We start from the raw sequence: 56,131 nt of genomic DNA, 5'->3' as shown, positions 1-56,131 counted from the left end.
CAAAATTTGACATTAAGTTTGAATTTATATATACACAAACAATTATATTTCTATACAGTAAAAGTAAGACATTGTAAAGATTTGGATCGGTACTATAGTATTTTTTTTTAAATTACAGAAATAGTAGGGGAAAAAAATGTCTAAGATCTCAGATTTAAATAAAACTTGCATGATAATAAATAATAATTAAAATAATAATGGCCTCTTATAGAGTGCTCAAATCTGTCAGGCATGTAGCTCATGGCGCTGTACAAGCAAAAATTTATATAAATACATAAGAAAGTACAATGTGTCTCTACAACAATGACACTATATAAGACTAACTTAGGTAGAGATGCAGGGTAAACAGTTCAATGAAACTTGAAAGACGAACGGATGAGTCTTGGCGAAGAAGAAGAGGTAGGTTGTGGTCACCTCAAGAGTGCCGTGATCGGGAAAACCTGAAGAAGATGAAGATGATGATGATAGTAAAATACATCCCATGGAATATTTCTGTCTTTAATGTCATATTTGATGAGAAAATAAATAAAACTAATGTCGTACGCTTTCTTCAAACACAAACACAAAACAACAAGAAATATAACAATCGAGCAAAGCATTCAAACTTTTGTTGAAACATTTATTCATAGCATTTAATTTGAATATTCTTGTAAAATATGGAACTGTACAAACACCCAATCCTCCATCCCAGCTGCTATAACACAATGTCATCCAATTATTCCTTTCAGGAACATTTTCAACCGATTTGGCAAATTCAAAATTTTTCTTAAAACTACAATCAATTCTCACGCTTCAAATTAAATAGTAATAATAACAAATTCTTATATAGCGCATTTTTAAAAAATCGTTTCAATGTGCTTTACATTAGTGCCCTGGTCATTTGGCCAATAACATCCCTTTAATCTTTCTCAGCTCCCTGGGGAGTACACAACCTGTTATGGGCAACCGCAGTGCTCCAAAGGTTTTTTTTTTTACTCGACATCAACCTCTACCCTTGCAGGTACCCATTTATACCCCTGGATTAAGAGAAGCCCCCTGGATTAAGACAAGTGCCTTGACCGGGATTCGAACCCACACTCCGTACCCTTGTTATGTTAACACCTTTAATAGAGGTCATAGGTTAGAATCCAAACTTTCAACCTGAAACCGCAACAAGGGAGTATATTTGATGAAGTGCATTTAAATAGAACTAAAATGAACAAACTAAATCAGTAAAGCCCGGCTTATACTTCCAGTGAATGCTAATGCAAATTTTTGGATGACACAAATGCACAACAAATAATCTGCACCAGTCGAGTTGTGCTCAACTCCTGCGAAACATTAGCAGCGGAAAAAGGCTCTGATATCAAAACTCATATCACATTCGCAAGAAGTACGAACAGGGCTTTAATTGGTCTTCACAATGTAACAACACAAAATATATATTTTAAACGGTAACGTAAAATACAAGGCTTGTCCAATGAAAACGTAAAACACAAATCTATCGCTCTCTTTTTGTTAAACAACTAGCCATGCAGTTACATCTCACACACAAGCATGCACACCTAAGGTTTCTGTTTCCTTTCTTTACATGACTCGGAAGAACGGGGTATTTTCTGTATCAGCACGATCACTACAAGTGAATTTTAACAACCTCAGGCTGTGCCTGAATTCTGCAGTAAGCAGCGTCATGACATTGGACCCGCTTGCCAATTTCATAAAGCTATTTAGTAGAAAGTATTGCTTTCCTAGCAGAAATTGATTGGGACACCAGTCACAATGCAAACCTCATTTAATTTTGGCTGGTAACCTGGGTGTAACCTGTTTCTGCTAAGCGAGTCTTTCCTGTGCTTAGCACGTTTATGTGCTTACAGACTTTATGAAATTGGGCTCCGATGCTTTGTCCTTTTCAGGACATAGTCTTGATTAATGATGCTCATTTTGATAACATAGGCACCAATAACGCAGCACAAATTGCTGGTGAAGAGATCTGTATCAAACTAACATCAGATTCTTAAACTTGTCCAATCCCTACCGAGCAAGTGGATATTGCGCCCTCTATTGGTGGCTAATACAAAAACTAGCGCCACAAATCAAGACTAGTCGGGACAAGGCAGTTCTTCCTAAGAAACGCACCTCTACGAGGAAAGTTACAATATATGCAGAAACATTTCATGGGGCATTAAGGCAATCACAAGAGCGCACAGAGGCCATAATTCGACGCCACAATTCAAATAAACACTACCTTTTTCACAATGTACAAAACATAAACAAACAAAATACTTTTTATGTTATTAAACATATTATACTAATGCCTATGCAATGCGAGTGTGTTTAAAGTAAACAAGCAATCAATAATATAACTGTTTCTTATATCAAGCTTCAAGTAAAGGTGACAAATAAATTTTCAAACAAGAAAATATTTTTAGTTTCAGCTCAATGGAATACGCGTCTTTGGTCAATTTTCTAAACCGTGGGTCGTTTCACTCTGGCAAACCACAACAACACTACCAAACTTATGGCTGTGATCAAATCAAAGCATGTTGGGTAAAAAAAAGGCATTTGCCGAGATGGCGTATGGTCAAACGAAGATGATAGCAAATTTAATTAAAATGGACAAAACAGTGACAAAGTTCATGAAATTTAGACTAATCTGACCAAAACCTTACTTCAAACAAATCCGCTTGTTTGTTGTTAGGTTTTTAAAATGTGTTATGTTAAATTGTACTTGTTTACGTTAAATGTTGATCCTGGTTGAACAGGTTTAGTTTATTAAAAGACTAGACAATAAAACATTGCCCAGCACCCCAAAAATCTTTGATACTGCAAAATGATTGGTTTTGATAGCTTTTGTAGATCAAGTTTTTGGCCATGACATGAGTCCCTACTCGCTATGAATGAATATGTTTGTAATATGATTTACCTGTAGAAGTTTCAGCTTCATAAGTGAAGAATCACAGAGCAACGTTTTCAGGAGTGTCGCTTAAATACATTATGTTTACTAATTTCTCAAAAACTACAGCACCTCAACAAGTAATATTTGAAGGGAAGCTTTCTACCATCATTATCTTCAAACAGTGTAAGTTTACATAAATATGTGGCTTTGTGCTGGGGTTGTCAAAAAGTAGCCAAATCCTTTGATACATTTAATCGTTACAGACCGACGTGCAATTATTTGCCCAAGTGAAACGCACCCCTAGCCTGGGTACATTGAATATTCAAATAAGTATGTTAGATATTTCCATACATTAAACTCAATTTATGACAATGGGCATTCGGAAAAATACTGCTGGGTATATAGACTGTGCAAGTCTTACAATATACTTCAAGGACCAAACCATTGAGTTTAGTACACAGATTAAGTTTACTACCCAAGTTCAGGCGTGACTCGCAAATAGGATTTCATTCCTTTTAAACACTGGTACAATCCTCGTCCCAAGTTAGAATTTCTTTTTCAATGTTAATTTTTACAGGATTTTAATTGTATTTGTGATCCGCTCTGTGAAAATGAGTCAGATGTAGGCAATTTCAAGAAAAGAGTTATATGCATGGCTGGAAAGAACACATCAGCAGCAGTAATTTGGTATGTGTCTAAGCTTTGGGGTGTGTCGCGTTGCTGAGTTACTCCCGTTTGAAATTAGCCACTACACCGTTTTTTTGTGAAAAACAAAAACTAGATATAACTATGATTATAAAATTGTTGTATTCATAGCTTTATTGCCAAAAAGTAAATGTTCTAAAGGTTTTTTTTTTCTTCTCTTTTTCTACATTTTCCACATTAAACTTAATATTGCATTGGGCGACATCTGACTCATTTTCACAGAGTGGGTCACATTTATGTAAAAAATGCTTCGAGCATCGTTATTTTTCTAAGAATGTTGTATAAATAGAATTTAAAAAGAAGATTTGACAAACGAGCTTTCCTTGACTTGTTATCAATACACACAAGACTTGCACAGCCTATTACACAAAGTTCCAAGCTAAGCTCGAAACTTACCGGGAACCAGTTACAGATGTTCGAATCACATGCCATTTCGGCTGATAACCAATGTCTCATTTCATAAAGCTGGTTATGGTTAGCAATCACAAATTGTAAAACAAACAAATCCACTTCAGGAAATCTGATCCTATACGACCAACAAAAAGACAGATTTGTTGCTCGGATGCACACATGAAAGCTATCAGATCTGATGATCTTTAGGATTACGATGTCATGATGCGTTGCTGGTGCATGTTCCCTGTCGTTCAAACAAACGTTGGGTCTTGGAGCTCATTTTGGACGACATGTCAAGAGATTTACTGCGCTTGTGTTCGTGGATTGTTGGGAGGCTGTTTGTCACACACTGAGACGACCTGCAATGAAATCATACCAACATATAAATATAAGAATTTCTTTCATATTTGATGAAATTTTTGTGAAAATTCCAACACTTCAGGCTGTCACATTCCTAAGAACAAGAACCACAACATGCTTTGATTTGACAAATTGAAGTATTCCAGACAGACATGGCATTCAGAAAATTTGTACTGGAGTTCAGTTTCTAGACTGTTAATTACCAACTATTACTAATTAACACTTAACATTAACACTAAAGAGAGGGCGCTATACAGAAAAGAGACTTTGGAGGTTACTACAGTTTCGGCCCCTTGATTGTTTCTTACCTGTTGTGCTTAAGATGGCTTTTCACCAAATGTCCAGCAGCAAGAGCCGACATGAGAGAGAGCTCACCAGCCAGGACGGATGAGCTGATGATACGAGCTAACGTACGAGCATTGCGGCCTGGTTCCTCTGGACACGCACCACGGACACCGAGCATCTAACGGCAAAAAAAATGAATCGTGACGGTTTAAAACGATAAAATAGAATTAACTCGCATAAACTGCTTACAAACCAAAGTACCATAAATTAATAGCTGGTTTATTCGTTAGTGTTGCACTCACCTCTAAGCAGGCAGCTTGTGGTGGTAGTATCGTCCCGCCTCCAACGGTACCAACCTCGATCGAGGGCATAGTCACACTGATGTAAAGATCCTCACCCAGGGGGCCTGAAGGTTCCATCAACGTCATGCAGTTGGAACTGGAAATATTTTGCGCCACATCCTACACAAATTTCACAATATTAGGAAAATTAGCATCACAGTGCAAAATGATATTACGCTAAACACTGTGATTTTCATACAAAATAATTTCAAGGGTGGATTAATTTAAATTTTTGGATTCCAATGCACATTGCTTTCAAATGTAATAGAAACAAACCATTGATCTCTATTTTATTGTTTCATACGTTTGCATTGCGTACAGAATGGCGTGACGACTCTGCGATATTTTTAAAAACGTCTTTGTAAACGTGTCTACATAGTAGACACATCTGGGCTGGCTTGTCTTATTCAGACAATATAAAGAAATCAATGAATGAAAATCATTCAGTTTCATGGCTCCCTATAAACACTAGATTTGCACATTCTGTTAAAGCTTTACTACAAAGATAGAATCCCTCTGTAAATGAACATACCTGTCCAGTGGCTATGTAGATTGCAGTGACAATGTTAGATGCGTGAGCGTTGAAGCCCCCTATGCTACCAGCCATAGCAGAACCAACAAGATTCTTACTGATATTCAACTCAACCAGGGCTGGGACGGATGTCTTTAAAACCTGAGGGTTCAACAGAAGATATTTATTAGCATTAATATTTTTCAGGATTATTACAAAGGAACTGTACTTACACTCTTAGCAATATTTTCTATGTCCTAATCCCACAAGAATCAAGAGAATCTTGCCTACCTTTTCAATGACGTGGGCAGGGATTGTGCACTCACTGACAACCGACTTGCCCCGTCCGCTGATCCAGTTCACTGCCGCAGGCTTCTTGTCTGTGCAGAAGTTTCCGCTCAGACTCAAGATCTCAAAGTTGGGGAAGTTGTCGTGAATCTTCTGCAAAGCCTTCTCTGTACCCTAAGAAAACAAATATCAGAACAAACGCTGATTATAATTGAACGCACATGAGAACACGGAGCCTGGACGCTGAGCTGGAGCCTAAGCCAAGGTTTGACAAAGGCCCAATGTAACCAAGCAAAGGCTGCAAGAGCAAATAGTCTGGTTCTTTTTTTTGTACCATGTAAATTTGCAATCATTATTGCTATTTGATACAGGGAACATGACCGTGACAGAGGCAGCAGGGTAAAGGTATATCAGGCCGTGTCCGAATTGATGGCTACGGCTGCGGCTATGACAGTTGCCAGGATTGTTGCTAAGGGTGTCTTATACTTCAATGCATGATGTCGCGGCGATCCGGCTGAGCCGTAGCCGCCAATTTGGATCCGGCCTAAGGCTGTGTCCGAATTTGTGGCTACGGCTACAACTTCACTAGATTTCTGCGTCATCATGCATTGAAGTATAGGATTCCCTTAGGAACACCCTTAGCAACAGCCTTAGCCATAGCCGCCCAATCGGATATGGCCTAAGGCTCACTGGTTAACAACTCAACCTTTTTAACAGATTTTTGTGCCTTCTGTTTTTTCCCTATCTATGAAGCAGGAATAAACCAAAGAGTTGGATACAGGGAACATAATAAAGATGGTGGCAGCATGATAACGGGATGTAGGTCTCACTGATTAACAACACAACTTTTCTACTAGACTTTTCTTCTTCTCCTAATCATGTAGCAGGAAAAAACCAAAAGACACTCACCTTGGACAGCATGTTCATGCCCATAGCATCTCCAGTCTTAGCCTGGAATCTCAGAAACATGTGTCTGCCGGCCAGGCTACTCTGGATTCCTGTCAGACGAGCGAAGCGACTCGTAGAATCAAAGGCCTCCTTCACGGCGGCAAAGTTGTCTTTATCCTCAAGCCACAGTTTGACCTCACTGGGTGGAAACAAAGAAAGATGGAAAGAGGTTAAGTTTATGCACAAAGCGAGGGTAAAGTTTTAGTGCAGCGCCAGAAACTTCAGCTGGACCACAATTTCATAGAGATGCTTAAGCAGAAAACATTACCTAATAGTTTCCTGCTTACTCTTCAGCACATTAGTCTTAACTTTTTGTGATATCCAACCCGGTCCTAATTATAATGTTTAGTACTTTAAGGAATCTGTAGAAGTTGCTTATCTTATCAAATTGCGGGATTGAGGAATTGTTTGGCTTACCTAGCTTCTTTGGCAGACGGCATTCTTGCTACTGGTCCTCTTGTCATACCATCAGCAACTACTGTACTAGTCACTCCACCAGCAGCCTGGTTCAAACAAAGATACAACATACATTACAACATCAAATTCAATTTCTGGTTTAGGTCATCGGAGTGTGGGTACACTTGCTTTAATATAATTGCATCTCTACACCCAGGGGTAAAAACTGGTACCTGTGAGGGGTAAGAGGTTGAAAAAGCCTTCTGAGCGCCACATTATTATTTTTTTAAGTGACATGCTGTAAACTGGCCAACCATCATCAATAAGATTGTCAACATTGCTTACATGCTATATGCAATATCCAAAATGCAAAATGACAACCTTGAAGACACCATATCATTTATCAATACCACTTTTATGGTCCAGTAACCCTTCCTTTCATTCTAAACATCCTTTGTCCTCGCCACTTCACTCCTATTGGTTCATAGCCACCAATATTGTTTCTGAAATAGGAACTCTGATTGGCTGTTATTTTCCCGCTTCTTTCTGGATCCTTTCCTTAATCCCTTTCCCCCTCTCTTTTTCTATAAATGGATATGTATTTGTTTGTACTTGTTTTATGCCTCTGAAGAAGGTCCGGATTGGATCGAAAGCTAAGGCCATCTACCCTATTCATTATTTATCAATGTGTAAGGTATACAACAATGTCACTGAACAATCAGTACAAGAATAATTTTTAACGTTTTTAAGGAAAATGCCACGTTCATGACATCCCAAGGAAGCCAATAATACAAAAAAATGTACTAAATGACCTTTAACCCCTGACCCCTTACCATTATAGCTCTGCATCCTCTGTTGGTACTAGCCACCAGACATCCTTCTGTTGTTCCCATGGGAACCATGTACTCTTCTCCGTTCATCAGGAGGGGTCCAGCCACACCCACAGGCAAAGGCATGTATCCGATAACGTTCTCACAACAGGCTCCCATGACCTGAAGAAAAAGGTGGGGAAATAAAACATATTAAGGAAATGCTAACCTTCGGTAATGTAACAAAAACAAAAAAAATTGCTTTGGGGTTGAAACAAAGAAAATTTACAAGAGCGGAATTTGAACCAACAACCTAATTTCTAACAATGTTTCATAGTATCAACAGCTCTCCAGTGCTCTTTTCTAAGAAAGTTTTGTATGGTCATTCATTTGTTGAGTAATTACTTAAGTGATACCCTCCCTTTAAAAAGGGAAAAAAACTGGTGTCCCCTCACCGTTAATTGCTTCAAATAATTCTCAATCATTTCATTCAAAATGAACAGCTAAATTAATGAACTTACGTATGAATACTGGTAGTTTGTGTACGGTAGATCGCTTAAGGCCCACGCCTTAGGAAGCATGGGACTGTAGATTTGTCTTCGGATGGCCACGCCCCTCTCCGGGTCTTGGAGGATGTCCTCTAGCTTGTAAGATGGAATGTGTTTACTGGCAACAAGGATCCTTACCTCTTCGTCTGTCAGATCGGTCATTTCCTAAAGGAATATTGAAGGAGAACTGTTTAAAAATCTTTTTGGAAGAGTCGGCCGAAACTAAGATCAACATTTTAGAAAGGTATGTTGGAAAGCTGGCATTTCTCCCTTTTGGAACAGACAGCTTTTAAAAACAGTGTCAACAGCACTATCATCAGCTCTCAATTTACTCATACTACCATGTTGGTTTTTATGCTAACAACTATTTTGAGTTTTTAGCAATAGAGTCCAGTATCTTAAACAATCAAGATGATGTCTTAAGTAACCTCACCCCTGAATTCAGTATGGTCACACACTCCGGCAGCGATCTTGGTGCTCTGGGCATAACTGGTGAGCTGCAGCGAGACCCCTCCTCACGAGGACTCTCATTGTCGTCTGCAATGCTCTCCGAGTCTGAGTCTTTCTCACCGACAGTGAAGAGGGCTTTGGTAGCGAATCGTACGGGGTCTGTCTGCACACTAATGGTGGCACACTTCTTCATTGGGGGGACTTCCTCAACTCTTGGCTCTTCTGTAAGAAAAAAAACAGGGGTAAAAGTCATTGCTCATTGCTGACAAGAAATACTAAAAGCAGAGTCTAAATTTGAGGAGGTATGGTAAAATGGTGGGCATTTCTGGCATTTGGTAACCTCTATTTGTAAGATTTTACAAAGCCTTAGGAACAGTGTACCCAGCTCTAGAGACGAAGATCAAAGAGAATGATTTGTGTATGCAGAAAATATTACAACTAATTTTCTTTAACAGGCGAACTTTAAAAGTCTGAATTGTCTAAGGGTTTTTTTATGACTCTGTGGATCAACAGAAATACAAAACTACAGGTTTGGACACAATGTGGAATACTTGCTTATCCTGTTGGTAAATGTTTTACTTCTTTCAAGAAAACTTTAAGGCTCAAAGGAGATTTTGAGAGAATCATGAAATCATGAAAAAAACCTGAGCAAGAAATCACACTCCTGAGAAATATTTATCACAGAAGTGCTTTGGGCAAACTGGGGAAAAAAGGGGGGATCACAAGCTTCAAACGAACATTGCTATCAAATCTTGAATAAATCACACACCTTCTTTGGTTTTTGGCTCTTTTGTTACAATAGCTGCTTTGGTTTCTTTCTCGGTTGTTTCTACTTCAGTCATTTCACTTTCTACTCTGTCAATAAAGATGTACTTGATGGCAAGAATTGCTGCCAGCACCAATACTCCTATCTGGTCCAATCCAAGGCTTCCGAACCTAGGAGAACGAAACAATTCAATGAATACCGGAATATTAACAATTTTGAAAAAAAAAATTATTAAAGAGTTTCAACTATTTTGAAATAATCTGTATTGCTGGTTGGTCTATAAGTCGATTGTCATCATTTGACCAAAAATCATGTTAAGGGAAAAATCTGTTTGTTGGGACGGTAAAAACCTACAAACGAATTCACAAAAACTGCTGCATAAGTCCACTTGCACAACATTTATTGTGTAATATTTAAGCACCACTAACACAAGAAATCTTGCTTAAGTGGACTTCATGCAGTTGTGTAAATAACTTGGTGATTAGCTTTACCAAGGAATGTAATAGGCTGCTGAAAAAAAAACACCTGAACTGTGAGCGCAAAGCGCCAAAGCTTGCGAGTAAAATGCACAAAGACTTTTATACAATAATCTGTGATTTTAAAAGCAATACTCAGCAACCTTGGGTGTTCTGTATAGTTTTATTTTCATTTTTTAATATGTATGTATATTTTTCAATCACTGTCGTAATTTGCGAGAATGAGGCCAAAACAACCCAAAAATTTAGGGGGAAAACATAAAAATTTCTTACCTTGTCAGGTTGAACTGCCAGAGCGGCATCTCAGGTTCAATCTTCCTTGAGAATTGAGACATTGTAGAGAGATGACTGATCCCAGTCTTAGTGGATTCCTCTGCCTTCATCAGATGGCTGTGCACATGAACCAACAACAACCCCACGGACTGGAACAGAAATCACATCAAAGAGTGATCAAGTCCACTTTTAAGGCATCTTTACCTTTCATCATAAGATTTGTTTTCCACCAGGGCTCTATTGGCAGCAGTCGCAACAATGTTAACTAAATATAATTTTGGCTGGTAATAACTGTGTCCGCTAAACAAGATTTCTCTTTGCTTAGCAAGTTTTTGTGCTTTCAGTCTTTGTGTAATTAGAACAAGGATTCAGAAAGCTTTGAGTATACAAAGTTTATCCCACTGGATAACCAAAAAACCAAAACCATCTATCAAATTAATATTATTTATCCCTAATGCATATAAACACCACTCACCATGATGACCTTTACCCTCTGCACCACCGGGTTAGGTTTCTTGTCTTCCTCTTCCTGTAGCACCTCAGTGAACTGACCCAACTGCCAGACTGGACGACCGACAGGGTTGTTGTTATTGGAAAGCTGCATGGAGGAAACACACATTTGTAATGTCTTCAGAAAATATAGACGACCTTCTGTTGATTCCTTCTTAAAATTGCTGTTAACGGATGTTTCAGAGTATGTTTAATCAAAGTAATGTTTGATTTTTCACATCATTATTTGGATACCTTGAAAACTAGCGATACAGCATTTCTTCTGCCTGACAAGTGAAGAAATTGACTGGATTTTTAAAATTATTTTTTAAAGCTTTCTCCTGATGTACCTACTCACAAACACCACTGATAAATTTCCACGCAATCAGACTTTGAGTAAAAGTGAATGTAAAATTATGACATTTCGTACAACAGAATAACAAATTTGTTTACCTCAAGGACAAGTGAAAGGCATGCTGGGAAGAAGGTCATAAAGACGACAAAATTAGCGATCACAGAGAGACACCCAAAGCAGCACATCTCCTCCAATTTGGGGATTCCTAAAAGAAAAGGAAAATCGCATTAATTACCTTCATCAGGTTTTAAATATGAACGTTTTATCACAGGGCTATATCCAGTGAGTAAGTGAAGTCTTAAAACACAGCTCAAGATAGTAGCACATGGTGACATTTTACTGTTTTTTGTACCTATGTCATTGCATTGTTTGTTTGTATGTAAATTGTAAAGCCCTCCGATCTTTGTGGGGCGCCATACAAATGCTTACATTAATACTATTACTATTATTGTTATTAATCAAACTCAAGCTCTTATGGCTGAATCAATGGTGCATGGGTTCACCTTCCTTGCGTAACATTTAAGTCCTTAGGAAAGAATTAAAGGCACTGGACACTATTGGCAATTACTCAAAATATATATTAGCATAAAAACTTATTTGGTAACGAATAACAGAAAGCTGTTGATAGTATAAAAGATTGTGAGAAACGACTCCCTCTGAAGAAATGTAGTTTTTGAGAAAGAGGTCCTTTCTCACTGAAATACTTGAATCGGAGGAAGACCTCATGCCTGAAACTTTTTCTCAGGCATCTGAAAGCACACAAATTTGTGCGACAAGGGTGTGTTTTCGACGATTACCAAAGGTGTCCAGTGCCTTTAAAGAGACTTGTTGGCTTTGATTAGGATAAGTTTATAAAGCTCACCTGATAGTGTCCCCACACCAATGACTAGACTCATAACCAAGGCATCCAGGGAGATATTAGGACCAAGTACTGCCATACCCTGAGCTATGTTCTCTGGAACCTCTCGCTGTGAAAAAAACATAATCAGAGACAACATTAACTAACAAGAAAATGAAGCCAATGATGTCACAAGGGACAGCACAGTCCTTGTACTTCACGGAAGAAGCAAAGGCAATTGTCCCCCTGCCCCCGATTATTGCCTTGGCGCCCTTGAAATGCTCCAGTAGGAATTTACAATTTCCTCATAGGGTGCCCTATTAGGAGAAAATGACTTGGCGCCCTTGCCCTTTCAAAAACGATTGATACAGGCCTGAAAGCATATGGTCCAGTTAACCACACTTCAACCAAGGCCTAAGTTCAACAACAAAAAGTAGGCACAACAAAATTCAAAATTGCTGTTTGTATATATTTTCATATTAATTTGTATTGCTCTTGCTTAGAGTGTATCTTTACAAGCCGCTGAGATCTTGATGGAATGGAGGTATAAAAGTATGTTATATGTAATGTCATGTATTTAAGGTTTATCACTGGTATCCTGCTAATCCTAGCAAATTGTTCCTCTCTCCACTTGACTGCTTCTTGTTCACCAGCATACCTGTTTGTGTTGCATTGTCATTTAGCCTTTGAGATATGGTCTGCCACATGAAATGCCATGCCTGAAACTTTTTTGGGGCAGAAAATAGACGAGCAATATGTTCTGCTTTAGCAGCTCTTTGAAACTGACCCCAGGAATTTGTCTTTATAATTTGTTATATAATAAAACTGAATATATGCTGGCACTGCTGGTATCCTGCAAAATACACCCACGTAAAAGCATCCTTGGCTGTTCAGCAGAAAATACTTTTGAGGGTACCAGTCACAACAATGCAAATATAATGTATTTTTTGGCTGGTGTTTCTGCTAAGCAATAATTTGTCTGTACTTAGCAAGTTTTTGTTCTTACACATGCGTTCATGAATCTAGGCCCTGCTTGAGGCAAGGGTTTCTTGGACTGAATTTAAGTGGTGCATCTCTCAGCTATTTTTCTTCATAGTTAAATTGTTCATTTTGTTGTTGTTACTTTTTGATACATTGTGGTGCTTTTAAACTTGTGCAAGCAATGTAACTTCTTCTTTTTGGAAATTAATAATAATAACCATATTTATAACGCGCCTTTTGCTAAAGGATGCAAAGCGCCCGGTATTATTACTGCAAGGAGTGGGGCGAGTTTTGAGATATAAGATCTAATCCTTAAGCACCATGTAATGGTTTACAAGGTGCTGTGGTGCAATATGCTGCCAATCCAGCCAGGAACACCGGGACGAACCCCTTCTCTTGTCGATAAGTGCACTGGGTTCTTTTACATGCGTTACACAACACATGGGACCAACGGCTTTACGTCCCATCCAAAGGACGAAGCAATGGTTATGTGTCTTGCTTAAGGACACAAGTGTCACGGCTTAGGATTCGAACCCACACTCTGCTGATCAGAAACACCAGAGTTTGAATTCGGTGCTCTTAACCGCTCGTCCACGACACTCCCCTATTAATAAAGTTCCTTATGTCTTATTCATCACACTCACCTGTGAATCACTGCTCAATGCAAACTTCGTCAAGGCACTGGCTTTAGTCAGGTCAATCAGAAGAAAGAAAAATGGTAGCGCTTCACTGAGGAGACAAAGAGAAAAACCAGTGTTAATGTTCCATCCTGAAGCTCTTCATACAATCTGGCTCGGAACACGCAGGAAAACTCCCTATTTATCAGCTTATAAATGATCAGTTAAACAGTTTTAGGTAAAAAAAAAAGGGACTTCACTATTTTATTGTTATCAAGTGCCATGTTTCCCCCCTGAATTAGTGATTTAGTCTGGCCCCATTTTGTTGGAACAAGATGTCATATGCTATTGCACATACATGTACAGGGTACTTGACTTACTTGAGTCCAGTTAGTTCTACACCAAACAGATGAATGACGGCACTGCTGAATACAAAGCTGGAGAAGATGGTGAAGAGTCCAGCAATCCCTGCAAGACGCAAATAACCAAAAAAATAAATAAAAATTTAAACTCAAATCTCACACTTATTTCCATACTTCATGAACCTTTTCAAAATAGTATAGCCAACACACTAATTATTATTAAGAAGATAAACAATGTATCCTGAGCCCAATATTCCATACAATTTTGCTGCTAAGCATGTCTAAGCAAGACACCAATTATAATTGGTAAGTAAGTGTTTCAGCCAGTAACCTTATTCTGGTAAGCATAACTTTGTTGTGCTTAGCAACCTTTTCGTTCTTAATAAGCAACTCTATGAAATTCCACATCGACCTGAGATTAGAATCACAGTACTCTTTTCATAATAGCAAACCGTACCAATGGTGTCACTCTCGCTCAAAAGACCCCCCCCCCCCCCCCCCGAAAAAATAAAAATAAATAAATAAATAAAATTTAAAAAAACAAGGGATTAAGATTCACTATTGAACACAGTGCAGTGGGCTAAAGTTGCCTATTGTTAAGGAAAAAGGGTTCTAACAAAACAGGCTGAATTCTCTCGATTTACTATTTTTACTTACAATTTAAAAAAAGGATGGGCTGAGTTCTCTTGATTAACTATTTTTACTTAAAACTAAAAAACAGGGGTGGGCTGAGTTCTCTTGATCTACTATTTTTACTTTAAATAAATAAACAGGGTGGGCTGAATTCTCGTGATTCAAATTATTTTGCTGAACCACCCTCAGTCCATCCATGAACCAAATTAAATCTATTTTAACGCATTCTTGAAAACAAAGAGTCACTTTAAAAAAAGATAAAATCAACAAAATCAGATGCTTCAAGTCTTATCTTGCAAAATATAAGTAGTTGATATCATTTTGACCTGATATGCAAATATAGAACATTTCAAACGCTATATTCTACTTTGTTCCATTTATATAACCTTCGCTATTTTAAAAAGATTGTTGAACATTTTCGCAAGGTATGCATTTTTTATCAATGTTATCGATAGAGCTATTCTTATTCAGTGTTGCTTATCAGCGAAGCTCAAAAGTCAAGTCCAACAAACAAAAGGAGTCTGTAATAATTGAACGAGCCATCTAAAGCAAATAGCGTCAATGCAGACGTTTTAAAAGATATGATACTTTCAGGCCTGTATGCTTCTTTTTTGAAAGGGCAAGGGCACCAAGGCATTTTCTCCTTGGTTAAGGGCACCAAAATAATTTGGTCTCAAAATTCATCACTGCAATTACCTATCTTTCTGAAAGTTTGTATTATACTCAGCGCCTTGAGTACCTTGTTTGGTAGATACGTGCGCTATATAAGACTTTGATATTATTATTATTATTATTATTATTATTATTATTATTATTATTATTATTATTATTATTATTATTATCCTTATAAGGAAATTGTGAATTTCTACAAGAACATTTCAAGGGCACCAAGGCAATGACCAGGGGGCATCATTGCCTCTGTAAAGTATGGGTCTCATACTGTTTAATATCAACCTGTCTGTAGTAAGAAAAAATTACAAACCAAAAATAGTCTTTACGAAAATAGCAACAAGTCAGGTGTTTTAAGAAATGATATCTAAAAACAAATACAATTTCTAAAATAGAAACATTTACTGATAATTTGTGAACAGATAAAAGTAAATATCAAAATATTAATAGCTTATCAGGCCTGAAAAGTAGGAACAAATTTACAAACAAAAAGGGACTGTTATAGTCGTATGAGCAACCCGCAAATAGAAACAAGGCGGGTGTTCTTAAGAAATGATACTTAAAAGAAAATAAACATCTCTAAAGTATAAATTTTGGGTAAAACCAAAATTCATATTTTTTATCCCTGATGTAAATTTCCATCGATTAAATCTCTAAAATAGAACATTTTTCGGATAACTTGTGAACAGATAAACAAAATATTCCTAGCTATCCTACACTTTTGAAGGGGGCACCAAGGGCAAGACCAACAGAGACCATGGTCTTCATGGCCTCCCTGAATTCCAGGCCAGGACTACTTAAAATTTACAACCAAAACGCAATAACTTACCAAGGATATATTTTGATCCGACCATCCTAAGCTTGTGGAATTGCATGTAAATATAGAAGACAGCCATTGCATTGGCTAACGTTACAACCAGCACATCTGATGACAGCATATCCTGAATAGTAATGGTTCAAAACAATAGAAAATTTAGTGTTAGTTAAATTACAAAAAGACAAGGCGATTGTGATCGATGTCACCATTTTAGCAATTGATGACATTTTTACCGCGTTTGCATCTTGCAATCTCAGGGAGATTTTGCACAACAATCAGGGAGATTTTTAGAGTAACATTCAACATAATAGGGACAAAGGTTTTCATATTCCGGGAGGTTGGTCAAATTTGTTCCTTGGAACATGGAAAGATTGGTTTATATAACTAAGAGTTGGCAGCTCTGCATTTTACCATTCAACTTAAAATATAAATGGCTTTTGTATCTAGTTGGAATAACATTTTGAGTGACATCAATTCATTCCAAGGATGTATGTATTGTACAAAAAGTGGTTCATTCATCGTCGTTTTCTTTTTTTCTTTGAATGATTAACTTTGATTTTTACATAGTTTGATACTTGACGACATCATCGTGACATCATGTAAACTCTGACCCCTTTTGAAGTTTTCAACCCTTCAGTTTCAATCTTGAGTTAATGTCTATTGGAAACATTTGAAGGAGCATCAAGGCCACAAACCAGGGCAATAGAGGGCATAGCCTGTTCCCCCCCCCAAAAAATAAAAATAAAAAAAATAAAAAATGGTTTAAGAAACTCTTTACACTTAATCCTCCAGATGGGACAGGACAAATTACAGGAATCCAAGCATGAAGCAGTTAGGTTTATGGCTTTTTGAAAACACACTACACACTGCATTAATAATGATCCATGTATACCTGTGTCTCTGTGCAGTGATAATTCCATCCGCACACCTTCGGTAGACTGGTGAAGTAGTCCATTGACAGCAAACAGATAGTAAAAGTCAGGGTACCGACAATCACCTCCCAGGGGTGGGCGGAGCAAAAGTGCCCGTAGGCACGGAAAACATGACCCAGCATCTTCTTAACACTCCTGGAAAAGTCAATTTTATGTTCAGTTCAGTTTAATTGATTTTGATGCTTCAACTTTCATGGTTTGTAAACCATGATTTTCATGCTTCAATTTTCAAGGTTAATAAACCATGTTTTAAAGATGCCTTAATCTTCATGGTTTATACATGAACCATGATATGTAAATGTTTATTGCATGTTCTTGGTTTGTAAACCATGAACTTCAAATGTAAACCATAAAAAGGATTTGGCTACACTTTTTATGGTTTACATCTATTGCAACAAACCATGGTGAAAACTGTCCACACATATTAAAATTGCTAAACAACTAATTGCAGAGATGCAACCAGGTGTTGAAAAAAAAATCTGAAAAATTTTGTGGTGACGTTTTGGACACTTAATGCAGTAAACCACCCCAACCTCGCAGCCAGAAATAGGGACAAACCTTGACTGATTTGTTGCGGTCGCCGGAGGTGAACATACAGAATCTGTATATTTTACTAGTTTTGGGGTCAAACAAACTTTGGGTCGCACAAAAAAAAATTCACCAGCCCAATTGTAACATTAATGCAAAACAAACTCAAAACGAATAAAAAAAAAATTAAACAAGTTTTTTTTTTTTTTTGGACGATCTTACCCGCTAATGTCTGCCCTTAAAAAAACTTTTTTTCGTCAACAGCCATTTTCATGGGTTTATGATTTGAAGATCGGTTGTGTAAAAAACTTATTTTGCGATAAAAATGTTCGGTCAGCAACGCACACTTGGAAATAGCGCGGAGGTAGAAATACATGTACAGATATAGGCTGATTAAAATCAGAAAAGTTGCATCTCTATAATTGACAAACGACGTCCCATACATCTCTGCCCAGTTCCATCAAACCGAGTAAGCAGAAAATGCTACTTAGCAAAAAATGAGCAGGATACCAGTCACAATTGGCGTAACATGCTCGCTACCCATGGTGGTGAGGCTGCAACCAACCATGTCATCAGCAAATCTCCATACATGCTGCAAGAAACAATCTATAGACTCCCACACAGACAAAATCATCCCCTGCCCATTATGCAACCTTCTCTCTTTGAAAACTTATTCGTGTGCTTAACTATATTCTTTGCATTCTGGCTTCGGCATCTCTCCTGCGCCAGGAGTGTCTTTTAGACAGACATGGCGCATTATAAATTGCCACTATTATTATTATTATTATTAATATATCTACAGTGTACTTACAAGTACTACTTTGGAATGAATCAAAACAACTGTTACTTTTATGACAACTTGCTGGTTGATTAAAACAACGGTTAAGGTAAATACCGGAATAGGTGACGACCAGTAAATCTGGTCGAGTCGTAACATTTTTATGGTTTCCGGGTTAGGGTGAAGTGAGTGCTACATTATTAGCCTGTCAAAAAAAGGTACCAGCAAGACTCAGGGACAGAGGAACCTTTCTATATTCTGCGGTTTGACAGTCGATGATTCATGGACTTTTCTGCCCGGATGGGGGCGTCAAAGTCCTTCACGATGACTCGGGCCAGGAAGGCCCCATCTAGCGATTTCTGTTACAGCGCCCTCTCTACAAGACTGCAGGGCTTGTAACAGAAGGCTGGTTCATACTTCTTGCCAATACAAGTGCACCGCGAATTTGATATGAATTTGACGTCACAATTCTGTTTTAGCTGCGATATTCGCAAGAGAGCTTTGCACAACTCAACCCACTGCGAATTTCGTTGCGAATTTGTCAACATTTGTATTGTCACAACTTTGTTTTAGCTGCGATATTCGCAAGAAAGCTTTGCACAACTCAACCCACTGCGAATTTCGTTGCGAATTTGTCAACATTTGTATTGCATTCGCATGAAGAATGAACCGGGCTTAACTCAACATTTTGTGTCTTTTTCTGATTTCAGATTTTTGACCATGGTATTGGTATCATTAAACTCCATATTATTTGATGTTTTATTAGTCATGCCTTTTGAAAATTTGGTCCGTCTTCTAAAATTACAAATTGGTCCGTCTTCTAAAATATCAAATTAATTTTTTTATTTGCCAACATTCCACCTGAACATTGTGTAATGCCCAGATAAGCTACATTGTGTTTGAGAAGACTAAAGATTACAATTTATCAGTTCGATCAAACTTTTTAATACAATGTTATCAATATTCTCAAATCTACACGTACCATAGAGGTGAATGATAATCTCGACATTACGATGTATCAAGAAAAAGCAATTGATCTGATTTATAACATGATATCACGAACTATTACACTCATTGTTTGCCCAGCAACATAGTTTCAAAAGCATTGTTTGATTGAGTAACATGTTGTGTCATAAATACTTGCGCATACAATGTTTATCCAACACATCAGCACAGGGCAGAAAATATTCATACTGTTTTTAATGATAAGACTTAATTCTTTTCTCTTTTCTCTGAAAAGATTTAGAGGTGGAGAATAAATAATCGGTTTACATTTCTCTGTAACTGCAGGGCAACTGATCGTAAGATGGTGGGAAACAAGCCATCAAACAAGATAGGAATAGACACATGGCACTTGACTTATAAAACTGTGTCTGAATGCTATAAAACTTCCATGCGAAAGTTGCAAAAGAGTGCAAAAGTTTTAAAACTCAAAATTTGAAACCACCCGAGTGAGGGTTCAGAAACTGATCGAGTTAAACCACATCGGTTTTAAAAGATGAAACGCTGTCTGAACAGAATAAAAATTCACACATCCAGTTTTAAATACCGCAGTTGACCCACAGCTTACGTTATTAATGTAGTTGTAATCAAAATTACGCATGCTTTGTGCAATGAACGGAAGTCGCGACCCGTTAAAACCGCAGATGAATCGTTTCATACTATTTAAAACGCTGTCTGAACGCAAGGAGTTTTTTCACCAACCCCCCCCCCCACGGCGACAGGAGTGTTAACTGCATCGGTTTTAAACAGTAAATGTTTAAAAGGCTGTCTGAACATACCCATGAACACTAAGTTTTAAAACAAACACATGCCCAAGTTCAATCTTGATTTTAAAATCTGATAAAATAAAACCATTTATATTTTTAACGTCTTGTGAGTTCAATTAAACCATTTAACAATTTAAACAATCTCAAACAGTTCCAACAATAACACAGTTAATTAGCTTAATTTTATGAGTATTTTAAAATTGCCTTTCATAATTTCTATTGAGTTTTTATTGAAAGAATATTTTCTCAAATTGAATTTTGACAGCTGATGCCATTTCAAAATTACACAGACTTCCATAGACAATTCACGAAATGTATGTCAAATTGTTTGTAAATGGCTAATTACAAATCATGATCGGATGTGATAATAAGTTAGGATCCCGACAATAATTTATTTTAATTTCAATTCTACTGTCTTTGGCAGATTTTTTTTTTAAATGACGGCAAATTAACTTCCTTGAATCTATAATAACAGCATTCAAAATTTAAATCTACAAGCAGTTCAAATCTGTCATTAATTGGACAGGCTTAAATCTTTGATCAATTGTATTTTAAAGGAACACGTTGCCTTGGATCGGACAAGTTGGTTTGTTATGAAATGCATATGGTTGGAAAGATGTTTTTAAAGTAGAATATCATGATCCACACAAATTTGCCTCGAAATTGCGTGGGGTTCCTCTTACTTTGCGAACTAACACGGTCGGCCATTTATGGGAGTCAAAGTTTGACTCCTATAAATGGCTGACCGTGTTAGTCGACGAGGTAAAAGGGAACCGTGCAATTTCCAGGCATGTTTGTGTGGATCGTTGTATCCTACTTTTACAACATCTTTCTACCCATATGCATTTTATAATAAACGATTACAAACGCTTTTCAAAGACCAACTCGACCAATCCAAGGCACTGTGTTCCTTTAAGAGAAAAAAATTGCACACAAATAGACAAACACTCACCTTACTTGACTAGTGTTACTAATCATAATGCTTTGTTCCCTACAGTTACTATGAATATCAAGTGCCCACTGAAACATCGTGGAAGGCGAGTCAGTAAACCCAAAGCTGAGAAAAATTCCACTTTCCACACTTTAGTTAAGAGTGAAAGGGTCTTTAAATAACAGAGATTTATATCGTACAAAATGCACTCCAGTCAGTCGGAATCAAAATGAAATCATCATATTCACACAAAAATTTGGAATAGTCTACTCCACATGGGAGGCTAGGGGGTTGAAGCTATTTCAGGCTTTCAAGTCAGATTGAGACTTTAGATACCATCTTTTTTAGTATAACTGCTGAGATTTAAAACACACCTGCGCCGGAAATGGAACAGGCCACGGGTGACAAAAAATACATCAGACTCGTCTATGATTGGTCGAAAGTTGTCCATCAGCTGATTGGGCATAGGGACTGACCATGCACTGGGTGCATGCACAGAAATCTTGCTGGTATGAGAGTGGGGTGATGTACGTAGTTGGCTGAGCATTTGGCTCCTACATGTACACGACCTAGTTTGCCTAGCATTTAATTTGTTACAGCATCATAGTACACACTACCTGCCAAAAGCATATTAACATTACTGCTGGTGAAGGTGACCAATGAAACCAAAAACAAATTCTCCGCTAAGCAGTTAGCACAAGTTATCAGCGTGAATTTCCACACTTAAGTTATGCAACTCTTTCTTCCGTTTTGGAATACAATGAATGTGACTGATTGTTGAAAATGATAAAACCATTCATTCAATTAACTAAGTAATCAAATATTCAAACTTTAAAGCAACTAGGGCCGAATGGCATGTTTGCCACGGTCTTCTGTGCCTACTTAAGCCCTACATCTCACCTAATCTGAAAAAATATGCAGCCTGGCTGTATGCTTCGTTTTTGAAAGGGCAAGGGCACCAAGGCATTTTCTCTTTGGCAAAGGGCAACCTATGAGGAAATTGTAAATTTCTACTGGAGCATTTCAAGGGCACCAAGGCAATGGCAAGGGGCAACGGAGGCAATCGCCTCCGCTGCCTCGGTGAAGTATCAGGCCTGAATATGGGACAACATAATGTAAGTGCTGGACCAGTAAGCTTGTCATTTCAATAGTCTACCAGCTTTTTCTCTGGTCCATATTTTACACTTAGAAAAGGATTGTTTTTTAACACTAAACTAGCCAGCTGTAGACCACTTTTGCAAACAATTTGAGCAAACAATTTTGACTAGTTTTTTCTGAGTGCGTTTTAACTGGCATTCGTCCACCAGTTTAGGGTAAACGCTAAGATAAGAGTATAGTATCAAGGCACTTTATAGTCTGGAACTGGTGTCATGGTCCCAGCTATCTGTCCTGGTTCAGCTATCCGGAACACCAAAGAGGGTTAAATAACATCATGTCATGTCTACGAACAGGGGAAGTAGTTCAGTTTCAGTACCCTGCTGAGTCGATACAGTGAGGAGAAAATGATCTGTCGACTCCTAAACTTTTATCCTGTGCTTAATTTGAGGCCCTTTGAGTTGTTTTCTTTTTCAACACCCTTGGTTTTTTTTTAACAACGCCTCACTGCATTTTAAATTTAAACTGATAATAAAACTGTCAATTCCATTGAATATTGAAGTATTACCCATGCAAAAAAAATAAGATCTTTCTCCTTTTAAGTGCCTGTTCCCCACAAAAAAACCTGAAATGTGTTCTTCTCAATTTGATTCCGACTTGTAACAAACTTTCCGGTTTAATAAAAGTTTTGCTCAAGCTACACAAGCCTTGCAGTCTTGTTATTTTTGTCCCCCATATTCGAGACCTGGATCGTGACAACGGCATTATGGAAAAGTGCATGACAGTAAGTGTCATTTTGTTACTGTGCTGAAAACAATCTAAGCAAAAGTCATTCACAAGAGACGTTTAATAAATGTATCGAGCGTCATTACTGTAGGGCCACTGATTTTCCGTTTCAGAAAAGTGCAAATTCCGTTTGGCAAAAACATGAATTCCGTTTCAGGCACAAAAAATTCCGTTTCATGTTTTTTTTAATTAGATAAAAGGTTGTTTAATACCCAGGGACATACTTATAAAAATCAATTTGAGATAAGTTGCACTGTTGACTTCGTAAAATGTTCATTTGAACTGACAAATTTCAAAAAAATACTTTTTTTTATAATTGTGGATTATTTTGTATACTGCTGTTCTAAAAAGGTTGCACTGTGACTGCAGTATCAATGCACATGATGTGATAGACTTGATTCCAAGTCTAAAACTCAGTTGATTCTCTGCATCAGCCACATTGTAGTCTAATGACAGGAGTGTATCCACAAGAGGGCGCTGTTTCAGCATGATCAAAGACTTGGGAACAAGTCTATGGACGTGACCATTCTCCATCCACAAACAAAATGTCAGCCATTTTGTTTTCGCTTTGGCGACAGAATGTTGACAGTTTACGGTTTTATTTTAGACCTTTCCGAGATGAAAAAACATTGTATGTGTTCTTATAGATCATAGGTAAGCTAGTTTGTGTATTGTTGGTAAAAGAGAGGGAGAAAATGCAATTTGGGTGAACAAAAAATGTTTAAAACGTGCCGCGAATAATGCCCTTCGCTTAACCATGTTAACAACGTGTGTACATCATGTGTGTAAACATTGAGGATGGTGTGAAGTAGAACAGAATGATCCACGGTTACGATCTCGTACTTTTTAATGGTCTGATTTCTGATGCCTTTTTAGTTTAACAAAAAGAATCTTAATAAAGAATGCAATTTCAATAGTTTTGGCGTCAAGCAAAAAAAAAAAAAAATCAAATTTTCTGAAATCCCGTTTTCCGTTTCAAAGGGCGGATTCCGCGAATTCCGTCCGTTTTCCGCGATCGCGGAAAATCAGTGGCCCTATTACTGGTTTACAATTCTGGGACTGAAAAAGCTGCAATTTACTGTCAGTTGAAAGGATTGCAAGCTTTGTACAGGCAGATTTTTCCGTTGTATGGTCGCGGTGGGTTATTTTGTGGCTGTTTATTAATTCAATACAGTTTGAAGGCAATACGGGATCACTAACACTCCCTACAAAGAAAATTAGAAAAGGACATTCATTTTGTGACTCAAGATCGCGTGCTTCTGATCAGCAGAGTGTGGATTTGAGTCTTCACACAATTGTGTCCTTGAGCAAGACGACACAAACCATGATGAGACATTAAGCTGTACATTATGTGTTGGTCCTGCGTATTGTGAAAAAAATAATGCACTGGGGGAAAACCCAGCAGTCGGTTTAGGACTGAAAATCTAATCCACGTGCAATCCTGCAAGGCTCTGAGCCCAATTTCATAGCGCTGCTTAACGGTGCTTACTGTAGCAGAAAAATTTGCTTAAGCCTTAGCGTATTTCACAGGCTGGCAGAAAAATTGGGCGGCAACATTGCGTGTTTACCGTGGATTTGCATTGTGACTTCATTTATTTTCATGTGGTAAGCACCGGAAGGTTAGCATGCATTTTCGTGTGCTTACGGTTAGCGGTGCTATGAAATAAAAATTGCACAGTAAGCACAAAATCCGCCGCTAAGCAGCTCTATGAAATTGGGCCCAGGTCTGAGGTGGGATTTGAACCAGGGTACAGGGGTGAAAGGCAGAAAAAGAAACCACTAAGCCAATCTGATTACATCATGTTATTTCCACCTTTTGGTAAACCTTGGAGTTGCAATGAGCTTATTGGATTTTAATCTAAAGAAACCACAGGCTTACAAATGCTTTTTCTTGGGACCTCAAAATCTAATTCCAAGGTCTCGAAATCAAATTCGTGGAAAAACACTTCTTTCTCAAAAACTACGTTACTTCAGAGGGAGCCGTTTCTCACAATGTTTTATACTATCAACAGCTCTCCATTACTCATTACCAAGTAAGATTTTTATGCTAACGATTATCTAGAGTAACTACCAATAGTGTCCACTGTCCACTGCCTTTAGAATATAATCCAAGTTGTAGGCCTATGACATGTATGATGATCTAATTTAAATTAACTCTATAGTGTTTCATAAACAGCAATACCGCTCTAAACTTTGCTCACCAGCAGTACCACCCCAATGGACTAATGTTAAAAAAGTTATGAGGCTAGTAAAATGATGTGAGAACTTACCTTAAAAACATAGAAGTTCAAGTGTACAACTGCAAGACAATATCATTTACAACTGTCTCCAAGACTGAACAGAAAATTGCATTCCAATATATATGACTGCTTGTTGCGACAAAACAATAAAATCTACATTTATTGTCTAAAAAAAGATTCCCTGGCACCATATATGGAAAAAAGAACCCTAGCCCCGCTTGGACTCCTCTGTTTGATCCAAAGTCTGTGCAGTGCAATGTAGGTATACTGACACCCAGGGGGAATAACACAACCCTTGCCTTAACAAGGGAGGAAGGCCCTAATCACCGACTCCTTTTGTTTGTACAGTACATAGTGTATACACTACATAGTGTACAAACGAAAGGAGTCCGTTATTAGGGCTTACACAACCCCAACTTACAGGACTTACACATTATTCATTTCACAATGTTGCAGTGCTACAGCGCGTGCGCGACATGCCATGATGAGTGAACGGCCGGCGGGCAATGTAAACGGACAATGCGCACGCACTGCCTTGTATTGTAACACCCCTTTCACAGAATGGTTTAGTCCAACAACAAAATAAAGCGTTTGCAAAGTGATGCGGCAAGTTCAAAATATAAACTTGGGAATTCGCTCCGGGATCCGGTAAGTTTTTGTCTTTTTTCTTCAAAAATGTTTTCTCAACGGTGTTTTGAGTATTCATTAGAATTTGTGGCATGATTTTTGAAAGTGGTAAAAATGGGGCAAATCTGGTGACTAGCTGTCAAAATTAGTCGTGTTGGACAGCATTGTCATTTGCCGATCAAAAGAATCTCGTAACCCTCCGGCTTGGCGGCCGTTGTCGTAACGTTATCGCAACTAAGTAGGCCTATGCTTTTTTGTTTTTTTTAATTGTATCCTCCAATCAAAATGACAAAGATCTATTTCAATTGGACGTTATAATAAATGTTATCCATTCGTGCAATGAGTGCGAATATTTTCATTCGTTGAAAGATGGAATGTTCCAATCAACTCAGCTCTGCCTCCATTGAATAGAACCATGGAGGTAGAATTAGATTCTACCTCCATGATAGAACATTCCATCTTTCAACTCATGAACATATTCACACCATGTTCACACCAACAATGCACGCAGTCACATTGTCATAAACATTCATAATGTATAATAATATTTTTTTTTAATTATTTATTGAGGCTAGCTGGAGTTTCTTCAAAAACTTGATGGAAAAGTTTCCGTATGGGGCCACCACTTTTTCATTCGAAATAAAATAAAATAGTATCTAAATTACCTGATTGATATATCCCTTTGGAAAAGTTTCCGTATGGCGCCACCACTTTTTCATTCGAAATAAAATAAAATAGTATCTAAATTACCTGATTGATATATCCCTTTGGAAAAGTTTCCGTATGGCGCCACCACTTTTTCATTTGATATTAAATAATTTATAGTATCTAATTAACCTCAATGAGATATCCCTTTTTGTAAAAATGAGTGAAAAGGTGGTGGCGCCATACGGAAAGTTATCCATCCCTTTTTGTAAAAATGAGTGAAAAAGTGGTGGCGCCATACGGAAAGTTATCCAACTTGATTAAGTGTCTCCCAAACTAAAGCTTGCTCCTTACACAATTCAACTTCAAGAGCCCCCTGACCTCACCCACCAGTCGCCTGACACTCTCAGCTCTGGGGTGGATGGGGGTAAACCAATCACCCGCCCAGTCTGTCGCGATCGAACCATACACAACAATACCAATACGGCCTACTACACCACGTACTTATCACGAACTCACGCCGTGCACTTGCACTCAAAGACGGGTGTGTTCTTGTGTACACACTGCACGTCTCGCACGTAGTACAGTAGTGCAGTGTCCCAGTTTGCGTTATTTCTATGGCTCATTCCTCAAAGTAAAATATCATTTTTGGTGGGTTCAGTTATGTTTATTATTTACAAATGTACTACCAATAAAGCATGGAAAATAAGGCATTACTCACTTATCTCCTCTGAGGTTAATCGGCGTTCTTAGAGCAAATTTCTTCTCATTTATATCGAATCGTACGAGCTATTTCGGTCGCCATGACTTATTCTGTTAATGGTGCGATGATGTCATCATCATCGGACGATTCGATTTTTGCACGTTGGGTGTTTACGCCCTCATGCGGTTCGCTATCTTTACGTTATATAGCTAAAGGCCCTTTTCGAAACCACGGCTTCGGCTCAGACTTATATAAAAAATATAGCTCTGCTAGGCAAACAAATTTGCTTAGCATGAATTTTCTTCCTTAATTTGCTTGTTCATTCAACTGATGTTTGCTTAAATTTGCTAAGCATGATTTTTCTTCCTTGATATTGCTTGTAAATTCAGCTGTTGTTTGCTAAATTAATTTGCTTAGCAATAGTATGAATTTTCTTCCTTGATAAGTGCTTGTTACGGATGGTATTCAACTGTTGTTTGCTTATCCTGAAAATCACGTGGAAATTTGGTTGGAAATCCTGTTTTTATAAAGGGAGACATTTCATGCTAAGCAAATTTGTTGTGCTTAGCAGCTCTTGGTGCTAGCAGCTCAATGAAATTGGGCCCTGGTGTTTTTGTGAAAACACTGCAACGTCAGATCCCGATCTATTTATCGGGAAGAGTGATTTGATTACCAGCCCGTACAATCTCCAGGGCACAACAAACCTGCTAATTAATAGGAAGCATTGTGTTAATGTGTTCTCAAAGATCCAACTATGGGGAAATTCCACGAATCGCTAAATCCATTCGACAACAAAATAATCCCTATGAGTGGCATTCCGGCACCCAAAGAGGAACTCCCTGGATGGAGATGTTCTACTTTGAAAATTAACCATGCCTGACAAACAATATATGCCCACACAGAGGTCTATTTACCGCTGAAGGATACCGCATGCAGGTTCGAAAAATGCAAAAGACAACCGGTGCGTGTCAAAGAAGAAAGCCGAGTACGCTCGACCCGATGATGATGATTTTTTTGCTCTCTGCAATTAATTCTACCGTTATAGACCATTAGAATCTTCACAATTTTTTTAAATCGATTTCTGCGGTGCAATACATCACCAATCTTCTAAAATAACTTTGAAATCCTCTTTCAATAGTTCATACCATGGAGAATTTTCTTCCTCCATGTTCACACGAAGATACATTATCATTCAATAAAGACTGTGTCTCGATACTATACAGGCCTTCAGTACCGTTGAAGTGAAGACATCTTTTCAGTGTGTGGGTATTGTAACAAAATTGATGTAGTTTGTATCTCTTTTAATTCTGGCAGTAAATTGGATGCGCTCAACTTAAAAAAAAAAAGTATAAACTATTTAAAACTCCGGTGAAAATGATCTATAAAGGCCGCTATAATTTGGGGTAGTATGGACCACTCCATGAATGGACAGACTGACAATGAACCATTATTAGGTTCTTTTTGCATATCTGCTACATTTTTGGGAAGTACGATTTGAATAAACTATAGTCTTCTTGAGCAATAACTTCACTGATTGGCTGGAGTTTTGTGTGTTTCTAATGCTGAAACACGTATTTATCTCTCATGTTTGAAAATGCAATACTTGAGATCCATCATCGACCAAAATAAACTCAGTATTTTCCTATTGACATGACACAAAGTACGCCATTCAACTTTAAAAAAGTCACCTGTTGGTGTTTTGTAAAAAACATGAAGTTGTTGTTTCTTTGTTGTTCGGGATCTATCTCAGTAAATTTGATGCACTTAATAAAAAAAAACTAAATCAAAATATTAGAGAACAATATTTTTGAACAAAGGCCTTAATAATGTCCTTGGTGGACGGTACAATGGGTCATTGTTAAGTTCTTTCTGCGTAAAGTGCTACCACTTATATTTTTTTTGGAAAGGACGATTTCGATTTGTATAATCTATAATCTTCAAGAGCGTAACAACTTTACTGATTGGCTGGAGTATTGTATTGTTCTGATTCTGCCATGGTAACTGTTTTAGATTATTTGAAATAATCTAATCTATTTTGTTAAGAAAATGAAAGATTCATCATCTACCCATAAAATGTGTGACACTTGCAGTAAATGGCACCAAGCGCGTCATTCAATAAACCTTGTTGCCCCCCCCCCATACTACCTGAAAACATTCTGTTGGCGCTGTGTCAAAAAAATATTAAGTTGATCTCTTTATTGTTCGGGACATTAACTCAAACTCGGTATCTTACAGTAAATTTGATGAGCTTACAATATAAATAACCAAATAGTCGATGTAAACATCTGATATATTTTTTTTCTCGATCAAAACCGTTATCACTTTAGTACAATGGACAATTGTTAAGTTCTATTTGCGTAGAACTACTACTTAGGATAGAACGATTTAAATAAATCTAATCTGTCATTCCTTTCACTGATTGGGTAGAATACTCTGTATTCTTATGCTGAAGGTTTGCTAAAAGATCCACGCGTGTCACCTTCCCAATTTGGGTAGCTCAGACAGTTTGAAACCCGTCTGTCGGGTGGTTTGGGTGTGGAGACAGCGGTAGTCGCAAAGATGTTCGGGAAAATCTTCTGTACGTTTTTTGCAACTCTAACAGTTTCTTACTGCATAGGAACTGCTCAGAACATAGAGGAAGCTTCTTTCATCCACGCTAAGAGCCCCGAGTCGTGCAACCGTCTGCAGAAGAATGCTTTCTACGGGGCCACAGGTGGAATGTTGCGTGGTTTCGCCTACCAAATCCGTAGAACACTGTCTACTGCTTCATGCGTGAGGGACTGCATGCTAGATCCTCGCTGTGTTTCCATCAATTACTACTTGGGCAGCGAGAATCGGTGCGAGTTGAACAACGCCACCAAGTCGCAGTTCCCGGGAAACTTCAGCAAGCTCCAGTTGGGAAGTGTCTATTTCGATAACAATAGCAGCACGATGTTCTCCTTGGCTTCTGTCCCGCTTAGGCATGTACACTCCATTGAAAGGTTGGTGCGACACGGACGGTGGCAAGATTGAAGGAGTCTGTTTCAGAGGCGGGAGGATGGAAGCGCGTATTATTCAGTGGGCCGATTACCAGAGAGGGTCCGGAGCATTTTTTTTTAGAGCATGGTAACCAAAGATCGACATGGAAAATTTGGAAGGAGGACGGTGTGCAAACTATTTCCACTTTAAAGATCAATAGGACAGCTACAATAAAATTCATTTTGGCGTTTCTCTTAGATGGCACAACGGACATTTAATTCACAACGCAAGACCGTAACAATGATGCTGGTTCAACAACACTTGCAAAATAAAATTTCTGGAGGATGGTGTGGTTCAACAGCAAGTTTGATCTCAATGGAAAAGTGAAACACAAAATGGTGTTGGTTGAGATTTTAATAATTAATATTTTTATCTAAAGTACACAACCATAAAGTGTACATATTACATACTGTATATATTTTGTGTCGGCAAAATGAATTTTTAGTGTAAGCTTGACTAAAAAAAACAGATCAAGCTTCTGATTTTAACTCAAAAGATGCTGATTTTAAATAAAATAATAAAACAAAGTTAGGTAAAAGTACATACGTATTTATAAGCAATGTTTATTATGTTTTTTGTTTCGACCATTCTTCCTGTTGCTTTATCCTGATTGGCTAAAGCAGTCACGTTAGGTTCAATATTGAGGCTGCTACATGAAACTTGCACCAGTGTGTTTTAGACAGGCATTGAAGGCAATGTACAGTCATAATTATTAGCATAAAAACTGACTTGGGAATGAGCATTTGGAGAGCTTTTGATAGTATAAAACATTGTGAGAAACGTCTCCCTCTGAAGTATCATAGTTTTTGAGAAAGAAGTAATTTCTAACTAACATTTTTGTTTTTAATAAGAGACCTCAGCTGAAAGCACACATTTGTGGGACAAGGGTGTTTTTTTCTTTCATATTATTAACTCAAAACTTTGACGACCAATTGAGCTCAAATTTTCACAGGTTTGTTATTTTGTGCATATGTTGAAAAACACAAAGTGAGAAGACTGGTCTTCGACAGTTACCAAAGGTGTCCAGTGTCTTTAAGCAATTGTTGATTAACAGGGCCCTCTCATGACGTTAACAGCAACTCAAAAACTGAATCTAGTGCAACTAAACGCCCTTTAGTTGTTGAATCCCTCATAGTTGAACTGCGCAACTATAAAAGTTCAGCTATAACCCTGACATTTTTTATTCTCAAATTATTATTTATTAATAATTTTTCTTTCTTCATATTTTGGACTGAAGTGTTATATGAAACCACTCGCAGAATTCAGTCACTAGTACACCAAGCCGGTTTTTCCCCGGCTTGTGAAATCCCAGAACGATCCCATTTCCCTTGGGTCAAGTGAACTCAATTCCACTTAAAAACAAAAAACATTTTCTGAAACTTTTAAGGTTAAAAAAAAATGGTTAAAGGGTGGGCATGCCTGGGAGTTTGGTATGGGTTTTTATCCACATTCAAACCAGGGACCTATACATGTATATGTATCACAAAGGAATGGTCCACAGTTGCTGCCAAAATGAGTTGAACTAAGGAGGGTCACGATTGCAGGTGTTTACACACTTGTGAGTGTGTGTGTTGGGTGGGGGGGGGGGGGGGGGGTTGAAGGGTAGCACTTCTAGTTAATCCTCCAGAATTCCTTTCAGAGCAGAGTGTGAGGGAACAAGACTTGAAACAGTTGCAGTGTATACATGTAGATGGATTGCACATGTCGTCATTGACTACCATCTTAGATGAAAAGTGCAAGCGTGAAAGGCTACCGTCGGCTTAGAGTTGTGCGCAGCATGTGTACCTTTCCCATTGTTTATCATCAAATATGGCGGTCGATGACGCTTTGTGCAATCCATCTATTGGTACACCATCTCTTCTTCATATGACCCATTTCTCGGTGCGTACTTCCACGGATTGAACCAGGCCCTGCCCTAGAGTCTGAAAGTCTTCAATGATGGCTTCTACATTAGGGACCATCAGGGGCTCCTTGGTTCCTGATGCAGCCCCTTGCTGGGGCATCTTAGCTTTCGCCTGAAGAACCTGAGGTCACAAAGAAACAAAACCTCTTGAGTCAATAGACTCCTTGCATACAACATTAAAAAGCTCAAATAGCACCCTCACTGAGTTAAAAGTGAGAGTTGTGCCTGGCGCAGACACATTTCAAATCCTGTAGTTTGAAACAAAATCTTGTTTCAAGGTTCCAACAACGTCTTTACATGAAAGCAACATAATACCTGGTTGCAATGACACTATATCAGGTTAGTTCGGTTGCCGTATTTCCTCACCATCCACCTCTAGGACCCTTATTCGAATCACACCAGGGGGCACTATGTGGATTGGGTTTACAGTCCCTGCCTGACTGCGTGGGTTTTTCCCCTGAATGTTTCTCTGGGGTTTTCCTCCCACATCTAAAACTGAAACTTCCTTTTTTGTCTTGGCTAGTACAGTGATTAAGCTCACTTTTCGATGAGGCTTCACAATCAGAAAAAGTTAAATGAATTATTAAAGGCACTGGACACTATTGGTAATTACTCAAAATAATTGTTAGCATAAAAACTTACTTGGTAACGAGCAATGGAGAGCTGTTAAAAGTATAAAACATTGTGAGAAGCGGCTCCCTCTGAAGTAATTTAGTTCTTGAGAAAGAAGTAATTTCTCACTTAAATGTTTGAATTGAATTCCTAAACTCAGCTGAGGTCTCAATTCAAAGCATCTGAAAGCACACAACTTGTGCGGCAAGGGTGTTTTTTCTTCCATTACTCTCTCCCAACTTCGATAACCAATTTAGTTCAAATTTTCACAGGTTTGTTAATTTCTTGAGGTACACCAAGTGAGAAGGCTGGTCTTTGACAATTACCAAAGGTGTCCAGTGTCTTTAAGGATATATTGAGAATGTGTGGATTTACCTTAAAAGCTTGAGGTTTGAAGGCTGTAGGATTCCATAAAACAGTGATGTAATCGCCGCCATGGTGATCGTAGAAAAACAAAGCTGTGTCACCGTAAGCAATCTAATCACAAAGAGAGTTAATTGGAAAATTGTCCGACGTTTTGACCCATGCAGAGTTTTTTTCTCAATGGCTAAATAACAACATATCTGAAGGATGCAGCAATAATGGTTAAGTGCCTTGCTTAAGAACACAAGTGTCAAGACCAGGGTGTCAAGACCAAGACGCGAACCCACACATTGCTAATCAGAAACACCAGAGCTTGAGTCTGGTGCGTTTGTCTACAACTAGCATACTCCACGAAAAGATAACGCACGTAAAAGAACCCAGTGCACTTATCGCAAAGATGAGGGGGTTTGCCCCGGTGTTCCTGGATGTGGCTACTGAAAGTGCCGTAGCATCATTACATAGTGCTAAGGATTAGGTCTCATAGTTCAACAACTTTGTCCCACTCACCTTGCAGTAAAACTGCGCTATGTACCCTTTGGAAAAGGTGCGTTGTAAATGCGGTTAATTTCATTATTATCATTAAAAACAAATCAGTCATAAAAATGCTTACCTCCAATTCCTGAAGGTACAACGTAACAGGATCAAAATCTATAACAGGAAGCTGCTTGACCTCTTGGGTGACCTTCTTCTCAGTCGCTGACCTCTGACCTTGTGTTTTCATCCCATCAATGCTCTCCCCTCGTCTGGGAACCAGTTTGGGCCGGAGATGAATAACGACGTCGTAGAGGTCAACAGGTGGCCGGAAGATTTGCTAAATTAATGAGAAAAACATTTAAGTGTGGAAACAGAATTAGCTGTTGTAAACTGTTTACCAAATATAAGAATGGTGTACATGCACAAAAAAAGGTCTGTGTTTCCACTCGAGCAGAGTCTTTCTCGAAGGCTAAATGACAACAGAACACACATGAACAGGTTTATACCTGTTCGTGTGTATTGTCAGGTCTTAAGATGACACGGCTCAAATCCCATTTGTTTTCTATTGTCGATTGATAAGTTTTATCTTTTTGTTTGCCTGTTAATATCCTAATTTGCTGCTCTTTGCTTTTTTGTGAAGCGCATTGACATTTATTTCTGTTATGACATGCACAATATAAGAATGAGCTATTATTCTTGCTTGAAGCAGAGCTACATGTACTGTAGCTGCATTGTCATGGTTTATGGTCTTACCTTAAAGTCCACTGTTGCATCCGTCACCATCATCTGAGACATAAGAAGTTTCAGAGACTCTTTGGCTAAAACAAGTAACCTCTGTAAGATCTGAAATGTAAAAAAACAACAACAATGGTATAAAAAAAAGGTTTTACTGGGGCAAAGCAGTATGATGATACTACGTCCGCATGCATTGTAAAGGGGGTAACCCTGTTTCAGCCGAGGAGTAGGTGGCAACTGCCCCTGGAAAAACAGTTTGTAGCACACACCTTAAAGTGGCCTTCAGACCCTGTGTGTCTGGCGACTTGCATAAAAAAAAAACATTAAAAAAAAACAGAGTCATTTGCCAGGGCATGAGAGTCGTTTGCCGCTTTTGATTTATTCTCAATGCTCAAGTTAGAGCCAAACGAGAACAATGAAGACAATGAAGAGAGAAGACAATGAAGAAGATGTGGGAGGAAACCCAGAAATTTTTCCCAGGGGAAACCCGCACAGTCATGTAGGAACCGAAAACCCAATTCACATAGTGCCCCCGGTGGGATCCGTCCCAGAGGTGGAAGGCAAGGCAAGACACCACTACACCAACCGATCTGCCCCCATTTGCCATGGGGTGGGGGGGGGGGTTGAGATTCAACTGCCATCGGGGCTAAGAGCCGTCAGTCATTTGGGGCCAAGAGTTGTTTGCCATGGGGGCTGAGAGCTGTTTGCAGTGGGGTGCTCAGAGTTGTAACTGATCAAGTATGCGATCATTTAAACCATCTTGCTGTCTGACCATTTAATATCATCCACTGTGGTTCATGTAGTTGTCAATCAGCACCATATGTCCTCTGGTAGTTTGACTCAATAAAAGAAAAATAAATAAATAAAAATAACAATTCTTACCTGAGCTGTGGGTTGTTTCTGTGTCCATACAGAGTTGAGCCTATCGGTCGGTGTGGAAAGGAAGACATCGGGAAGTTCACTTCTGTGCTCAATGAAATGCTGTCGGATTTCTTCATAGTCAGAACCTTTTGGAACAATAGGTTTTTAAAGTGGCAATGAACTTCTGAGATTTTCTTAATGCACTTTAAGAAACAAACTGTCTTCACATGAACTTTGAGAATCCAACAAGGTTTAAAAAGCTTTTTTTTATTTGAGTGAGAAATTACCTTTAAAAAAAAACTGTTACTTCAAAGGGAGCCATTTCTCAAAATGTTTTATACTATCAACAGCTCTCCTTTGCTCGTTACCAAGAAAGTTTTTTTCCCCAACAATTATTTTGAGTAACTACCAACAGTGTCCAGTGGCTTTAAGTCTTATCAGACTTTAATTGCTTACCTTTCATCTCACCATTGAGATTGATAATTAGCGGAGATTCTTTCCAATCTTGACGGACCAAGAGATGAAGAAATCTTACTAATCCAACCGAGGGTGAACTGAAAGAAAAAGACATGCAATAATTCATCTAGTGTTTTTGCAGATGGTAACATACAACATGCAATGCAAACATCGTGATCTTTGCACCGCTGGAGGAAAACCAAGAGGGAACTTTTCTATTGAAGCAAGCGCCATGAGCTTTTTTTGTGATTACCAGTGCTATATAAGACGTCAATATTATTATCTATATAAACCACAAGGGAAACTGACTGGGTAAATTTGTAAATGATTTTTGGGGTTGAACAAAGAATTGACTAGAGTGGGATTCGAACCAACGACTAGCCCTATATTGGCGGTGTCCCTATTTTGTCAATATCTATCTAGCCCTATATTGGCGGTGTCCCTATTTTGTCAATATCTATGTCAATAGATATTGACAAATAGCCCTATATTGGCGGTGTCCCTATTTTGTCAATATCTATGTCAATAGATATTGACAAAATAGGGACACCGCCAATATAGGGCTAGATAGCTCAGTTGGTAGAGCGCCGGCACGTTAATCCGGAGGTCGTTGGTTCGAATCCCACTCTAGTCAATTCTTTGTTCAACCCCAAAAATCAATATTATTATCTGTCAGTTTAAAAGTTTTTCTCAAAAATGTATACATGTAAGTCAATGCAAGAAATTTGTATCTACCACAGAAATGGAAGATTTTTGTTTTAAAGTACCAGAGACAGCCCAAAGTGTGAACGGACATGCAGGCTGATGATGAAAATAGTTGAGTTGATTAATCAGCTTTTTAAATTGTTTTTTTTTTAATGATAGCCACTCTTGGTATGGGGCTGCAACAAGAAAACATTTTTTTAAAGTGGGAAGAACTCAGGGAGCTGGCGGTAGTAATTGATATTCCTCTTAAAACAATCTAGGATGGAGGGAAACATGCACCACGCAGGGAGTTCCAAAGAGATGTAGTAAGTGGTTTAAGCATCGTTTTGTTGCTGCTTGGCTAAAGCAGCGCTATGAACCTCAATGATTGAAATGACTGACATTTTACTCACCAAGGTACAGTGTATGGAGCCGGCTGGATGAATAGATAAGCCACTAAGAGGTCAATGCACTCTTCAGGGACATGGTTGGAAAGGAGATGAGCACAGACCCAACGCTTGGCTAGACGGACGGCTCCACTAAAGGCTGGGTGCTGCTGATGAATTCTGAAATACAATCATTTTCAAGTTCAGAGCTAAAAACGTCAGGGCCAAATTTCATGGAGCTCCTCAAGCACAAAAAGTAACTAAGCATATCAAATTTATGCTTACCAGAATAAGGTTACCAGCTAAACTACCATGTCACACGTACATTTTTTACTGGTATCCTGCTCTTTTTTGCTTAGCAGCTCTACGAAATTGCTACAAGGTCAAAAACAGAGCTTCGCATACCTTGCAGGAAACCCCTTATCAATCATCCCCATTCTTTCACAATTGTAAAAGTAAATCCATGACCTATTTAGAAATGGAAACCATTATTTCCTTGTCTTAAAATATATAGCTCCACTCCATTGATTGAGGTTTTACTCACTCGGTATAAGAACTCAGTATTATTGTTTATCTCACCCGTGCAGTGTACTTGTGAGTCTTGGTAGCATTACAGTTCGTTTCTCCAGTTCGACAGATTGCGGGTTATCACGTAGTATCTTCATTCCATCAGGGGCAATGGTCTCCTTCAGTAAACCGACTTCTCGTCTGTGAGCAACCTCTACTCGGAAGACGTAACCGCCCTGGGTCACAAAGACAAGATAACATCCATAGGGTCAGATCATTCAGAATTGGGCCCAATTTCATAAATCCTGTAAGCACAAAACCTTGCTAAGAACAGTAAAATCTTGCTTAGCAGAAGCAAGAAACCAGCCAAAATTCTTAAAGTTGCAATTAGTGCCCCAATCACTTTTTGCTAGCTAAGAAATTTGATAAGCAGTATATTCTGCTTAAAACAGCTTTATGAAATTGGGCAAAAAAAAAAAAGAGCAGGATCTGTGACAAATTGTAAACACCATATTATGGTAGTTTGGCTAATAACCTTATTCTGGTAAGCAAAATTATTGTTGTGCGTAGCTACTTTTTGTGCCTAAACAGCTCTAGTAAATTGGGTCCTCTAAATCTTCATGGACGGTAGTTCACCATCCTGTCCATGCAGTGAGTAGTACTAGACAAGTTATGCGCTACTGTCTCAGTTTCTTTATTAACTTGGGCAGTCGGATTGGCATAGTGTATCTTTCCTTGCCTCCCACCTCTCGGACCATGGTTCAAATCATCCACCGGGGCACTATGTGGACCGGGTTTTCAGTCCATGCCTGATGGATGGGTTGTCCCCTGCAATAATTCTCTGGGATTTGCCTCCCACATCTAAAATTGAAACATCCTTCTTTGTCTTCTCTACAATGGGTTCTTGGCTAGTATGTTGATTAATTTCGCTTTTCTGAGAGTCCTTTGCTCGACAACCAGAATAAATAAATGAAATTTAGAATGATTTTCACCTTCAGAGCATCCAGGTATTTTGGTGTGGCCGAGGTGACTAGTCCATGTTGTTTATGAAGCATCTCAGCTAGCCTGATGTGAAACGCTGCTTTGATCCTCTGTATGGCCTCAAGACCGTCTGGCCACTTTCCACTTCCTTCCAGATGACAGATTACTGTAAGATTGAGACAAGAAACGACAAAATTAAAAGCTGGTCGACAGAATTCTCAATTTCTTTGAAATCTGCTAGACAGATTTCTAAAAGAATATCTGCCAAGCAGATATCTCAGAGCAGATTTCTCAAATCTGCTAAGCCGATATCTCAAATCTGCTAAGCAGATATCTCAAATCTGCTAAGCAGATATCTCAATTCTCAAATCTGCTTAGCATATATCTTAAATCTGCTAAGCAGTCAGCTTTTTGTATGGATTGAAAAAATGGAATTCCATTTGAAATCGGAGAAATCACATCCCTGATAAAATTGGTAAGACTTGAAAAAAATTAACATAACCTTTTTTTGTGGGACATGCAGTGTACTAACCTTTAATGGCAGGGACCCACTCAGGGCATGGCTGATTGAAGACTGGCACCTGTACGTAACCATTGACTCTAGTAAGAGGGGAAGTCCTCTTCACATTAACTGGACCAGCTGGAAACACCTAGGTGTGAAATGTCCAATAAAGAGAAAGGCTAAATAGAGAGTTGGTCATACATTTATACACGAAAGCAGGGAAGGTTTAACCAGTTTTAATGCTCATTAACAATTATACAAATTCCCAGAGAAATTCCCACTGTTATTCCCAGTGTTAATCCCAGTGAAATTCCCAGGGAGATCATAACTGAAATTCCAAACAAAAAATTAAGGGAGAATCACAGTGAATTCCCAGATATATTTCTTCTGCTATTCCCAGTGTTATTCCAAGAAAATTTCCACGATAAATTCCCAGAGAGATTCTCAGTGAAGTTCCAAGTGAGATAAATTTGACCCAAATTGGTGAATACAGCTATGGCTGGCCATAGCCATTGCCTTGGCCATAATATACAATGGACCGTTCCGCTTTCCATTAAGCTCCGCCCACCGCGCACGTGAGCAAGACACGTGTACGAGCACTCCAATTGACATTCTGCACGATTCTGCCGCGCGTGCCAAATAATACGCGCACGCATGACCGAGTTTGTCCGACCACAATCATTGCTGTGATTGGTCAAATGGGGGAACCGGCACAGTTTGATTGACAGGCCGAACCAAAGGAATCTCCAGGGAGGTGACTTTCCCCACGGGAAAAAACAAAGAACTGATTGGAAATGGTACAAGATGGGAAAACCCGTGTCCATTTTCCCCCAAAGGAATTACCACATGTGTCCTCCAGGAATTTCCAGGGTTTAGTACCAATTGTTCTGCAGTATGAAAAGGGTTCAACACTAACCTCTGTGTATCTGAGTGCAGGGGAAATCCCTTGAATTGATGTCATCACTAAGGGGAAGTCCTTTAGACTCCTAAGGTCCTTGGTGAAGTCATTATAGCTCTGTATCAATGCTACGTTATCCTCCTCACCAGTGCTACCAACCCCTGGGTGGGGATCCTGTCTGTCCTTGGGCGTGCTCTGGGTTGTGGCGTGGGGTTTGCTTGATGCAGATTGTTGAAGGATAGGGTTCAACTGTCCGCCAATGTAGATTAAAGTATCTGGTGATATGCCGGCGTGACTAGAGGGTAGAATACGACCAGAACTTTAAAACAACTTCAGAAGACTAGCCAAGTAAAAAAAAAAAAAAAAATCACACCTTTTTAGCTCACACTACTCTTGGTTTAGGAGAATTTGTCAATACTTGTGAATCAGTAACCTTGAGTAATTTAGGGCAATTTGAAGTAATCTAGTGTATTTTGAGTAAATCATTTGAGTAAAATGCAGTAATTTTGAATAAAATGGGGGAAATTCAGAGTACACAATTATCAACTGAAGTATTCTTGAGTAATCTAGAGGAAATAGGAGTAAACTGGAGTATCGAGTAAACTCGGAGTAAACCGGAGTAAACTCGTGTAAACTGGAGTAATCTGGAGTAAATAAAGTAAACTGGTGTAAACTGGGGCTAAAACAGAGTAAACTGGAGTAATTTGGAGTAAATGGAGTCAAATTGGAGTAAATCGGTGTAAACTGGGGTAATCGGGAGTAAACTGGAACGACTTAGTTTACACTGTATGTACAACTGAAATGACCAGTATGACTCAAACCAGAAAAAAAAGGGAAGTAGTCTTACGTGCTGAATAGATGTTTGATGACATGACAACAGATTAAACGTTTCTCAGCCATTGTTTGACCTGGCCATACGACTGCCTCACAGATTGACCCATCCTGGAATCGACGCAACTCAGAAAGCTTCCCCCAAAACTTCTGAAACTCCTCCGCCTTAAAAGTAAACAACAAAAACAGCACAAGTAAACCATTTGATTGCTCGTTTTCATTACCAGAAACAAATAATTATTATAAAATAGAATCTTAGAACAAATACTAAGCATATATAAACATTTTATATCATTCATCAACTGCATTTATTAACATTAACTGCTTTTTATTAGGTTGGTTGAATGGTGTTTTTGATGAAAATTGAAGGACTGTATAACTAAGGCCTAGTTTACATTGACGCCTTTGACATTAGGACCAACCTCCGGTGTGTTAGCCTCTGGTCCTCTCTCCAGCACACTGTTTGCATACTCCATGTTTAGTAGTAGACCAAAGATCAAAGGTCCCGAGTCCTCAGGCTTTGGAGGTGGGCTTGATGTACTCCACTAGTAAACAAACAAAAGGTTATGTTAAACAATGGATATTCAGTTTTGGTTTGCGGTAACACCATGATAGGCCTTTTGAGAGAGAAAAAATGTGCGAAAGCATGCGAGCTTGATAATTTGCGTGCATGAAGCCAATTTATTAACATTTATCTTCTCACCTGTTGGTCAGGCTGGAGTTTGACTGCCACTAAATCCACTCTGCTTCCAAGACCTCGCTGCAGCAGGGTGAGAAGTTTCGGTAAGCATGTCGTCACGTAGTTATCTCCTCGATCCATCAAGGCATCATCCAACTCCTTGAAACACCGGCAAGACGTCTTGAATTGGCTCAGATCCTTCAAGCTGGAAGGATAAACATTGTTAATGTGAAGCCTAGGACTCTCAGAAAAGCAAACTTGACCACTTTACTAGCCAAAAACCAAATGTAGAGAAAACAAAAAGAAGATTCAGTTTAGATGTCGTAAATGTACATAACAACTAAATATTTATAGATTGTTCTTTTGGTGTCTTTGTAACAAAATAGTACCTATTTTTTTCTATGGGAGATCGCCTAACATCACAGGGCCAGACAGTCACTTCAAGGTGAGGGCTACACTTGACCAATTTGGACTATCGAACAACCACCTACTCCTGGGGCTGAAACAGGGTTAGTAACCCCCTCATGACCGGGTAGTGAACCAACTCTATGCTGCGAACACCAGAGCTAAAAGGTAAGGTGAACGAAACCGGTAGGTCACGACACGTAAACAATAATAACTTACTGGAAGAGATGATCAAATGTCCTGACAAAGGGCACCTCCATCATGAAGAGACAGTCAAAGCTATTAATAGCCTTTGTATTCAGGTAGCGCTCAGCTAGCTTAGCTTCATGATGTACCTAGAAGACACAGATACGAGATAACAACTAATAATAATAACAATAACACACTAAATCTAATATAAAACCATTCAAAGGCGCCGATCAAGATGGAAAACAGGGAATTCTCTAGTGGTAGGGAAAGCAAGTGTGAACAGGTGCGTCTTCAGTTGCTGCTGGGTAAGTGGAGATTTTGTATTAGTAATCACAAATCTATACAAATTATTTCATTGGATAGGCCTAGTCTTTGGATAAATGTACAGCGTTTTATATCAGTGTTTTGATTGGTCCGAATGGATGTTTGTCAGCTGCACTTTCGGCCGTCTGCATGCGATAAGCACTATGTTTGTATTACCATGTACATGTATTGCATGTATTGTTGTATATATGTAAACATGCAAGTAGGATTTGACTGCAAATCTCTATGTGAAACGAGTGTGTATGAGGTCAAAAGGTGCATTTGGAAGGATACTGACGTAGGCTCAAGGCAGGTTGCTGGTGTCAGATAATCAGGCTACCCGTTTTGAAGCGAATCGTTTGGGGAATCTGTTTTACCTGTTTGAAAGTTGCCTTGTTCATGTTTGCACAGAGATTGAGGGAGCCTGATGGGTCCAAGAATACGACATCAAAACACTGATGGAAGTCTGCAATACTGGGTAGTTCTTCAGTGGCTGGGTCAGCATTCAGAGAGATCCCCTTTGTTGTCCAATCACTGTGGGCTATAAACAATATCAGAACAAATAATAAATAAATTTTGTTAAATTAATTAGGAGCCATTCCACTGTTTTTTTCCCCGAACTCATAGTGCTGTACATTAAGCTCTCCAATGACGAGGGGCATCAAGGCAATGACCAGGGGCACCAAGGCATTGGCCAAGGGCACGGAGGCAGTGAACAGGGCATTAAGGCAATGACCAGGGGCACCAAGGCAATGACAAGGGGCACCAAGACAATAAACAGGGGCACCAAGGTAATGAAAGAGGCACCAAGGCAACGTCCAGGGGCATGTATAGGCAAGTGCCTCCATGAAGTATCAGACAAAATGGGTTTGTTACTCACCTATGAATTGTACAGTGTTCCTAAATACTTGGTAGCCACTCATGAGCTTGTTGACAGTACGTTTAGACACCAGGTAGGCAACTAGCATTGACGCAATGAAGCCACTGAATGCTCCACCACCCTGAATACCAAATAACCACCAAATGAAAAGGTGAGAATATTTCAAAAAATCAATCAAAGCGCCAGCGCAACAACATTAAATACAAATTAAAAAAACCCCATTAAATACAAATTACTTGATGAAAGCCAAACACTTTCTAATTTTGTTGAAAAGCAGGCCAAGAAAAAGTATTTTTTTCAATTCAGTAAGTGGTGTTTTCCTGCCGGGGGTTAGGGGGTAGAGGTTTTGCAATATGCACCTGTAGTGGGAACAAGGTTACCTTATCAAGTTGTCTCTGATGGAGCCAGACCTTGAGGAGTAGTATGCCATCCTTGAACCCGGGGAAGTCCAGGGCAGTATTGTACAGACAGTGTAGATGTTTCTCCATGTACATGTCGGCCAAGATGGCGTTGTTGTACGCTGGGTTGGCTGGGAAAGTCTCTGTGGTAAAAAACATTTGAAAACAACGTTTGAAAAAAACCCATAGTCCCTACTTGACATCTTATAGTGTATAGCGGGGGTGGGGGGGGGGGAGGGGGGCATAGCAGTACCTTTCTTTGCCTTTCACATCTAGGAACAGTTTGAATCACACTGAGAGTACTAGTTCAACCTCAAAGAGTTTTTGACTTTCTGCTTCTTCTCAAACATTTATACATGAGTTAAATGCCAATCCAATAATTTTCTTTAAAGGCACTGGACACTATTGGTAATTACTTAAAATGATTGTTAGCATAAAAACTTCCTTGGTACGGGCAATGGAGAGCTGTTAATGGTATAAAACAAAGTGTGTAACGGCTCCCTCTGAAGTAACGTAGTCTTTGAGGAAGAAGTAATTCTTTCTCAAAGAGGTCTCAAATTTAAGGCATTTGAAAGCACACAACTTGTGCGACAAGAGGCGTTTTTTCTTCCATTGTTCTCTCGGACCTTCGACGACCAATTGAGTTCAAATTTTCCCAGGTTTGTTATTTATGAATGTGTTGAGATACACCAAGTGACAATTACCCAGTGTCTTTAAATACTCTCATTGTGCTAAACCTTGGATACTGTTATTGACACATTTTTTCCCTCCAGCCTCACCTTCTGTATCTTCATCCCCGGAGTACCATTGCTTGCGGATGTTACTCTTAGTGGGAAATAAACGAGACATCTTGAAGCTATCGTCTGGGAGGCACGGGTGAAGCTTCACACGGATGTTTCCGCTGCTCTTCCCTTTAAACATCACAACAGGAAAAACAAAATTAGGAAATGTTTTGTTTATGTTGTATTTTATATTATTTTAACACACATCGGTATATGGGTAAAAAATAATAATAATGATATTCACTATCCCCGATGCAATTTTAATATCTCTAATTTTTGTATGTGTTTTTATGCCGAATAAATAATAATAATAATGATAATAATAAACAGTTCTAATAAAGCACATAATAAAATAATGTCTGTACGCGCTTAGGTTGAGTCTTAAGTTTCAACTTAGTTTGCCCCAGGGTGGGGCAGTTTTTAATGTGGTGTGGAAGATGGTTCCACAGTTCAGGTGCAGTGAATTGGAAGGCATGTTGGCCACATGATTTGGTGAAAACTGGATGCGGAGTGGGAAGATCTTTTTATATTACTTAGATCTTTTTAGATATTTTATGATCACCAATCCTAGTCTACTAGTAGTGTAAACGAATACAATTCTGTCAAGTAATAAACCACAAGGGAAACTCACTGGGTAAGTTGATAAATAGTTTGGGATTTATAATAATAACAATACATAGATTTATAAAGTGCCTTTTACAAAGATTTCAAAGCACTGTACAAAATGACAATTTTAATTTATAATTTTTTTTTTTTTTAGTATTCAAAACGAAGAACAACAACAACAAACAGATCCCTACCGGCAAGTTTCAGTAAAACTATCGGCCTCATCTGATCACCATCCTTCCAGCAATAGCTGACCTCTTCCACCAAAGCTTGACCTCTCAGCTGATTGGCTAGGTAAGCACAGTAGAGTGCCCTCTTGTGGTGGTACCGGAAATTCAGGTAGTCTTTGGGCTGTCTACAAGACTGATCGGTTGAAAAAAATATATATATATAATACTTAAGAAGTATGAAAGACAAAAAGATGCTTTACAAAAGATGAATTGCACATGACGTCATTGACCACTATCGTTGATGAAACGTGCACAGGGGAATATCGTTGGCTGAGGGTTGTGCGCAGTGCGCACACACATGTTTTTTCCTATTGTTTATCATCAAATATGGCGGTTGATGACAACCCATCCATCAATATACATAACTTGGTTGAAAGTGACAGCCAGGGTAATAACGACATAATGTTCACACTATAAACAAACAAACAAACAAACTTGGATATATTAGAAGAAACAAACATGTCAAAATCTTTGTGGTAGTAATAAATATACTAAAAGATATTTAACTAAAAGAGATTTGGCGTAACACCAGGTGAACATTAAAAAAAAAAGTTGTGTTGGTTCTGAAAAGCAGCTGTGTACTGAATGTTTTGATACTAACAAGATTCCGGATTTACTAGGCTATACTCACCTGTGGCATTTCCAAGGCTAGGTCAATGTTGAGGTCAGGTCGGGTCAGCGTGTCTAACAAGAAGCTTCCTACTACTTTCACCGACGCTGGCTTTTGGAAAGACATACGACCCTTGACCTGTGTTCTCTCCCAAGTGATTGGCGTTTGAAGGTCTTTTGGGAGCCAACTCCGTAAATCTGAAATCTGTTTGAAAGGAAAAGTTTATATCACATAGATTAGAAAGACTGAGTTTTTTTTTACAAACCTTGGATATGGATAGTTTCTTATAGAAGCTATCTTTATTGGCAACCTGGGTTTTGATCAGGAGCACAAAATGTAGCTAAGCACAACATAACTATGGTTACCAGAATAAGGTTACCAGCCAAACTGCTATGTCACATACAATTTCTTACTGGTATCCTGCTCATAAGCTTGGGCGATATCGATTTATTTTATTCACGATATATCGCCGACAATATATCACCATATTCGATATAATCACGATTAATTAAATTTGACATCATCAGTCATCAAGTGAAAGTTGTAGAAGAGACAGTCATAGCATAAGAGAGGTGTTCTAATGACCTATTCTTCTGGTTTTACTCCAAACCTATGGGGTGCAAGATGTCTCAGCTAGCAAATACATCGCGGTATTTAATCGATATCGCGATATTTCGCGATATATCGATATTTCTATTAAAACCAAATCCATCCGATATCGAAATCGTTTCCAAATTAATATCGCGATATTCGATAATATCGTGATATTGCCCAAGCTTACCTGCTCATTTCTGCTAAGCAGAACATTCTTAAGCAATATTGTCTGCTTAAGCAGCTCTATGAAAATGGGCCCAGTTATTATTAAGCAATTCTATACAGACAAGTGCTTCACTGACCAATCATGCAAGGAATAGGCCCTTCCCATGAAATATGCTTATTACATTCATGCATGCGTAGGCCCTATACAGACACTTTTGGTTTGCAAACGTCTTAAAGATGTGCACTAAGCAGACGCACAATCTGCCTCATGCAGCCAGTCGCTGCATACAAAACAGCGCGACGATCCCTCATTTTGCCACTGATGGCTTATTTACCTAAGAGGCTGGCTACAGACCTACTACGTTGGGAAAGAGGGTGCAATGTTGATCTCAACTCTTCACCAACACTGTACTTACCTCAGCTACTTCTTGTGACGGCAGACTTGTAAGAATGTTATTGAGCTCCTGGAGCGTCTTCGTAATGAGTTTCTTGCGCTTTTCCTTAAGTTGGATCTCACCAATCAGCTCTCCCATCTGAGAAATTAACATAACAGTTTGCAATGTAAGAAATGGAACACTCGCTGTGGTTTTACTGGACCCTAAACCACACTTGTGTCCTTGAGCAAAATGCTTTCCCAAAATGCTTTGTCCTTCGCGTGGGACATTTAACCGTAGGTCCTGTGTACTAGGATTAGTAGCGCAAGTACAAGAACCAGGAACACTTACATGTATCCTCGAAGAGTAGGGGGGTTAACTACAGTGTTTCTGTTTCACATAGCAAGCACCCTTGTTTACAGGTTTCCTAAGGCTTGCGAGCTACAGTGATTAAGTTCACTTGTAAGGCATACTTTGATTTCATTACCAGATATATATCATAATGATAATAACTTCATATTACCAGAATACACTCATCCCATCTGGGTTACTAATACTAGCCTGTACATCTGATGTCACTCACTTCGAGGCTCGTGAATTACACCAGAGATCTGCTGTTGAGCCCACATACATAACCACCCTTAACCTTGCATCATTTCACATGGCATGCATGGTTCTGGAGATTCCCAGTAAAATTTGACGTATATGTGTACACATATTAAGCCAACACCTGTCCTTATCCTTGCGGCAACTAAGGACAGGGGACAAGTCTTAAAGGCAGTGGACACGATTGGCAATTACTCAAAATAATTATTAGCACAAAACCTTACTTGGTAACGAGTAATATGAGAAACAGCTCCCTCTGAAGTAACATACTTTTTGAGAAAGAAGTCATTTTCCACGAATTTGATTTCGAGACCTCAGAATTAGATTTTGAGGTCTCGAAATCAAGCATCTGAAAGCACACAACTTCGTGTGACAAGGGTGTTTTTTCTTTCATTATTATCTCGCAACTTCGACGACCAATTGAGGGCAAATTATTACAGGTTTGTATTTTATGCATATGTTGAGACACACCAAGTGAGAAGACTGGTCTTTGACAACTACCAATAGTGTCCAGTGTCTTTGAATCCTTACCTGCAAACGGAAGAGATTGGACTGGTAGAGATTCTCTGTTTCCTTTAAGCTATTCAGTTCCTCGTTAGTCGGTGGTTTGTACAACTGACCTTTACTCAACTTAGCTTTCTTAAGAGGAGGTGTCCAAGCGGACTCGGCAGGCGCCGTCTTGGCCATTCTTGCCTGTAAAATAAAAAATACAGGGATTACATAAAATGTAATACTGGAAACTGTGATTGGGGGAGGCGGGCATGTTACAATTCAAGGGGGCAATGAAGGCGATTGCCTCCATGCCCCCGTCATTGCCTTGTTTCCCTAGCCTTGTTGTCTAAGGCTCTTTACGCAAGCACCGACCCGCTCTGAATTCACGAACTGCATAGAAAGATACTATACTATAGTTATTAATTGAAACATTAACGAAAGCACCTAGGGACATACTCCTAGAACTACTTCGGTTTCGTCCGGAAATAGCCGGACAAAACCGAAATAGTCATTTCGGTTTCGTCCGGCTATAGCCGGACGAAACCAGCGTAGTTATTTCGGTTTCGTCCGGCTATAGCTGGACGAAACCGAAGTAGTTCTAGTACTACTACTAGGGACACAGTTGCGCTTTCACCATTGAATTTCTCCTGCTGAGGAGATCTGTCACCTTTTATTAATTAAGTTTAATTTGATGTCTAATTTTAATTTATTTGGAAAAAAGAAATCTTTGCTTTAACAACGGTACACGGAGGTAGTGTAAGCCTCCATGATCATTGATTAAGACCCTGGGGCGCCGCGCTGTACTCCTGTTTTCCCGACATTTGTCATTATCGGTCGCAGCGCCCAATATTTTATTAATTCTAGTGAGTAGCCTACTAATAAATATTGCAAAAATGCAATATCACATTTAGAATCAGATGACAGATTGACGACGATACACAATTGACAATAAATACGCTGTAAAATATCGTTACACTCTCTTTGTTTTCAAGTACTATTATAAGATCTTAAACTTACCTTGCTGGTCTGCAGTATCAGGAATTTACACAACAATTTATACCGACTTCTGATACAAATTGTCGAAGTTCTACATGTGGTAAACAAATCTCACCGCATGTGCAGTGACTACCGCCCTCTATCGGTAGTGTACGGAGTTAGAACGTGGCCCTTTTCGAAACCACGGTTTGCGGATCCGTAAGCACTCGGCTAAGGCCGAGTCTGATCTACCTCCATGGTCTGATAAAGCTACGGCTACGGCTAGATTTCCGCATCATAAGTGGATAGGCCTTAAGCTGTGACTTTTTGCCAATTTCTGGCCCACTAATTGGATAAAATTGCTAGACTTGCCCCTTGCAAATTTTTACAAAAAATATTTCCAATCTCGGCCTTTGAGAAATAGGTCCCTCTTCTGGCTGGTCACTCACGGTCCCTATGGGGCTCTAGTGACCTCAATGCCAGTCCAAAAGTGTATAATGTGTAACCACAATACACAATTCAACTTGATTATCATTTTGTGTACAAACAAACAATGACCAAACTCAACACAGTTCTTACTAGTTTGTAATGATTGATAACCCTTTATTTCATTTTAACCACCTATCAAAAGTCGTTCAACATTCATTTCTGTATGTACTCACATTTTGCAGTTACAAGATCGACCACTTGATTCACATTTTTGTAATTCCCAAGTAATATCGAGCAAATGAACACAAACCACATGTGTCTTCACTTTAATGACATAATCCTGCAACCCAAACAAGAGCCTAATTCCAAAAAGCTGCACAATAAGCACAAAAAAACTAGCCAAGCGCAACAAACTATGCTTTTCAAGAATAAGGTTACCGACGGAACTTCCATGTCACATGTGTAACTTGTGACTGGTATCCTGCTCATTGCTGCTTAACGGTCCGAAATCATCGAGCTGCAGTATTGAATAAGAATTTTCTGCTAAGCAAAAATGATCAGGATACCAGTCACAGATTGTACAGGCAACATAGTGTTTTGACTGGTAATCCTATTCTGATAAGCAAAGTTGTTTTGTGCTTAAGCAGCTCTATGAAATTAGGCCCTAATCATTTCAGTGGTTTCAGTGGTTTGCACTTAGCACTATATTGAACAACGAAAAGATCAGGGCCCAATTTCATGGCTCTGCTTACCGCCGAATTCTGCGCTTACGATCGCGATTCCCCGCTTACGTGCAAGCGCCGAATTTCTGCGCTAGCCTTGTAAGCGTAGAATGCCTAGTAACGTGAAGTACGCACGCGCAGAAGCCAAAATTCGACGCTAACCCGTGTAATACGCTTACCGTAAGCACAGAATTCCGTGCTTCCGTAAGCGCCGATTCTGTGGTTACGGTAAGCAGAGCCATGAAATTGGGCCCAGATGGTATGTACTACATGTCATTTTGTAATGAGCAATTATTTACTCAAAATATTGGTAATTACAATAGCCTTGTTATACTGAACATCACAACCACGACCCAATCTTATAAAAATAAAACGGGCAGATTGATGCAAAGCATAAAAACATCACGCTTAGCAGAAACTGGTCTTCAGCCAGATTGTCACAAAAACTACACAGCCTTGGTTTCTCCGCCAACCTTTGCTAAAGGTGACTTCCTTCTGTCTTTATAAAATTAGGTCGCGGATGAAAAAGCCTCCCATACAACACAGAAATACTGAATAAGAAAAGACAATCCCTGTACAAGATACGTTTCCATGGTTCCTACTGTACACAGACGCTAAGTTGATATGATACAAAGGGTAATAACTCCAGAAGGTGTCCAACCAATATATACACAAGGAGACTTTTTTCAACAAAGAATTATGTTCATCTTATGTTTACATTAATCATTTTGTTTGTTTCTTCTTCAAAAAATTACTTAGAATTTATCAAACTGATCGCTAAATCATACACAGCATGGCAGTGGTCCTGAAACAAAGATGTATAAGTATTTTACAATTTTTTTTTTTACATCGAATTCAGAAATTATAGCATTTTTATAACCTCATTACCTTTATTTTTTTTAAGTTTCCGTTTTTGGAAACCCGGCAAGAACAAAACCAAACAAAATTAAAACCCTGATTACTTTCAGACTTCCCAGTAATGTACAAAAATTAACCCATAATAACATAACAAATTATATTCATATTATTAAACTCATTATAGAAATTATCCTTCCATCATGGCTAAAACGTTGTCCTATAAATGAAGAATTCGGAAGATCCATGGTTTTTAATACTGATGATAAATCAGTGTTTGATCAGTACATGAGTATTTCCCCTTGCACCAACGTCACAAATTGCTACTTGTTCCTTGCTCACAATTGTAGGAGTCAACTTTAAAGGATTGGGGTACTTTTTTTAAAACATAACACAATGTCCACAGATTTACATTAAACTTACACAGTTTGAAGATAATGATATTTCGAAGGCTTCCCTAAAAATATTACTTACTGAGGTGCTGTAGTTTTTGAAAAATGAGTAACACAATATCACGAAAATACGTTTTACATGCTAAAATAGGTTTCATCTCACTGAGACTAAAATTTTGTTTGTGACTTGTTTTACCTGTTTCTCAAAAACTTCAGCACCTCAGTAAGTAATATTTTAAGGTAAGCTTGCTACCATCAAACCGTGTAAGTTTAATGTAAATCTGTGGACATTGCGTTTTGTGTCCTGCAAAAAAGTATCCAGACCCTTTAAAATGCGTAAACGTTGGTCGCCTGAACTGCGTACAACACATTGCGTACAACACATGGAGACATTGACTCCCAAAATGGCGCAACCAAGACTATTGTGATGATGATGCAAGTATTTGTGTCTATAAAAGCAAATAGGGCTTAAGAGTTAACCGTTATCATTGTTCTACCATCCTTGTCATGTTACTTGTGCTAAATAGCAAAAAAAAAGGGGTTTGCAAGCACATAATAGTAAAACACTGGTTTGTTTCAGACCCATGCTAGCGTCTATCGACTAACGTCACTAAGCTCAGGTTCATCTGGAAATGTAGTGCAGACAAATTAGTCTAAAATAAACCTGTTCTGTAAAACAAATACAGTAGGTGTGAGTTGCCATTTTACAACTCCCACCAAAACTGACGTTTTTTCATAACAAGGCACAAAAGAAGAAAAGAAAATACACCAAAATTTAAAAACTATGAAATAAAACACGTATAATCTAGGAGAGATAAAGTACGAAGTGGAAATACTGGTGAAGTTTCAGGAAAGTGGAGAGCGGTGGAGTTAAACTAAAAAGCAGCGCATACGTATTTTGTTCCTAAATTTTAACTGTTATAACAAAAGGCAGGTGATAAGTCAATCAGTTAATTAAAAATATAGATCTGCGTCAGATAAGTATCAGATTGTGATGGGAAAAAAAAACGTCTTTCAAGACATGATACAAATTCAAACTCATTTGGCACAGCGATTAATGGAAGCATTTTGAACCCGGCTAAAATGACATCTTACATTCGCATGTATCTCAGGTCTGTTACTTATTCTACTTGAAAGTTACTGTCATTATTTGTTTTCTTCAAGTTGAGCTGATGGTGAAATTTTCAACCAACAGTTCTTCCAATACACTTCTAAAGAAAATCTAAACCATGATAAGTCTGATATGATTTGAGGTTGGATATGACGCTGAATGATAATACAATGAATACCAGTAAATAAAAGAGTGACGTTGTTAAAGAGTTTATATAAATTAATTTCCAGCAAAATATTTAGATTCCAAACTGCATGCACCAATGCTCGATTGCCAAACTGATATGTCAGGGGTATTCAATGGACCAGGACATTATAAAAAAAATAAAAAAATGTACAAGAGCAGCCTAGGACCAACTCCATAAAGCCTGTAAGCACAAAAACTTGCAAAGCACACAAAACCCTTGCAATAGCAAAAACAAGGTTACCAGCAAAAATACTGTACATTTACCATTGCTGTGACTGGTACCAAAATACTGTACATTTACCATTGCTGTGACTGGTACTCCACTATTATTTCTTGCTTGGTAAAGAAACTTGCAAAGCAAATTTTTCTGCTAAATAGCTTTATGAATATGGCCCAGGAAGATTCTTATGCCGACTGCTCGACGCAACCTGATCTAGTAACTTGATATATTTCTTGGATCTTGTAGCATCTTTAGCTTGGTTTCTCTATTCCTTCCAGGAGATGCAACAAAATCCAACTATAAGTGACATTTATTGGATCCTGTTGGATCTGTCAATCTGTAGACCAGCATTCACGGAGCCACCTCCGCAAAATGCCTGGCTACCATATTGCCATTTTGGGAGGCAATTCCTATGTGTTCAGAAACCCAAATTGGGGGACAGAATAGGTGAGTGCAAGTGCACTGTGTTGGGCCAATACTTTTACTCATGTGGTTTCATGCTGGAATGCCATTTTTCTAGGCTTGTCTAAAACACATGCATGATTATACATCAGTCACAAATACATAATAAAATGATTTACATTTCACGTGAAGCCCTAAGGTGAAGTTTGACATCATCAACCCCTTGCGGATTGACTTAAATCGAAAATGTTTTAACACATTCCGGCAAAATCAAAACCGGTGTGGCTTTAACAAAGAGTTAAGACTAGTGTTATCTCGAGTTAGGACAAGAGTTACTCGTCCTAACTTAGGACTAGCCTTGCGCTAAGAGAGGACTAGTCTCAACTCTTTGTGAAATTGACCCCAGGGTCCAATTTCATCAAGCTGCTTAAGCTCAAAAAGTAGGTAAGCACAGCAACATTATGCTTACCAGATTAAGATTACCAGCCAAAATACCATATCACGTGTACACTTTGTGACTGGTATCCTGCTCATTTCTACTAAGCAGGAATTTTCTGCCTAAGCAGCTCCATAAAAACTGAGCCTGTGTAAGCACCTAGCTATTTGTACCCTATTAGACTTCATCTTACTTCCAGTCACTTACAAAGTGATGAAGTATTAATCATTATCCATTAGAGTGCACTAAGCAAATCATCTCCTAACATTTTCCTGATCAATTCTGAAGGATCATTGTACAGTAATAAATGTGCTTGAATAAACAGGTGAAGACGTCGAGAGACACTCATAAAGGGCTCCCTCTACCAGGCATTCCTGAATCACTACAACCGAGTCACGCTTTACGAAGTAGGTTGGACAGGCTAACAACTACAGGAGGAGGTCCCCAAAGGCTTTCCGACACATGTTGACAGCGAGTTGGGGTGGCTTGTCGTCAGTTTGTAGCAACTTGCCGAACGGTCCGTTCTCTTTCTCCAGTTTGTAGAAGGCCTCACGGTACTGCTGGTCAAATGCGTCTGTGGGATAAGCAAAACAAAACCCATGAATCTTAAATAAAATTGTAAAATATCATGTGGTTTCAGTCTAGACCTTGAGTAACAGGTTTGCTACCATCGGAAAAATACTTCTTTTGAAACATCTTCATGGCTTGGCTCTCACTCCACCTTGGGTTCAAAACTTGTGAAAGCAGAAACACAAAATGATGCAAGAAAATGCAACTGATAAAAAGGGGTTTAAAGTCGAGTTGTTTATTGAATTGTTTCTTTTACTGATAGTTTAAACCTTTTTTGATGTTCTTTGTCATGAAGGAAGCTGCCAATGAATATAATGTATATTTTGCCATTTAAATTTAGAATAAAGGTTTCGTTGAAAAATAACCCGTTGGCCTTTGCTAACCTTGTTTTGCCACTGATATTTTTGACAAACGGTTCATATAGCTTAATCGCATCACATATGTATTCTCAAAACATTTGTTCTCAGAGACGGCGATCCAAACCTACCATGATCGATATTCTCTCTGCCCATGGCTACGAAGGACAGGAACAGTAGCTCCCTGTAGATGCTACGTCGACCTGATTGGTCCTCCCCTAGTTTCTTCAGCTCTTCTAATAGGAGCACTATTGGTTGGTACACATTGTTGTAGCGGATGTACTTAACTAGCTGCACCATAAATCTATTAAAGAGAATGTATACATTTGATTATTGCTCTTAAAATTATCGGCATGCAAACTATTGGCTAGAAGCCTACAGTTGTATTCGGTAGTATCAAGCATTTTGAGAGTATTTCACTTGGAAGCGATGTGGTTATGTCAAAACATATCAGTTTGTATCTGTTTACCAACAAAAAGGACCTATTGTATAAGTGCCAAAAATTAGTTAATGACCTGGGCCCCATTTCATAGAGCTGCTTAAGGATAAAATGTTGCTAAGCACAACGACACCAATCAGAATACAATCAGACACCAATAAATAAAACTTACGGTTTGGAGAAAATCTGTTGATCTTTGACTAACGGAGCAAGGGATGCATTTCCCTGGGCGCCCCATAGTATATACATTGGAAGCACGTTCTCATCGTACAGTTTGACATTGTCCCATAGCACGCTGATCTTTACGTAGCGGGAATCGGTTGATAACCACTGGACACTCTCCTGGTTTGGAGGGAAAATAAAGTCGACTTAATAGCTTTCTCTCGATCATTGTAAAAATCTCATCCCAATCCCATGAAGTTGTGTAGCAGAAAAAAACAAACTTGCTTATCGAATTTCTGTACAACAATATGAACTGGTAACATGACTGGTAAAAATTTCTGCTAAGCATGGCATTCATATGCTAAGTAAATATTTTGCATAAATACGACTTGTAAAGCGCACAGTATCTGAAGAAATAAAAATCCATTAAAGGGCGCTGATTCGCAAAGAGGAAACCCAGGAGTTAAAATGCTCTTTTGAACAGATGAGTCTTGAACTGCCCTTTTGTCATGTCCATTTTTAGAACAACAGTACACGTAGCAACTATCTTAATATATCTTATATATCAATTTACAATCGCTGTATCAATGATGAATAAAAAGAGCTTAAGTTTGTGGAACACAAGATCTGCAAAGAGTTCCTCATAATGTATCTGCTGTTCATTTGGTATTTTTTCAACAAAAAGTTAACCCATGATTGCGGCTGTGCACAATTGTAAATGAATCTTAGACATTTGACCAACTGATTTAACACAACTATTCCAGGGGCATTTTCCAAACCACGAATCTGGCTTCAGGCTATGATTGATGTTTCAACCACCATGCAAAAAGCTAGTGCTAAAAAATGATGATTACAGAGCCCAAGCTGGAGCCCAAGCCGAGGTTTGGAGAAGGCCTCATGTCATTGGGAGGTACTTACGCCATTATCTCTGTTCTCACTGTAAGCTGCCAGTAGCACCCCTTGCAGGTAGTTTGGGAAGTTTAGTCTCTGGAAGTACCACACCTGTAAAACACAAAGAAAAACAAATAATCAAAAATAAAATGCCCGCAGTTTGTTCTTCTGGTCATATACTGCAAGTTGACAGATCACTCTTAGCAAATAAATGTATTGGACAAGTGAGTATTTCTTCCAAA

At 38.7% G+C, this 56,131-nt stretch overlaps 3 protein-coding genes across 5 annotated transcripts in view; all 3 read right to left on the bottom strand.

Annotated features, from left to right (window-relative positions):
- Positions 1-3,819: 3,819 nt before the first annotated feature.
- On the bottom strand, positions 3,820-27,331 carry LOC117295951 (3-hydroxy-3-methylglutaryl-coenzyme A reductase-like). The gene is made up of 20 exons (XM_033778760.1): positions 27,238-27,331; positions 17,078-17,252; positions 16,198-16,309; positions 14,085-14,172; positions 13,732-13,816; positions 12,131-12,236; positions 11,367-11,473; positions 10,900-11,022; positions 10,425-10,573; positions 9,679-9,845; positions 8,893-9,131; positions 8,433-8,624; positions 7,936-8,094; positions 7,124-7,209; positions 6,668-6,845; positions 5,762-5,932; positions 5,492-5,632; positions 4,921-5,079; positions 4,642-4,796; positions 3,820-4,332 (listed from the first exon to the last, which is right to left on the bottom strand). The coding sequence occupies exons 2-20, from the start codon at positions 17,237-17,239 to the stop codon at positions 4,191-4,193; spliced, it is 2,721 nt and encodes a 906-aa protein (XP_033634651.1). The 5' UTR covers positions 17,240-17,252; positions 27,238-27,331; the 3' UTR covers positions 3,820-4,190.
- A 3,876-nt stretch (positions 27,332-31,207) lies between these two features.
- Positions 31,208-48,910, bottom strand: LOC117295975 (nucleolar protein 6-like). Its single transcript, XM_033778802.1, has 24 exons — positions 48,761-48,910; positions 47,783-47,944; positions 46,688-46,804; positions 45,534-45,716; positions 44,867-45,035; positions 44,064-44,195; positions 43,267-43,427; positions 42,887-43,007; positions 42,384-42,547; positions 41,734-41,849; positions 41,134-41,314; positions 40,853-40,975; positions 40,447-40,595; positions 39,618-39,894; positions 38,732-38,849; positions 38,211-38,365; positions 37,291-37,454; positions 36,739-36,891; positions 35,642-35,739; positions 35,207-35,331; positions 34,343-34,432; positions 33,726-33,926; positions 33,128-33,229; positions 31,208-32,261 (listed from the first exon to the last, which is right to left on the bottom strand). Exons 2-24 carry the CDS (start codon positions 47,936-47,938, stop codon positions 32,100-32,102), a joined length of 3,417 nt encoding a protein of 1,138 aa, XP_033634693.1. The 5' UTR covers positions 47,939-47,944; positions 48,761-48,910; the 3' UTR covers positions 31,208-32,099.
- A 4,480-nt stretch (positions 48,911-53,390) lies between these two features.
- Positions 53,391-56,131, bottom strand: part of LOC117295353 (C-myc promoter-binding protein-like) — a 62,322-nt gene continuing 59,581 nt past the window's right edge. For all 3 annotated transcript variants that reach the window (XM_033777949.1, XM_033777948.1, XM_033777950.1), the window contains 4 exons: positions 55,917-56,000; positions 55,009-55,178; positions 54,529-54,701; positions 53,391-54,045 (listed from right to left, as the gene is read on the bottom strand). In XM_033777949.1, the coding sequence (XP_033633840.1) occupies positions 53,900-54,045; positions 54,529-54,701; positions 55,009-55,178; positions 55,917-56,000 (573 nt within the window). In that variant the 3' untranslated portion in view covers positions 53,391-53,899. The remainder of the gene's footprint in view (positions 54,046-54,528; positions 54,702-55,008; positions 55,179-55,916; positions 56,001-56,131) is intronic.

Source organism: Asterias rubens, chromosome 10 (assembly GCF_902459465.1).
Source record: "Asterias rubens chromosome 10, eAstRub1.3, whole genome shotgun sequence".
NCBI classification, from domain to species: Eukaryota; Metazoa; Echinodermata; class Asteroidea; order Forcipulatida; family Asteriidae; genus Asterias; species Asterias rubens.
This window is presented reverse-complemented; position numbering and strand designations above follow the sequence as displayed.

Coding starts and splice junctions, on each gene's coding strand:
- LOC117295951 (XM_033778760.1), bottom strand. CDS start 17,239: ATGCTGGGTCATGTTTTCCGTGCCTACGGGCACTTTTGCTCCGCCCAC. Junction 11,023..11,366: donor GCCTTTCACTTGTCCTTGAG/GTAAACAAATTT, acceptor TCCTCCATGCAG/CTTTCCAATAACAACAACCC. Junction 10,574..10,899: donor AGAGGGTAAAGGTCATCATG/GTGAGTGGTGTT, acceptor TTTCTGTTCCAG/TCCGTGGGGTTGTTGTTGGT.
- LOC117295975 (XM_033778802.1), bottom strand. CDS start 47,938: ATGGCCAAGACGGCGCCTGCCGAGTCCGCTTGGACACCTCCTCTTAAG. Junction 44,196..44,866: donor AGTTTTACTGAAACTTGCCG/GTAGGGATCTGT, acceptor TGATGTTTAAAG/GGAAGAGCAGCGGAAACATC. Junction 34,433..35,206: donor AGAAACAACCCACAGCTCAG/GTAAGAATTGTT, acceptor TTTACATTTCAG/ATCTTACAGAGGTTACTTGT.